Source organism: Chaetodon trifascialis, chromosome 17 (assembly GCF_039877785.1).
Source record: "Chaetodon trifascialis isolate fChaTrf1 chromosome 17, fChaTrf1.hap1, whole genome shotgun sequence".
In the NCBI taxonomy this organism is placed as follows: Eukaryota; Metazoa; Chordata; class Actinopteri; order Chaetodontiformes; family Chaetodontidae; genus Chaetodon; species Chaetodon trifascialis.
Genome location: NC_092072.1, coordinates 19,871,557 through 19,942,397, shown reverse-complemented (window position 1 = coordinate 19,942,397; position 70,841 = coordinate 19,871,557). Strand labels below are relative to the sequence as shown.

Here is a 70,841-nt window from a genome sequence, read left to right as displayed (position 1 = left end):
TTCATCATTAATTTTACACTCAGTAAAGGTTTTATCACATATTTTTTTGCTTGGGAAGGGTATATTCGAACCATTCACTCTCTTTTCCTCAGTAATAGGTTTGAAGAAACTCAATATAGAATACTTCATTGACAGCACAGGACGCCTTCCATTATGAACAAAATTGACTCTAGTAGATCACCGTTGTGCCCTAAATGTAAACTTACAAGTGGAACATATATACACTGCTTTTGGAGCTGTCCAAGAATATCAAATTTCTGGTCTTGTGTATCTAAGGAGATGAGCGCAATATTTAAACACAGGATATGTACATGTACATGCATAGTATTAATTATTGCATTTGTCTATTTCAAAGATGTCAGAGAAGAGGCAAATGAGCATTCCTTCATGCTTTGCTCTGAAGACTCAGCTGCCTAAAAAGGTGGCCAGGTCAGAGGAGGAGACTGTGTAGAAGGCAGTGGAGGACACTGTGGAGGAGACAGTGGAGGAGACAGCTTGGGTGTCAGTAGAGGATGAGTTAGTGGAGGAGACTGTGGAGGACACCATAGAGGAGAGAGTGGAGAAGCCACTGAAAGCAGTGAAAAAGAGAGGAGCAAGTGGAGCAGCCACCTATAGGTGTTCCTTTAAGAAAGAATAGTCAACCTGATGGCCATTCATCACAACTGGAACCACCAGCTGCTTCTACTGGTGCTCAGTCTGCAGACAAGAGAACTCCTGTGCCCATCAAGGCGTGAGGGACATAAGCAGGCATGTGGAAGGCAAGGGACATCAAGCCAAAGAAGAGGCTCTAAACTCAGCCAGTAGTGTTGCAATGTTCTACACACCAGCAACTTCTTTTGGAGGCATGAGTGTATAAGAGGGCAAGGTACATAGCACAGGAAAACCAAAAGGCTGGTGGCATTGTTTGATGGATTGCATTTTCCTTCAAATTGTTGGTTATATTACCATGAAAACTTCTCTAATGTTTATGAGTTATTTAATCAATTGTTTCTGTTGCAGGTCAGGAGGGCTGAGGTGAAGGTTGCTGTTGCAATGGTGCAGCACAATGTTCCATTTGCCGTTGCTGACAATTTCTGCCCCTGGTACAAAGAATGCTTTAGAAACTCCCCCACGGCTCAGAGCTTTAAGAGCGCAAGCACCAAAACAACGTGCATCATAAATAAAGCAGTGGCACCTCACTTCAAGAAGGAACTGGTGATGAAGATGAGAGAGAATCCCGTCACACTTGTCACAGATGGCTCAAATGATACTGGTACGAGTTTAACAACTACCAGTAATTTGTATGTTTCTATCAATTTCTACATGCACATTCATACAATTTTTAAACAACATGTAGGTTTAGTTATGCGCCTTATGGTTACAGGTCTAGAGAAGATGAATCCCCTCACAGTAAGAATATTTGACAGCAGCAAAGTTGTGCACAGATTCTTTGATATGTGCAGCACCAGTGGGCAGAGCTGTGGCACTGCTGAACTGATATAAAAATATATAAAAAATATATATATATATAAAAAAAAATCAATGACACCTTGCAGGAAAGTAACATCCCTTGGAGAAATTGTGTAGGTCTCTCTATTGACAATGCTCCTGTCAATACATTTGCCAAAAATTCAATTGCAGCCAGAATGCTGAGGGAAAATGGCAGCATTTACATACATGGATGCCCCTGTCATATTATCCACAACACTGCCAAACATGCAGGGCAGAAGTTTTTGGAAGTAGTAGTTCAAATATGTACACTTTAGATTACCAATCTGTTAAACCCAATGCCAAGTAAAACAGTTTGCTGTATAGTGTTGTAATAAATCTTTGAATTCATGTATTGCACATATCCGGATTTGATCAAGAGGATCTAACTGTGGATGCTGAAGCACAAACCATAAAGGTTAGCTGGCAGGTTTGTGATTCAACCAGCTCTACTGTTATACCACAAAATGCAGACATTATTAATTTGTTTGCTATTGACGTTTTATATGTGTGTGTGTGTGTGTGTGTGTGTGTGTGTGTGTGTGTGTGTGTGTGTGTGTGTGTGTGTGTGTGTGTGTGTATTTTCCAGAATTTTGTGACTTCCATGGGGGCGTGTACATGGAAACGCTGTTGCACATTTCAGTGTGATGGTTAAGCTTGGAGAAGTGTAAGTGCAGTATGGGCCACTTAAAAGCTATTTTAAGTCTTTAAGTATGTTCCTTATTTCACTGATAGTAGTACAGATGCATTATACCCAACTACTGTAAATATGTACTTTTAAGCACAATCTGTTTTTATTTACAGATGACAAACAACCAAGGTTTAGAAGGCTGGTAGATGCATTTTCCAACCCCCTGACTGAAATATACCTTCTCTTCTTTCAAGCAACGTGCCAATGTTCTCCACACTGAATCTCCTCCTCCAGAGAGAAAGGTCTTCCATCTTCCTGCTCCATGGAGAGGTAAAATGCAAGGGTTGGGATATCCTGCTGCCAAGTATGTCTGCTTATTTTTCATTGGCTGATATGTCCTTTTTCAAGTAATACATTGAAATCTTTTATGAACTACAAATTTGCAGATGACGAAGTTCATCATGAAACTGTGTGCGAGGTTCATGAAGCCGTGAGCACTACAGGGCCGACAAGTCCATGACATCCTCTACAAGGACCCACTAAACCAACTGCCAGGTAAAACTTTCAAGTCTCACATAAGGAGATAAGCCTGTATGCTTACTGACCTCAGATATACTTTTTGGGAAGATTGTTGTTGGGCGATATATCTGATGTGATGGAAAAGGCATAAAATGTGTATAGGCATACAATGTATATGTAGTCTATGGGTAAAATAGCATGCTTTTTTGCTTTATCTCTTTCTGTTCTCTGTCTGGTAGGAGAAAAACTAAATGTTGGCTTCGCCACCAGAGCTACCCTCAACAGGCTCCTTGAGGCTAGAGACATCACACCTCAAGAGGTGCAGCTATCCCAGCAGGCAGCATTGGCATTTCTGGTCAGGGCTGTGGAGAACGGAATCAACCAACTCCCCCTGAAGGAGGCCCTCCTGAAGCATGCTAAATTTGTTGACGTGTAGCAGAGGGCTAAGTGTGGGGTGGAAGATGCCCTATACTTCGTGCACAGGTAAGGGCTTCCGCATTTTCCAGGATTTCACCATACTGACTACTTTGTTGAGTTTTTGATCATGGTCACAAAACAAATCCTTAATCAGTTCTTTACACATGATGCCCTTTTAGATTTCAGGAACTACTTCCTTTCCATGGGCCACAGGAACAGGACAAGGTGAGTGAGGAGTTCCTGGAGTATCAGCTCATGGATATCCATATCCATGTCCCAAGATCCCACCACCTTTAATGCTGAGGAGTTTGGGGGGAGTATGTCCTCAATCAAGAGCAAGGTAAGAGATATTTGGCAGAAAAACTTCCCCCAACACCCAACAGCGTTATATCTCTCTCACACACACACACTCATACACATACACACCTGCTTAAGAAATGGTGATTAAATAAATATTTTTATTTGTACGAATTTATGTGTCATTTATCAGATCAGCCCCCCCACTGCCATCGCCGTGGCCAAAATCTCACTCTCAATTTGACAGCCCTGCTATACAGCCTGCGAGCAATTCAGCTAATGCTAGTTAGCCAGCTGTCTGCTCATCTAATGTCAGGAAACACAAACAGCAAGAGTGCTCTGTGCTAAAACTGAATGTCAACTAGATTATAGTAATCTCATTAGTTGAAGCATCTCATATTTACAGCTCATAGCTGAATGGTAAACTGTTTTTTTCTATGCATCACAAGTGCAGAAACATTACAGAAGAAACAGCTGGAGCTGGCTTCTCCACTCTCTCCTTCTGAGTATTACAAATGCTCCAACATGACTCTGATTATCACAATTTGGCCCAGTCCTTTGCAAGGGTAAGTCTCTGATGCACATGATCTCTGGCCACAGAAAGTCTCCAGTTGCCTGAAGACACTCTCACCACATGAATGACGCACCATCTTGAAACACCATCTATGCAGTTCCCTCCATGTTTGACTCAGGACGGTGCAGACTGGGAGGTGCAGGTGTAGAGTCTGTGATTGTAGTGGACCAGAAGGCAGTGGGACGTATAGATGATCAAAAAAAATATAAATATTGCTAAAATGGGTACATTTTTTGTTGCAGTACCTGCCCCATGGAAAAAATAGCTACCTACTAGAAATGTTAGGCCATATGATTTCCACAATAGCTCTATCAAATCAAAGCGGGAAATCTAGGTTTACTCATAACACTAAAATTGACATTTTCAGGTTAGAACTTTGTGCATTTGCCACCTCAGCTCAAGAGCACTTAGCACAAATGTCCCCCTATGACATCCGCTTGGCTGATAGCTCCCTTCAGTCTTATCACACATGCATGCTAATTTTGTGACTCATGGAATGAGGCGCAAGACCATGTCATGTGCACATAGTGCGGAGGGTGTGGTGCCAAGCTTTTGGTATTTCATGTCAAGAAGTGTACACAGGATGTGCATGTGAACAGGACAAATCTATTTGCATGCATTATCAGTGGGTGTGTTAGTGGCTTTTGCAATAACAATAGAGGCCACAGAAAGGTGTGATTATTTAGCTGGTTATGCAAGATGTAATCAGAGTAATCAGTTGATCTGGTGTCCATAATCATGCTTTAACAATGCACGCTGCTCCAATTAGACTGCACACATGCTGCACTGTAACTGCCTCCTGCTTTTCACATTGTGTTTGATGCTCATTAATAAACCAAGCCCATAACTAGCTAGTTAGTCAACTCTTGGGAGGCCCAAGTAAAATACTGTGTTTTGGGTTTTTTTTACATACAAATCCAAAGTTCAGTCAAGTAAAATAAGTCTTGCTCAGGTTCAGGTTAAGGTTGGGCAACTAAAACAACTATATTTATGGCTGGGGCGAGGCTATGGTTATGCTTAGGCAACTAAAACAATTTTGGCTAAGGTTAAGGAGAGGCTTTGGTTATGGTGAAATGGCAAAACCTTCAGCTCGAAATGAAAACTTGACTCACAGTGTGTTCTCTGTAAAAGTTGTCAATTAAAGGCCAATGTTTCTGTCCATCCACCACCTCGACCACAGCACCCATACTGTACTTTCTGTCTTGCTATTTCAATGTCGGACTGCTTCCTGTGTTTGGACTTGTACACCCTCTAGGTAATGCATTTGCATTTTTAGGCAGTTAAAAACTTTAACAGATATTTTTGGAAGCTTTGGTTTGCATAATTAAATTCATTAGGGTTAAATAGCAGAATTTGAGAGGTTTAATTTGTTTCCCATTCACATTCCCCCTTTTTTTTTTTCAACTCTTACCTTGGCTTGAAACACCTCCTCCTTTTCCAGCAGTATATATGCCACTCTGTCCTAATAGTAATATGAATGCTGTGGGGAAATCCAACACTTTCCTCTCGCTGTTGTTTTATTTTGACCTGAATATAGTCAAACACGGATAAGGGATGGAGAGCCCTTTGATTATATTTTCCCACTGGATTATTTTTACTCGCACAACACGGCTCATTGACAGAATTGCAGTCCTTTGCTCTATTTTAGGCCTCTTATTTTCTGGTTCTTGCTCGGGCTTGCACGGCAGGCCCAACCAAAGCTCAGGTCCATTTGTAGCCTTCATGGCCAGCAACTTTCCCAACAACTTCCCAAGGTCAAAAACAAGCTCAGTATTATGTTCTCTTTCTTCATAACACATTCAAAAGCATCTGTTTTATTTGCCAGCAGTTGGCATTACATTTTTAAATTACCCTATGTACTCAAAGGTTGTGATGACTTGGATACTCTTCGGTGATTATTCATCAGTACCGAATTTGCAAGTACAACAATGAAGACAATCTATAAAAGTCATAGCCTACGCCAACTACCTATCCTCCGTGGATAAAATACTCCTCCCTGCCTATTCACACAAGCTTAGAGCTCCACTTCGAGCAAGATGAGACAGTAGAGCATGTCCAAAACTCACTAAAAATCCTGGAACTTCCTATCCTCTAACTTCTGTCACCATTGACATCACTATTGCAGGATGGTTGCATCTGAACATTATTTGAAGAAGACATTGGTGAAATGATTCAGGTGATGGCCCAGGATGGCCAGCTGCCTTTTCTCCCCATAGACCAGCAGTTAAAGCAGCAGCATTGCTATCAAATCAGTACCAGAGATTATATGAAGGCCTGCAAATGAAGATTGCGTCACCTCTATAAATATAAATAATAGTAGTAATATAAGCAGTAGTAATATTTTAGCTAATCTTGTCATTGTCTAAAATGTATTTCCAGAGTCAAATATAGAACTGCTGACAACAAAAGTCACTCACACCACACCTGGAAAGCAAAATCAATGAATCTGCTGCACAAGTCATGTGGCTGCATGTGATATCTTACTGCAGGAAAGAAAGTACCTTTTCACCTGCACATTCAACCCCCCATTCATTCTGCTGGGTTTCACACTGGCGGACCCCACACAGCGTTAGAAGCTGAACAGTTGGTGGTGAGGAGGCGGAGGCAAAGCCAGCCCACGCAGTAAAACTGCCCACAGTTTATACTAATTGTACCATGAAAATCCTGACACAGTGGTTCTGTGACTCCACAGGAGGAGGCAGTGATCTGAAAGCAGGAGGAAAAGGAAAGAAAAGTTATCCAAGAGCACCTGGACGTGAATTCCTAATTGAGAAATAAAGCACTTTTTTCTCAAATCTTTTCCTCTGCAGTCCCACAAATTCTTTAGAAAACACACTTTCTAGCTCGTATCCAGTCAACACGTGGCCTCCAGGTGCTCCATCACAATTTCCATCTTCCAGCTGTCAGACAGCCTGCCTGTGAATACCAAGCAATGCAGAAAAAATCACAAAGGCCATTATCTGTTTTGGGAGTCACAGATGGAAGAGACAAAGGTCTGTCTGTAATGGAATGAAGTCAGCAGTGGATTTGTGAACTGAAGCTATAGAGATGCATGAATCTTCTCAAAGCATTCAAAGCGCTCCAGTGTCTGCGCTGATGCTTTGGACATGTGACAAGTCAAATTTCCTTCTGCAGAAGACAGCACTGGCTGGAGGAATTTCGGACTGAATCAGTCTGAATCACAGACTCTAGTAAATAAATACAGTGAAGTATAAAAAACAGAACTTGCTGAAACTGTTGCCAGAGGTGTTGACAAAAAGACAGACTAATCAGTGCGCTGAATGAAACACACATGATTATAGTTTAAAGACCTGACCAAGCAACAGACAGCTGGCTCTGCTCGGGTTTAGTGAGAAACATGAAGATACCAAACAACTGAATGCATCACACAGAGCGAACATGATTAAGAACAGGCTAACACAGACGGCAAGAGTCCTGCTAACACCAGCTACCTCCAAGCCATTTCTCAACAAATTTACACATATAATAGACTTGGCTGAGCTATTTTCACAATTATGGTCATTGAAATTTTGTGCTTGTGTCACCATGTTGACATAATAAAGACTACAGGCCCACTCAAATGGGATTAACATTAGAAGTGGAGGTGGGGAATGAAATATTTACCGTAGTCCCCTGCAATTTCAGTCATTGTTCCGGCTGCATTTTTACCACTGGGATACAACAAGATATGGTCTGTAATAGACATAGACATTCCACAGGGCAAAGCCAAAAGAGAGAGCCAAAAACCTCCCCAGGGGAGCAAGGGAGGATTGAAGGGGAGGTAAGAAGGGAGAGGCGTTAGGCAAAGATACTGTGTGAGGTCAATTTGAGGCAAAAGTTTGACTCTTTTCAGAGCGATAACTCAAATGTTAACACACAGACATGATATCCTGCAGTGTGACTCACTTCCCCTGGATATCATTATCTCTGATGATTATCATGAAACATCCATAAATCTGCTGAGAAATCACAGAAAAGACATTTGAGAACTTGCCTGAAAATCATCACATTCATCCAGTAATCCAGTCAGAGTTCTGTGTGTGTGTCCATGAGAACACTGCAAACAGGAAATACTCTTATCTAATAATCATCCTACTGCTGTTAGAGTTTAAAACTGCTCTCTGAGCTGCTGTCAACTGTCATTTCAGTGTCCAGCTGAAACAACCCACCTTCACCCTTCAACCTCCAGTATTCATCACAGTCAGCTGCAGTGTGTCCAGATCTTATGAGGACTCCCCCATACATAACGCTACCACCATCGCGTCCAATCTATTTATCTTTTTCCATATTGTGCACCCTATATTAAAGACATCCATATCACTATGACCCTCTAAGCTCCTATTTCAATTACTGTACTCTGATTGAAATGGAAGATATGATAGAAAGAAATCTGGGAGGAGTTTTTTCCTTTCCCATGTGCTGTATAGCTTTTATAAAATCCAAATTACTTTTCTGCTGAAAGTAACCATTTTTGTTCTATTTAGCCAAATCAAAGCACACAGTTAAGGTGGGGAGATCTTGGTGCTACATAAGGGCAAGATAATGTAACTTAAACACTGGATATGATTAGAGACAGACTGTGGTATGTCTAACATATTGAAAAAGTCAGCAGTGGCCTGAAGTGTGAGAGAGGAATGAGAGGCCCTGGAGTCAATCTAGCGATTTGTACGCCCAAGAATTCACCCCGACCTCTAAGATCTTTCACTGCAGTGGAAGAACGTCACACTAAATGTGAAAGTAATTCAGGCACCGTTGCAAAAGAGAGTGTCCCCCAGAAGACAAAGCAAATTAGCAGCATATGAATCTAATTTTCTATGAGATAATATTGGGCTTCTACACAGAAATATGTCGAGTCTGTTCCCATTTCACTGTGGGCGGCAGCACAGCGGGAGAACAGCAGCAACTTGGGCAATGAAGACACCATAGAAGAAGGTTCTGAATTCTCACACAGAGAGTTCCTACACATGAGGAGGAACCCTGAAATCACTGTTTCATATGTGCATATTAACAGACATTTCTGTAAATGTTCCAGTTAAGCCATCCAGCTTAATTCCAACCTTCTTTTCTTTGTTTGGTCATAAGCGTAGCTACTTGGAGAATATGTGATATAGTAATAACTCTATCGTAACCATCTAGTACTCTCATAGTTAGTGTAGAAATGCATGTTGACAATAACCTCAACCTGCATCATTAGGAAGGTCAGACCAGGCAGGTTGACTTATTCCAATCAGCAGCAAACATAGCTTCATCAGACATCAGTGTCAGTCTGACATGCTACCTCCCTGAAATATTCCACGGCCTAGATATCTGCTCTCTCACCTGAGCCAAAAAGGTTTAAGAGAAACTTTGTATTAGACTGGTATGCAGTGTTTCGCTGATCACAGCCAGCACCACTGACTGATGTGGGAAGCTCTGCTGCATCTGTAACCGCACCTTACAGTGATGTCACAGCATTCTGGCCACACCCTGGATACACTTCTATCTCACTGCAGCAAGGTGAGAAGTTAAAGCACTGCAGTAAAATCTGATTTTTAGATGGTGTAAATGGTCACTGAAGAAATGGTCTGAAAGAATCTAATCTGGTGGAATCTTTCAATGCACAAATGAAGGCTTTGAACAGTCAGCCTTTAAAACCCATGTCAGTTGAACGTTGGCTGAAGCCAGTAATGATGACATGATCAAGCTCTGGAAATGTTCCCTGTCTTTCCTGTGATCTTGACTTTGACTGTTGCAGAGAGCCTACACTAAATGAGAGTTGGTCACGGTATCTGATGAGATGTTATCAGAGCCAAGAAGCGAATGCACAGTGAAGAGTGATGAAAAGTTTTAACCTGAAGGCTAACACACAGACAAAAACCCCGCTCATTAAGCGGAGGGGGGGAGGGGTCTCCTTGGCAACAGCACTGTGTTTTCATGACACAGCCATACACAGCAGACAAGGAAGGGGAGATCAGCGATGTTAAGCGGCTGTTCTCCATAAACATTTATTTGTTCTTCCAAGGATCTAATTAAACATTTTCTTGGCCTGGAGCGACCTAATTTGTCTTGACATTCCTAAGACCGTATGGGGAGAGGGGAAGCCCCACTTCCCCTGTAAGCTGCACACAAGGCAGACAGGTAAACTACCAGTTAGACAACTGCAAAAAAAAAAAAAAAACACCTGTACAGATAGTATGCTGCTGATTTGCAGTGTTTCATATGGTTGGTGGAAGAACATCTGGACTCTTGACTTCTTCAGTGTATGATAAACTCATATGTTTTAGTCTGCTCAGACAAACAAAAGTGGTGATACATGACATCATATGAGGTCAGTGTTTTAAGATGTAAACACAGGGATACATTGTGTAATCCTACATTGTATGTTTGTTTTAATAATGAGGGATTGCAAGCAATTGACCAGTATGAAGATGATTTCGCTTCATTTGACGTTAATGACTAAATCATTTCAAATCTTGCTCCTGACACAGACATTATCAGAGTTCATTCTATGTATTTTCAGACATCATCACTGCATGTATTCCAGTGATAGCCCAATGGCTAATTTCCACTGCTATCCCTTCGTCATATGTTAAATTAGCCATTAGAAAATATACAGTGAGCCTGTCATTAACACATTAATGGATTTTTGGGCCATTGGGGGGCAGCTGAACAAGCTTTAAAAACAACATCTGACATACCTTACAGAGTTGTTACTGTTGAACAGTCGCTTTTGTGAATATCTGGCAAGCAAGCGGCAACGTTAGGAAGGTAAGTCCAATATTCACTCTCCTTTTAACTCTGTTTTTGTCTCCACCATCTTAAGAAGCTAAATGTTCGAGGCTGCTTTCGTCACAAGCACGTGGCTTACCGTGTCATGATGATAGTGGCAAGAGTGAACCAAGAGTTAAGTTGCTGTCCAGCAAACCAAATCAATGAGCTAAAAGTCGTTAAAAAGCTGCATAGAGCTCAGGGGAACTGCAGAGTGTTAATTATCTGTAGGTTTGTCACTACAAGTGACAGCTTTCAGCTCTAACGCTGTGCCCGAAAATATCCTTTCCCAATATCACTCCAGATCACTGAGCACCTGCAGCGAGACGTAAACTGTTCCACCAACAAACAGCTTGATTTCATTCTAAACAACCTGCTGCTAACGAAAGTAGAGTTACTTAAGGTCATAATGCCGATAATGGCACTACCTTTGGTGATGATAATGATGGGAACGGTGTGTGTTCACCACTGACAATGAAACATTTCTTCTCACGTCGTGAATTGTGGACACAGCCAGTGTTGCCTGACAGGCAACCTGAAGAATAAAAGGGTAATGACATCTTGCCAGTCTTCATTCTTACTATAGAGATCAAACGCATGTCAGGGAGAGATAGAATGCAATGACGTGCATGAGTGTGACACGCTCTTTAAAGCCATTCCAGCAACATACAGTGAGTGACATAAACCATATACAACATACCCTGATTGTGCTCTCAGCACATTTCATAATCTGATGGTGAGGTCTAGTTTACCTTGACATTTATGTTTAAATAAGACACCACATTGGCAATATTGAAATGTAAACAGGACATGGAACATTAGCTGCTTTCATCCATTTAAATCTGGGAGGTATTTTTACCGCTGGCAGGCTACACGTGCATTCCTGAACTTTCTATGCAGCAGCGTATGCTGCCACACTTTCAAAAAAATCAGCTTTAAGTGAATTCAAACTAACATGATCTTTGTTTGAATTTGGTTTCTGCACTTGGCGAGCAATTTTCCATTAAAATGACTGGGCGCCACTTTGGAATCCAATATCCAATTTGTATAACACATACATGAGGGCTGCAGGACATTGAAGGGGTCAGGAAGACAGTGCGTTTTAAAAATGAACCACACTGTACAAGACACAGGCTCCAGCCTTCCCTCAACCCCGCAGAGGATAAGCTGATGTTAAAAACTGGCAGATGAATGGATGTTTGTGATTTGTACCAAGATAACAAGCATCTCTATATTGCAGATCCAAAAAGTGGAATCGAATTTCAGCTCAAACGATGTCACCAAACAGCTAGTGTTTCAAGAATTGGAATTTGGTAGTTGATTTTAGTGGGAATGCTTGCTTTTTCACTTTTTCAGCAGTCTGAACACATCAAAGCCACTGACAACCTTTCTTTCTCAATTAAAAGCTTTTTTCCACAGCTGGTTTGAGGTGGGCAGGACCCTTTTGGACAAAGAAGATGTCATGAATTTCAATGGAATAATCAGGATTTAGTAACATCAGAGTTGGAATCACAATCTCTCATTTTATCATCATCTTTAATTCATGTGTTTACTTCACTGATGATTATTATTATCTTATGTATTGCTTTTACACTTTATCGTTTATTGTTTGTCATTGTGTTAAATTATGTGTTAATTAAGTTGCCAGGGAGAGGCCATAATCAATTAAATGTAATCAAACCACACCCATGCAGTTTGGATGAAGATTATTTGGGTGTTTAAGAGTTAGCTCTTTTTAAATAACCTGTAAATTGTACCAGGAAGTTAATGTTCTAGAAAAATAGCTAAGATTTCAAACAGATCTATCAGGCGCTTTAACAACAGAAACCACTTACGGCGGTGATGCTGATCAATGAAAGCTGCTGAAAAAGGTGAGAAAGCAAGCCTTCACTTCCTCCATCTATGGTTTCACAGACAGCTGTGGAATTCAGATCAGAAACCAAATGGTCACGTGTCCACGTGTCTAGCCCCAAACAACTGCTGCACTCCATTTTAAAACACCTGTCTGCTCTCAGAGAACGGTTCTGCTTCCAGACATCAGGTTTCACCAGGTTTCGGTGTATGGCTCACTGAATAAACCCAGAGAGACTTCACAATAAAGACACAAAACGTTCAAAGCACTCAGTGTTTTCATTTCACTTTCAGTTACCAGCAATTACAAAGGAGGAGAGGAAGACAAAGAGAAACAAAGTCAGCAGAGAAGAAGCCTGAGGTGGAGCGCGAAGAGGAAAGTGCTAGAAAGTGCCTGAAACCATGTGTAGAGGTACCGTGGCTGAGCGTGAATGATTACCTGCTCCGTGTTCATGGGTCATCACTGTCATCTAGTGGTCAACTGCAGCACTTCAGTGGCATAAAAACAAACTGAGCCTCTTCAATTCACTGAACTTTATTTTCCTTTCTCTTGAATTTGACAATGTTGGCTTCAGTAACTGTACAGTTTGTACAAATACAGTATAATATTTTTTCTGCTCAGAAATGCACTGCTTCATTCACTCTCAGCAACATCTACAAAGTGTTGGGATGACCTCTGACACAAAGTGATGCTGCTCTACTAAGGTGAACTACAAACAGTGCCAGTGTGTGTGTGTGTGTGTGTGTGTGTGTGTGTGTGTGTGTGTGTGTGTGTGTGTGTGTGTGTGTGTGTGTGTGTGTGTGTGTGTGTGTGTGTGTGTGTGCGCGCGTGCCTACGTTTTAGTGCATGGAGACACATCACATCATTGCATTTTTGTGCAGCTATTGCCATCAGGTTACAATGTGGATAAACATGATTCATGACACAGAGAACTTGCATATTGTATTTCTAACCCCTACAGCTTTCCACCTGAGAACAAACCGACGCACCCACCGTTCACACACATCTTAGATTTGTCTAAGCGCACAAAGTAAAACAGTTTTAAGTAGGAGAGAGCAGGTATTGCTGATACAGAAAGTGCAGTAAGTGGACATTTGAAAGGGAGCCTTAAATCATTGTGTGATGTTGATGATAAGACGAGCAGGCGGTGGTGCAGCACAGGCAACAAACAACACTGCTTCAGCTCAGGGACACAGCTATGTTCACAGCTTCTCACAAAAGTGGTACAGGAACTCTCAGGTGTACAATCTGATGTTTGAGTGGATATTAATAAACAAAAAGACCATAAAATACACCTTTAGTCATTGTCATGCATTGCATTCGCTGCCATTTATACAGCACAGACATCTGAACAACACACACTGATCCAACTGATACGCACTTGACTCACTGTGCTGTTTGAGCAAAGATAAAAGGAATATCCACACAAAAACAGAATTCACATGTGCAGTTTCAAACTTCTGGATAGTACAGTCAGCACCTTAAAACCAAGAAAGCCGTGATGATGACGTCACGTGATTTTGGGATGGTCCATTGACATTAAATAACTTACTGGACTCAATGGGCTCATATAGCTTTGTCTGAGAGATTACAGGTGTGTGACAAAGAAAAATTTAAAAAAAAAAATGTTTGTAGGCTTTAAAATGATGCAAGTCTTATGCTATGGCCTTCACGGTCACTATATCCCAACCCAACTGAACACTGACTGGAGATTTTGGAGCAGTGCGTTAGACAGTGCTCTCCATCCAGGGCCAGAATTAACCTGCTGAAGGGCCCGGGGCAAGAGTGACCCCCATGACTTGGTCCATTATTCAGTGCCTATATGCCTCAACTAGACGTCATCAGTGCAAACTGCCTCTTTGTTGTTCAGCATCACGAGAAACTGACTCATGACATATACTGAGCTGCACTGCTATAGAAATGACATGTGAATTCTAGATTTGGGATGGACTTTAACTGTAACTTTAAGAGCAAACTGTCCTCCTTCTGACCTTTAGCTCTCAAAGCTAACATCAAAGCTTCTATTTCACAATATTTGATGGATGTGACATGCTGGTAATATTCATGTTTAACATGAAAATCATCAGAAAGACATTTGGCTCAATCAGAACACCAGCTTTCAAATTCCATTATATCATGTGCTTTTCATTGTACACCAAAGGCTTTTCATCCTTTACAGCCAAAATAATCTTCACCCAGTCTGCTTTAGTGTTCCTATTTCAACTGAAAACTCATCACACAATTACGTATCTCTGTGATTGTCATCCTCAGACACAATGACTCGACCTCAGCGTTCAGAGAGCCAACAAACAAGAAAGAAAAGTTTGAATTCATACCACTTGTATCTGACTGTGTTACAGCATGCAAGCTTGAAACAATGTGTGTTTTCACTTGAAAAAGCTGTCATTCCAGTCAGTCAGTGCAAAGGGGAGAAGCTGGCACCTTTGTGGCCCCTTGCTTTGGAGCTGGGGCCAGCGTCTGGAGAGGTAGGGGACACAGGGACATCGAAGGCAGGGTTGGGAATATGCAAAGCCGCTCGTTTACTTTTCTTTGACCGACTCTTGGTGTGACGTGGTGGAGAGGAATCCCCTTGAGAGCTAGCAGTATGACGGGCCCCGCAGCCCATGGAGAGCTCTGGTGAGGGGTCAAAGTTCATGGCGGGGCTGTTCTCTGGGCAGGTATGAGCTGTTTGAGGTTTCCCCTGAGGACATGAGGTGGACAGGAGCGGGGAGCGAGTGGCCGACTCCAGCAGACCTTTAGTTCCCTGTGTGCACTGGGGAGGCACAAGAAAGAGGAGGGGGGGGGGGAGAGAACACCTAATGAGGCAAACCAGAGAAGTGAACGGGTCAAACAGCAGCATGCTAAATCACGGCAGTGAATCCAGCAACAGCTGTGCAAGATGAATCAAAGACAAGCTGGGAGTGCAAGCAGGTCACACAAGTGGTCCCAAGCAGGAGATCACAAATGTTTCATGCCATAGACGAGCACGGAGGTGCACATTAGACCTACAGAAGCATGTCTGACAGATGTTTAGCTCACATCTGAGAGCCATTTGGAGTTGTGCTTCAATAAATTTTGGATTCTTGGAAGAGACGGATTTGAAAAATGATCCAATTTGAAGCAGCGGATGCCGAGACATCCTGACTGTTTCTCCCAAGTTTACGTCAAAATCTAAAAAAGGAAGAAAAAAAAACTGGAGCTTGCATGTCATATGGTGCAACTCAACTGTGTCTGTTGAAGATCACAGCTTACGAGCTGTTTACAAGCTGCAAACATATATTATCACCAAAACCAAACTTGACATAGTGGACATGTTGCCTATTTACACATCTAGAAGATTTGTTCTGTAATTTGTAAGGCAAGGGAAGGAAGATGTATTTGTATAGCATCTGTCAGTAAGAGGGCAATTCAGTGTGTTACATAAGACAAAAAGACATTAAGACAAGATATTATAGAAAACTGGCAATATAAAAAGACAACAGACACATTTTAAATGATTAAAACAAAGTAAAATGGAAGATTTTAATCTTCAAAAGTCGAATAGAAATGACTGTGCCACTACAGCGCAGAGCCATTGTTCACATAAAAACACTGATTAATGCAGCTTTAAATGCTGCTTTTAACCTAAATTAAGTTTAAAATGTCCTCGACCTTGAAGCTATAACACACTCAGAGTGTGAATAATGGATGAACCTCAAGTGCATAAAGCCTTGGGACACATTTTTTTATTCAAATTTAAAAATTAACTACTGAAGGCTGAAAAACTGACAGTCCACTGTGTAAAAAGCTCTATAATTTTTTTTAAACAGCAAGAAGTTCAGACTGCAGCCATGCTTTAATTCCAGTTCAGTGCAATCTGGCTGTCACCAAGTCCACACAACACTTCCTAATTTGTGCTTCCCTGTATAGAGCTGCTCCATAGAAAAAAACAACTTATTGGAGTAACACCGAATTTGGGGCAAATCTGTGGCATGGCAAACATGAAATTTAAAGATATACTGACACAGTATAGTGGAACTGAGCAACAACTACACACTGTGCATTGTGAATTAATTTTACATCCAGTACACCCTGTACTGTGTTAAATTATGTACTGTGCTGTCTTCAACATGGCAGCATATGAGTAAAGCCATGCAGCACTGCAGCAGCAAGCCAGGAGGACATGCAGACACAGCGGTGGGCGCAGAGACTGCACTCGTCTTCCCCTTCTCTAAACAGTCTTACCAAGCTCAAGCATCGCTTTTCCTGCACTGACAGTGACTACTCAGCCAGTGCAGGACACAGCAAAGTCTAGACATTTCTCCTCCTAGTGTTGGTGGCAGGACAGAGGCACAGAGACAAACCACATACAGAACAGCAAGTTAGGACTGGGTGAAGAGACACAAGGAGAGTCTACCGACGCCTATGAACAGCTATTATACTCTAATATGCAAATTGGAAGGGTGGACAAACAAAACAGCTAGGACACACAGGTGATGAATTGTACAGACAAAAATGAATGCTTTATTCCATTTTTAGATTTTCAGATACTGACAAAATAGAAATATGTGTAAAAACAGAGCAGCAAAATCAAACAAACAAACAAAAAAATGGAATGATGGCATGAAGGGAAACAAGTGGGAAACGCTTGGCTCCATGCATCATCAACAATTTGGCACTTTGACCTTTTATATGCAGACAAACACGACCGTTAACGTGAAACACAGGAAACAAACATGGACGTGTTTTGGCGCAGAGAAAGCTCTCCTCACAGCTTGACCAGTGCATCAACTCAATTACACACTTCAGTTTACACACACAAAACAGATTTCAGACTGGAAACACTACAGCTTCAACCGGCTCTCGCTTTATTCCGCACACACAAATAGAACAGGGTTATGGCTGTCTTGTGATTTTGGCGTAAATGAAAAAAAAGAGCTGTTTGTCAAACAGCAGCTGCTCTACTACTGTGGCTCAGGCTGCAACTCTATCTGAACTGCAGTAACGCCTTGTAAACAAAGTTGCTGTACAACTCTCCAGGCATCCTTTTATATCCCTGGCTGTCAGAGAGAACAAGAGAGGAGCTCTGTGAGGAGGCCGACGAGCTGGAAACAGCATCGCAGTCTTCACGTCTTACGACTCCTGCTCTCCTCCTACCTCGTGAAAGACCCTGAGTCAACATACTGCACATGAGCAAAACACTGAGGCGTAGATTGTGGTAAAAAACACAAGAAAATAGCTAATATTAAATATATATAGTGCATAGTGTCTCAAAAGAAAAATGATTTGTTCATTTCCATGAGGTAAAAATGACAAAGTTGCACAGAGCTGGTGTCTCACTAACTCATGAGATGAACAAAACCAACCACATGTTACTAAGCCATAACTTAAAAGAACACTTTTAACTTTTTGTAAAATAGGCTTCTCTAATTTTTCCCCCTCAGAGAGAGATGAAAGCATTGATCCCACTCTCATGTCTGCACGCTGACTGTGAAGCTAGCAGGCAGTTAGCTTAGCACAAAGACTGGAAACAGCAGGAACAGCTTGTCAGGTTTGGCCCAAAATGAAAATACACCCACCAACACTTGCAAATTTCTCTGATTTACATCATGCGTCTGCGTTGTTTACCCAAACACAAACAAAAAGTTTAGTTCCAGCACAGTAGCTCCACATAATACACGGAGAACGTGTGGGCTTCAGAGGTGTTGGGACTGTGGGTGGGTTTTTACACTTAGCGAGGCTAAACCCGTCCAGACTCTCTCTCTCATACAGAACAAGATGAAATCAGAGGCGATAAAACCCACCAGTGCTCAGGTCAGCACACTCAGGGGTTTGCTGCGACAGCATTACCCGGTCTGCTATGACCAGTAGCTTGTTTTGGCTAATATTAGCAAACCTAAATGGATATTGCTTCAATACTGACATAACTGAGTCAGTCTGCAGACTTTTTGACTTGTCTCTACCGATGCTACTGTTACACTATGTTTTAGCATGTACATCCTGGCAACATTCAAGGCTAACACACAGACATGAGACTGACATTGAGCTCCATCTCATTCTCTGTCATTCCCCAAAAAGTTTCAATTATTCTTTAACTTGCTTTTCAATTTGATTAAAACTAATCCAGATAACGCCAGTGCATACTAAGTCGAACTATCTGAATGATATGTGAACCTCTGACTGCGGTGTAAATTCAGTAAAAGTAGGGATTAACCCATACACAACAGTCAGTAACAGGCAGCAGACAGATGCAGGCAACAAGGCTTCTGTCAGGCAGAGGAAGAGTTTTGATGGGAGTTGGGGGGTGCAGGCACAGGAGAAGGGGGTTCCTGCAAGCCAAAAGCCAGCTGGGAAGATCCTCCTACCACGTTTATCTCGCTTTTAGTGGCCAGAGTGGGCAGCTCGATGTCCGTGCCGGCTGTCTGGACAGATTCATCCGCCGGCAAGAAACCTCGTCTGTCGATCAGGCTGAATAAGACAGAACAAGAAAGATCTAAGTCATTAGCCGTTTGTGTTCCTGAGTCTCCATTTTGCAGAAAGAAACTCGAAAGGCAAGCACAGGCAATTCAACTACAGGTCTTTTTCAAAATAACACTGCATACTTTAGTTGAAGAACAAGTTCAGCTGAGTGTTTATTGTTAATTTTGCAGAGTTTAAATCAATAAGGAAACAGTTAGAGCGACAACAATGTTAATAATGGATTCATTCTTAAACATGCCAAATGCTAAACACCAGCTGATTAATCAAATGTGTTCCTGACTGACAGCCTGGCTTGGGGTTACACTGTGACAGTGCCAACAGAATTTAGAACTATTGTGGTTACTAGAGCTGCACGGTATTGGAAAATAAAAAACTGTTCAGTTTCAACGAATGCATTAAATCAAACAAGCAAAGGTGTGTGTGTGTGTGTGTGTGTGTGTGTGTGTGTGTGTGTGTGTGTGTGTGTGTGTGTGTGTGTGTGTGTGTGTGTGTGAGTGTGTGATGGTTGAAGACTCGTCCCACAGTCCCCACAACCCCAAACAGTTCAGGTCCAACATAGCTCACAACCACAGAAAGACTCAAAAGTCTTCAAATACACACTTCCACCTGATTACTCCTCCTTGTCACACAGAGACCAGGCTTGTGTTTTAACACAAGCTGGCTAAAGTGACATGGACTTTATAATGTGATCTGGTGCACAGGATAAAGCTGGCCAAGAAACACTGGCGGCTCCGAGGCGTACTAATAGCTTGCTGTGCATGCAGAGCCTGCATGTCACTCACTGGCAACAAGCTCCATGTATCCAGGAACCCTGGCATCAGAGCAACTGGTCTCATATTAGACAGACTTCCCTTGTAGATTAGTCATGGAAAGGGGGAGCCCAGAAGGTTTTCCTTTTGTACCAAAAAGCTGGAGCATGATGTGTTTCGCTTTACTTGACATTGCGCGTCATGCGATGTGTGTATTGCACATTATCACGCAGCCCTAATGGTTACACCTTCACTTAAGTGTGCACTGCAGCCAGTTATGAATGTTCTATTTAGAGTCAGAGGATGTCAAGACATGGAGTCTGTGGTTGCATCACAGCAGCAACAGCTCGCGACTGAATGTGTCAGTTTGTATTACAGCTTTCTACTCGCTGCATCAGTCTGATAAAAGCAGTCAGTGCATTTTTAATCTCTATCAGAAGCAGGCTGGGGCTTAATGAGTGTTCATAAGTTTAAAAAAAAAGAAAAGATTTGGATATTTGATAGAATTTTCTATTATTATAATAATCTATTAGTCCTAAAAATAGTTGACAGCCTGCAAACATAAATATTATGACGGTGCAACATGCATGAGGCATGCTAATGTATGTGATGTTTAACACTCACCTGGGTGGCATGGGTCCACAGAGCATAGTACAACAGTTGACAAAGATGTTTTTATGACTGTATGGGTTGGTGACATTTTCTCCACTCTTGCCTGACCAGGAGCCTTTAATCTGGAACACACAAGATATATTAAAATACTTAATGTGCAACAGTTAATTTCTGAGAACATCTGCATGGTGGTCCTTGACCTTATTTGGAAATATTCATTAACTTGCCAAGAAATGCTTTTCTCTACTATTATTCATTATTATTATTTGACATATTTTTCTTGTGCATTTCTTGACATTCGATTCAAATGTCATTGTAGCGTCATAATAATGTAATAATATATAATCTAATCGATGTAATGCTTTTATCTTATATGTATCCCAAATACTTAGAAGGTTTCTTTATTGTGTATTGTATTCTTTATTGTTGCAGTAGCAATTAAACATACAGCAAACACAGGATGTAAACACAATTATTTAGAAAAAGTAACAAAAAATATAAACTGGAATAAAAATAAAAATATAACTTAGTAAAACTAAATATAGTTCTATAATATGTATTAAAATCTAGAATACATATTATATAATATCATATAATAAAAATACAATATAACTGAGTATATAAACAGTATTTATAGCAAAAAACAGCAATAAATTTAATAGAGCGAATGTGCAATATTGCAGTAGTGCAGATATATATGTAAAAGTATTATGTAAAAGACACCAAACAACTATAATTATAATATTATAAATGTAAGTCTGGACTCACGTCTTCATTCGTGGTCAAGTTGGAAGCAACCAGGTATGTATGGAAGCCTGAGAGGCCCAAGATGGACCAGACTGAGAAGAAACATATCACCAGCTCCACTGCGGTGAAAGGTTGAGTCAAGGAGAACATCAGGAATGGGTTGCACCAGCCGGTCTTTGCTCAGCCTGGTCTTAACTGTGAAGCCGGTCTGCTCTTTGTTAAGACAAGTCTTTAGAATGGACTTTACGCTGGTTGCACCAACTAAATTTAAGCCTGGTCTTAAGAGATACGCGTCCACGTGAATGCCCACACAACTTTGGCTATTGCCTGGCAGCGTGTGCTGCTACAGTAGGATACATTGTTAACAATTTCCAATGTGTTGCTAATTTGTAGTTAATCATTTCTAATTTGCAGCAATGCTATGGAGGATCGAAGAGAAAGACAATATCACACACACTGACATATGAAAATGAAGAGCTTTTTACAGCCAGCACAAAAAACACAGCAGTCCAACGATAAAGAAGAAGAAGAAGCAGGCGACTTGTAGACTGTTGACATAAAATAGATGACAGCACACAGTCTGTTTCAACTACTTTCACCATTGAATTACTAACTGCAAGACTCCCTTAAAAAAACATGCAATTTTGAGAACCTTGACAGAAGAGAAACTTATCAAGCTTTGCAAAACAGCTACAGCAAATTCTTAATCATTGGTGGTTTCTTGTAAATTCAGCATTAAATGCAAAACATCAGGTTGTTTCTTTCAGGTGTTCACAGCATCGCTGGAACAGCCTTTCAGCTGTTCCATGTGTCTTACCTGCCAACATTTAGCAGCTGTTTGAACACATGCTTTCATCTGATTTCGCAATTTACACTAAATTTATGAACACTGCATTTTATTGACAGCAAACATGTCAAATTTTACAGCTACACCAAACAGTACACCAAAATACTGTACTTCTTTATCACCAATGGAGAAAGTCCCCAGACTCCCTTAAAAAAACTGGCAACTTTAGTGTTGAGCCAGGATAAGCCTAAGATGCTTTAAGAAACATTGTTTAGGACACATTCTTAATTATTTGGGCTTTCTTGTAAATTCAGCAAATGTTATATGTTCGTAGGTTATTTCTTTTTGTAAACAACACTGTGTCCATTTGTCCCAGCATGTCGGCTACTCTATGTCTCAATAAATAATATGCCTCGTTAATGGCACGTAAAAGTCAGCTGGATAGATCAGTGCAGCGCACACCGTTGTACACACTTAATCCTTAATGAATATCATTCATTGGCCAGCTTTATTGCTTTCACTTCCCTCACAGCTCTGCTGGATAACATCTCTTTGAGTGTACATGCCACGTAACAGAAGGTATCCAGAGAGGCGTCTTGTTGTTTGCTCAATCTCTAATTTATATCCAAAATGGAACAATGACAGAGATAAAGCATTAACAAAAACAATGTGTGTTATGTAGCCAATGCCGGCTACATATCTGTGTTAATCAGCCTAGATTTTGACTTCAGGCCTGCTCCTGACGTGGTACGAGATTCACAACTGGTCTTTGCAAGAGGAAGGCTTAAACTTAGATGGTGCAAGTGGCGGAACTATTAGCTCTTTCTTAAGACCAGGCGTAAGCCCTGTTGGTGCAACTGGCCACAGTATATTAGAGGGGGAGAAATAAATAAATCATACTCACTGACAGTGTTCTCTTGCTCAAGAAATCTAAAGCATTTGTGATTAAAGGATATCTGCCTGGACTCTCCTGCAAAGCAAACACCAGGCCTTTTCCACCCTGAGCCCCTGGAAGAGAGGACAAAACACACAAGACACATAACACACTCACTGAAAAACAAAACAAAAAAACATTCAGTGTGTTTTTCTTATCAGACACCAAAACTGCTCTGACGTGGTAAACCTCGCCCATCTGGCCATCCAGGCCAGCCAAAACAAACACTAACACTTACTGGCAGGCGCTGTCAGCAGTTACTATCAGTATGATCCGGGCTGCATTTCAGCACCTGTGAAACAGCAAAAAACACGTACTCAGCGCTAGATGTGTGGTCACACAGCCGAAGATGAACGCCGTCAGGAAGGAGAGCGACACGATGAAGGTGTAGAAGAAGCGGTAGTTGCGTTTTCCCACACAGTTCCCCACCCACGGACAGTGATGGTCGAACCGTTCTGAAAGAGAAACGCACCAAAAGGAGAATCGACAATGAGCGGAACTGCTGACATTTTCATTTCAATCTAAATGTAAGAATACCTCAGCGGTTTGAGAACTACGCCGATGACATTAACGTCAGCCCGGCCTGAACTAGAGTCATGCAACAATGTGCACTGTCGCCCTGTGAAGCCTCCATTCATTATTTATCGCTGGTAAATGTCAGAGTGTCGCCGTGTGGCCCCGGCTCACCCACACAGTTGTCACACAGGCTGCAGTGGGAGGTGCGCGGAGGCCGGAACATCTTGCAGGTGAAGCAGTATTTGAGCTTCACCACCTGCTGGTTGATGAGGACTTCCTTGGTGCGCGGTGGAGGCCGATAGCTGGTGTTTCCAGTGTTGTCTACAGAGGAGAGGCCAAGAAAGAGACACGAAATTCACTGATCAACCGATCTGAAGTGAGTGTGTCCTTGTGCTATCAGCACCTAAACACGAACCACGTAACATATACTATAAACTACTACACCAGCTTTTTTCCCCATACAGAAATCATCTATTTTTTAACTGATTTGACTATAAAGGGAGCCGCTGCACAGCCATGGTCCAGGGTGAGACACATTCACTCTACCTGTGCACTGAGTCACTCTAATTAGCTCTGCACAGAGTTCAATCTGACTTAATCTGACGAACTCTTAAATGGGATCACTCATTAAATTCAGTCTGAGGCACCTGTCCAGAGCATCCTGAGTCAAACTGCATGTGGAAAGCATTTCCTTATCGATGGAGCAGTAGGTAAATATGCAATACTTATGTCAGAGTCACTTTCAAAAATAGCTGGACCAACAGCAGCACAGTTGGGTAATATCAGCATCTTACATCACCGCTGCCTAAACTTTGGCCATGAGTAGGAGTTAACAAGGTGCACATGAAGCCAGCTTTAGACACTAAAGGGCCTCATGTTTAAAAAATGTCCTCCAGAATGAGTAAGAGACACAAATGGATGGAGTGCCACAATGGCAGTCAATGCCGCCAGGGTGGGGGGACACAGCATCTATAAATTGGAAATGACGCTGCCAGCTGATAGTAAACATAATCCACATAAAAGATGAAACTATTATGGTGTATCAGTGGTTTTTCTTCGACTGCATCACACACACGGTGCAGCGACTGGAGTGGAAACTTCCATTTGAACGTTTGCTGAGTTTCAGTAATTTATAGTTTGCCACCACCAACTGACAGCCAGAGAAGAGTTTGCAGGACGGGCTGCACGTTCTCATGTCATGTTCATTTCTATACACCCCCTGTGTACATGAAAACCAGCACACACAACCTTTTAGTACAATATGTGCACACAGTTTACACTGTACATGAGCCTGAGGTCATTACATAGAAGCATGCCACATGAAAAGCAAAGACACTGCTGGCAAGACTTAAACCTGACAGTGAACCTAACTGATGGGCCGCTGCGAACAGGACGGTGGAGGAAAAAGGACAGATTGGGGTAGAGGACCGACTGTAGAGAGATAAACCTTCCAGTCCAAACTTCAGAAGTCAGCAGGACACATTTCGTCCTAATGGCTGCCAACTGACATTCATTCCACATATGGCAAAAGAATCATTAAAAAAAAAAAAATCTACTCAGGACTTTTAATGTGTCAAAGGTTTCATCATCATTAAAATGAACTGGCAGCAGAATGAGTGGTGGTTGTTCCATTGGAGCTTGCTTTATGTTTCAGTTTCAGAGGAAAAAAGCTGACGTTAGCAGAACAATGCCTTCAGTCTCAACCGTGAACTGGGCTCTGAAGCAAAACATACAGTGTGAAAGCTCTTATGACAGAGCCCCAAATAGTACGTCCTTGAAGTCCAACATGACTGAGCAGAGGGGAACTTAGAAAGAAATGAGCTGAGCTTAGGCAGTGTTGGGTCGCATTGAGCTTTCTAGTGGCAACAGTGGTCAAAATTCAGTGCCATAAACTGGCAGAATGCCACTCTGGGGGAAAAACAGGGTAATCAGTTCATTGCAATCTGCAACCTCACTGCTAGATACTACTAAATCCTACACACTGGCCGTTGAAAGCTAAGATTTTATGATACTGGATATCAAAGTTAAAAGCACTTGAGACATCCATGTAGTTGTGACTCCACTTACAACCGAGTTGGCCCTTACCAATCTGTTTTTCAATGTCGGCAGCCTCATCTGGAGTTGCTCTGGGCAGGATGCCGGGGTCAGTGAAGCTGGTCTGGAGCAGGGTGATGACCACAAAGACAAAGAGGCCTCCTCCAATGACAGGTATGCAGCTGGTCAGGTGTTTGACCAAGAAGGGACAGCTGTGACAAGTCACACGCAGAGAGAGGATGATTACCACGACACGCTGAGATATCAAAGGCTGGGAAGGATCGGAAAAAATAAATAAATAAAAAAGCCCTGTCTCCTACAACTGAGCCTACTTTTTTCACCCACCAGGGGATCTATTCTAATTAACATCCAGTGCCTTTAATCACTGTCAGTATCTCTGGAGACAGAATACACTTTTCAGTATTCACTGAGAGAAAGAGAGCCACTGTCATATTCAAGCACTATAATACAGAAACTGTCACATTAACAGCTGCAAGAATAAGTTACATTTTGAACAACCAAACAGATATCAACACACTGTAAGGACAAATGATGCGACAAATAGAGTTTGATATGCTAATTTTTGTAAAACCTTACCAGACTACATTATGAAATCTGACCTTTTTTAGTTGAGCTGTGTATTAGAGAGTAAAGTGCTCTTGATAAACAAGAACAAGGACGATTTATTGATCATTACGACCAGTTTTACAGGTCGGCTTAGATCTGATACACCAGACGGAAGTCAGTTTAATAAAATGTCAATTTACAGAGCTGGTTTGCCTCATTGTTGTGGAAAATGAGAAATTTCGTCCAGTATATTAATATATTTATGCCTTTGTCGCCAGAGCGACTGAACACGCACGCGATGTGACACCACCATAGAGCCAATATGAAACATGAACTCACTCAAATATAAAGAATAATCCACTTGTGACTAGAATGAGGCCCAGAGTGAGGGGCAAGACCCCACTCTGTCGCGCCACGATGATCCGTCCATCGCAGTAAAAGCGATTCTTTCCGGGAAAAACTTCCCACTTCCTCCTCGGTCTTTTCGGCTCCTCTTTCTTGTCACTGCCGTTTCCATGGTGAGGTGGAGGGGTCGGTGTTGGAGTCGGAAGTGCCTGCGGGTCGATTTGCTGATACTCGCAGTTTTTCATGATTTATTATATAGTTTGGCTGCTCTGTCCCAATTCGGACAACCAGTGCATTTGTCCAGCGATCAGCAGCATCACCGACGCTCGTGTCTGAGGCAGCTGAACGGAGCAAATGTCGTCATTCCACGTAGAAAACAAGCTAACCCTATACTATGTGTATCCAGTTGTAAATAACCCGAAGACCCCGAGCTACAAATGACATCCTTGCTACTTTCCATGCCTCTTCATGCATCACTCTTGAAGCACGTTTCCAGAAAGACTTGACACAAATTCAGACGATGAACCACTGGTCATCGTTAGCTTGTTAGCGGTGCCATTCAGACGAGCCAATTCAGCCAGCTACGGAATATTTCACATCAGTAAAGCCAAAGTACCGCTACCTCAACCCCTGCTAGCTTGTTAGCCTGCTCGTCATCCTGCTCGTCTTGCACAGATCAGCTAACCTTTTAGCTAGTCTCCTGAGGTCTAAAAAAACATACGTGAAAAGGGGCATTAAAACGTCATAATTACTGATGCATACCGCGCTCCTACCAAAAGACCTGACACATTCGTGACTAGTATTAGGGCGCTATGTTGCCTTGAGACGAAGCGTCCGGCTAACTTGTCCGATGTCAAACTAAGCACAGATAAACATGTATTTCCGGTTAATTTTATTTCGAAATAATATATCCTATTGAAATTTTACATATGATGATAAAAACTAAATTGTCACATATTGTATTGGTATTGGGACACTTTTTTTTGCAATGAATGTCAAATCTTTACAATTTGTCAAATGTCTACTGTCCGGTTTATCGAGCAGAACATTTGCAGGTTATCAACAACAGGACTCGGAATAACGCCAGAAACCATATCAAAATAAAAGTGCACAAATGTTCCCCTGCGCGCGCGCGCGCGCGTGTGTGTGTGTGTGTGTGTGTGTGTGTGTGTGTGTGTGTGTGTGTGTGTGTGTGTGAGGAGGATGTCCACGCAAAGTCACGTTTGTTCATCGAGTCATAGCGAACAAACGTTCTTGACCTCCAACAGTTCGGATTAGGTAGGGGGTTGGCGATTGTGCTACGTGAATTAAATACATCTATGGTGTTTACGACTGTTAATATCCTATGAAAAATAATTATGAGATAAATGGCAGTTGCAATTGAACTTGCGTTTTATTTTAGATGTCATAACCGGAAGTCCAGCCTCTTGCTGTAGCCACCTGGTGCGTTTACTCCACCTTGACGCTCAGGTATACGAGTTGGTCGAAGTCTTTCCTGAAACTGACATTTTCTAGCGGAGCTGATATAGGGGACTTTCAAAATGGATTGAAAACAGACATGTTTAATGTAAGGTGGAAAGGACAACATTAATTTGGGAGTCTTTTGGTGGACGCACCGTATACACTGTGAGTAATGTTAAGTGAGAAGTTCCCGAGTCCTCTAATGGAGGAAAAAGCCGCGATGACAAGTCGCCATGAAAGTGAAAATCATTTTTATACACAGAAGGAGTCGTGACTTCATGTTTTTCAAACAATAACGTGTAATTAATCGTAGTGGTTAAGTGTGGGAAAAAAAACAGGAAAATAATGCTTCCATTTCACTTGTGTTTTGATTAGCTAAGTATATGGTATGACTACTGTAAACATTAGTTCCAGCACTTGCCGTCACTGAACGGCAGATAGTATCAGAGAATCTGGCAATTTAAACGTTTTTATGTTTTCAATGTATAGGTATACAGAGTAAAACATAAACAAAGTCAATTTCAGATTCAGTAAGATCTGTTCTTCAATTCGGCTTTCATGTAACCCATGAGAGTCCTCGCCTTTTCTAATAAAAAGATGTGTTTTTGTAAAGCTTTGCTTATATAGTGTCATAATAGCTGTCATCAGAATAGGCAAAACGGTTCTAGCTAACAGCTCAGGAGGTGGTTCAGTTCGAAGATTTCTAAAAGGGGTTTGGTTTGCCTTCATTCAGCCTCACCGTGTAAACACAACAGATATGTCTACATGCTGCAGTTGTCATTGTGGATGAAAAGAAACATTTACACCCAAGCATATAATGTGGTTTTTGTTTTGTTTTGTTTTTTTCTAACAGTTAAACGTTTAGTTTCATTTTAAAAATGACATGAATTTGATGTGTGAATATTGTCTTTGAATGTGTTCTTACGCAGTCTTTAGAGAACCAGTTGGGTTGGTTTACCTGCCACCTGGGGATAGTAGTTTCACATTTGTCTTGAAGAGAGATGCCCTCAGGTGGCTACAAGTGATTTTAGGTTTTGCCTTGCAGATTGGACAGATAGCAAGCATGATGTTTAGTCATGCCATTTCAACTCCCTTTTACCATTTGGTTACGCCTCCGTTGACCTAATTTTCTCTTATACTTGTCCAGACCTTGCAGCCAGTACGTCATGTCTGTCGGCAGCACTGGCAGTCTGAGACACAGCTCAGGACCTGGCGGCTACAGGCATGGACCCAGCAGGAGCAGTAGCCAGAGGTCGTCCTATGAGGAGCGCTGTGTTGACCCAGTAGAAGACCGGCTCCCAACCCCAGAGCCAAAGACAGTCCACAAAGCCCACCTCAAAGATGCCAATGGAAAGGAGTCTGAGACCGTTGGCTTCATCCCAGGCGTAGCTGCCTCTCCCCCTGCAGCACAAACCTGCAATCCCTGCGCTTCTCCAAGGAGCTGCAGGACCTGTATGTGCAGCGTGCTCACCTGCGGCCTGTACAGGTTCTGCCAGCGTTCCATCCTCGCTCCATGCCTGGCGCCAAACGAGAGCTCCCTGGACGAACCAGAGAAGGTGAGCCTGCGAGCTGTGAACCCAGGAGATGACAAAGATGACGATGCCACAGACTGGTTTGGGGACGTCCGCATCGCTGGAGTCAAAGTTGACAGTCCAAGAGAGTATTTAGATGTTGAAACCAAATCTCCGTATGTGCCTCCGCCAGGTGGTCCAACACAGCCCAGCCATCTGTCCCTGCATGAGTCCATGAGGTTTGATGACTGGGAAGATGGCGAGGAAAACGTGGACTCTCTGATTACAAAGAAGCTGCTGGAGCTCTACTCTGAATATCAGATTGAGGAGTTGGTCAGGTGCACCTCAGACTCCGTGTTTCTGAAGAAGAGCAAGGCCATCAACCAGCTCATCAACTCGCTGGCAGAGGAGCACAAAATGGACGAGCAGGAGGCCGAGTGTCGGCTGGTGCGTGGCATCATCCGCATCAGCACCCGGAAGAGCACGAAGAAAAGGCCGCCCATCTCCAGGAGGGAGAGGACGCTGTCGGACAGCGGGAACGAGACGATGAGGGAGAGCGATTCCTTTTCATTCAGCAACAACAGTAAGTTGTAGTTTTTCACCTCTTAGCCCTGTATCGCCTCTGAAAGCACCACAGCTGCTTTCCTGCCATCAGCCATCACTCTCATTTTCTCTGTTTCCTCAAGATGACTACAAGTCCAATCCAAACATCCAAATATCTGAGCTGACCTCTTCTGACAAGTGTGCCAGAGAGATGTGGAGGAACAATGGAGGTAAGAAACCTGCCTGTGTTATGTTATTCCACACACAGTAGACTGTGACATATACTCCTCAGTGAATTACATGCCTGTTTTGTTTTCCATAACTTGGCTGTGATAACAGGGGAAATCCATCATGCATGCATGTGCCAATGGTGGCTGGGATTGTTTCATCACCTGTAGCCTGGAAACACTGGTTTAACTTCCTGATTGATTCTGTTACATCCACTTTTACCTCAGACTAGACAGAGAGTCAGAATATTAAGGATATTAATATCATATTTCACTGCTGTAAAATCAATCAAATCTTTAATTAAAGAACTTTAATTAAATAACAGATAACATGTGCAGGTACAGGGCTGTAGCCTAGGTTTTTTTAATAATGAGGTAATGAGTCCCCCAAATGTACCCTGACCTTGATATTTTGGAAGGAAAACCTAGATTAGGATTTTTCATATTTAATGTATTATTTTCAGTGTAAATTTCTGTAAACTCTGTGACCCAAACTGAAGGTCTAACTCAGTGGTTCTCAAACTTTTCTTCCTTCCGTCCTTCTTCCTTCCTTCCCTACACAGAAATCAAATGAAACTGTCCAAAGCTGTCAGATCTCGTCAACACAAAAGACACGTCTCTCTGTACTGATGGGGAACTAGAGAGCACATGACCCTGTCATATTTGACTGGTGTGTTTGGGCACCACCCGTTTTTCTTCCCTATTAAGTGTGTCGTTCAAAAATGCACACTTGAATTCTGACTGCCTGTCAAGCATCAGAACACAACATGTTTTCCTCATTTTCCCGCCCTGGTCATGCATGAACCCCCCAGTTTGAGAACCACTGGTCTAAAGGCGATTTCAAAGTCTTCTGTGCATTCCAGGAATAACATTTAGGTGGAGAAACACAGAATCTGTCACACATTTATTGGGTTGGCCTCAAAGTAGTTAAATTTAAATCTAGAAATAATGGACTCAGTCTATAATGTATTCTTAATGTACACATTTTTAAATGTAGGATTAGTGGTGTGTCGTGTTATTCACAATAACACCAGTGTAATTTGCATTATGCTTAAAAAAATAATAAGTTGTTTCATGATACTCCACCTTGTTGATGTAATGACATCATACTGTTATGCAGAGCAACAGCAATCATGGCTGAAAGTGAAAGTAACATTGCTGCCTGCTCCACGGTGGAGAAGTCCCCTCCAAGAAGGGAGGGAGTTCAGTCGTGTGGGAGTGGTTTGGTTATAAAGATCAGATGTACAACAAACCACAGTAATATAGAAGAAGAGTAAGAAGACAAAAGAAGCAATACAACAAACTTATTTCACCACCTCAAGCAGAAGTGCTCGGTTGAGTATGAGAAGTGTGAGGGGAGCTCACAGCAGTATTTCAGGGCCATATCATCCACCCCTACGTAGAATGTAATCTCCCACCAGGCTTCAAACACACACTTATTCCACAGAATAAATACAGAGGCCATGGCCTCTTTGTCCTTTATGGCAGCAGCAGTCCTGTGAAGGTGTTTGACTGCTGGTGTTCTTACATAGTTTGCCTTTGTGTGATTAAAACTAGCCATTCAAAAAGATTCAAAGCAATACAACACATCTTAATGTGTCTTTCAAGGATGCACAAAATAGCAGAAAAGAGAAATAAATGTCAAAGTGACTTTTAATTTGAAGAATTTACACTGCAATAATGACTTATACAAAGATTCCTGAAAGAAATATTTGAAGTCTTGATTTTCTTCCACGGTAACTGTTTGACTGATTTGTTAACGTTTAGTCGGTCAGCCATACAGGAAATAACCCAAACAACAGAATGCTTTTTGGGTCAGGTGTCAAATATTCATAAGTGGACTAACTTCCTAGCAAATGAACATGGCGGTAAAGTTAAAGTACACCCTGAGTCTATTCATAGGGCTGCACCAATGACGGACCCAAATGTAAATTCTTTTTATGAGTGCAGTGAGCCAAAGCTAAGAGGAGCAGGGTGTGCACGCTCCTCTATAGACTGGACACTATAGTGCATCTCTCCATTGTAATAAAATAACACATCTGTGTGCAAGATTGTAAACTAGGAATGTAGATACAAAGATAAGAATCCACAAAAACAGTAATGGCCTTCATGCAAGAGCATTTCTGTCTGACATTTTTCTGAGCCTTGCTGGCACAAATATACAAAATTGGGTTCATCAAACTCTCTCAACCGAACACAAATGGCTTGCTTCAACTTGATTAATGCAACCTGTTCACCTGCTACTGCGGTGTGTCATCAGAGCTGTGCTGTGAACATGAAGTTAGATGCTAAAACAAAGTGCTCTTTGATGGGAGGCGGGAAATCAAAGGAAGATGTTCACCTGAACAGTAACCGGCATAATCGTTGTCAGTGAGCTAAAGTCGCCTCACTAAAATAACATATGCCAACAGGCCCAATACAAAAATAAATTGTTGAAGAGCTCTGTAATCCCTGCACTAAGTTTATTTTAGTTGATTTCAGTATCATATTTAAATGCCCCAATGTGTTTGGAGTGGCCTTCGACAGGTGGTGACACACCTGTAAACACTCAGCATCCTCACATTCCAGATGGATGAAAACCAGCCTTTCACTGATTTGCAGACGACAACAAATAAATGGAGATTATTCAGCCTATAAACATTTCAAGTCTGAAAGATAAACTCTCCTATTTTGATATTTTTTATCTTTGAAATGTCTGTGTGTGTTTCTACTTGCAGTACACTGTGAAAAGAAATGAAAGCGATCAGAATGGCCTACCTAAGGAAACTACTATGTTTTTTCTCTCTTTTTGTTTCTTTTTTTGTTCTTTTAGGTCACACTTCTAGTTCTCCAACAGCCTACTCGCCCTCTCACACAGAAGCTAATTCTTCAGGTGTCCCACTAATTCGCACCTCTGTGAGAACATGATTCCTGCTCCACACTGGCCATCTATGCTTGAATTACTGATCGTGCTGTCTCCACAAGGTCACATACGGGACGTTGAAAGGCGACTGGACTTGCACAGGAGTCTCTGGCTGAGCCGAGCTCTTTGTAGAGAGAAAATGTGAATATTCACATTGTCTGAAGGACTTCAGTGAACTCAGGGCTCTGTGTGTAGATATTTATGTCTGATAAATATTATGTGTATATTTGAAGGATTGCTTTATTGAGCGCTTGCCCTGCAGGCAGACACCAGTGGTAGCTCTTGGTGGCTCGTAGAAATTGTATCATGATTAACCGTCCCCTCGTCCTTGAAGGAGAACTGAGTCATGTTCGTGAAACCTGACCTGGTAAGATATTCTGCTGTTTTGCAAAGGACATTTTTGGATGTAGTTGTGGATAAACAAAATCTCGAGTTGTCTTTTTTGGACACATTTCATCATCATAGATTTGATTTTAAGCAAATTTGTGTGATTTTAAAGTATATTCAGTGCCATAAATGCTTTGGTTATGTATTGCACATGTACATGAGTGATGAATCAGAAATGATGATCTGATAGTTTTCATAATTTGACATAAGAGTAATTGGCAGGAAGAAAAAGGCAGTTTTATATCATGGTTCAAAATCCTGTTGTTTTAACATTGGATAGAGACTTAAATGTGCTCATGGTGATTTGGGGAATTATGCTTATTTGCCTTCTTATAGAGAGTTGCATGATGTAGCCACTTAGCCTAGCTTAGCATATAGACTGGAAACAGCCAACCTGGTCACAAAATCCACCAAGGAACTCCTCTAAAGGCCGTTGATTAACAGGTTGTTTATTTGTTTATTCTGTACAACAACCAGTGTACAAAAGACAAGTCAGTGAGCTTTTTAAGGTGCTGGTAGACATATTTTGTCACATTTGGGCAGAACCAGGCCAGTTGCTCTATGCTAAGCTGAGATAACAGGCTGCAAGCGGTTGCCTCATGTTTGCCATACAGATATTCGAATAATTTTAGTAAGTCAATAATGTGTTATTTTTAGTAAGTAAAACAAGTTGAAAACTGCAGAAAAAGGTAATAAGTGAACCGTGAGTTTCTTTTTTTCCTCTGTCAAAATTCAGGGTTTTTTCTATTGTGACTTTTATGGTGTTTATACGATGCTTTTTGATGATTTTATTTTCCCACAACAAATTATTCCTCATGTTATAACATGAAGCTCATATGAAGCACAAAGCTCTTAAGTTTTAAGTTAACCAGGTGTTTTAGGCATTCTGGGTACTGTTTGCGGCCGTCCTCTCTTTAATCCAAGTCTCAAATTGAAAGCTGGTGTGAACTGCAGACTTACGATTTAAGGTTCCATTGTGTACTATAACTGTAATTTATTAGTGACATTAAGATGACTCATGAAGTGAATATTTTCTTACCGCATGTGCTTGCTGTGTTTGTTTGAGTGCTGATGGGAATTTGGCCTGCTGACTCAGTGGAGTGTCCTTATCAGCATTAGATTATGGTTACTTTTGGTCATGGATCTATCCTCTTGTGCCTTATTTCAATTCTGTTATTATATAACTACTTGTATGACTTCAGGTGATATGGATATTTTAAAGAACTTAACGCCACAGTTTTTTTTTTTTTAATGTGTCAAGAATTTGGCTTCAAATGGTGGGAAACTAGTTGCCCTGGTTTCAAGCAAGAAGGAGAAAAAGCAACTTGACCATTTAAAAAGTGGTGAATGTGTCTGCGCTGTATAAATAACTGTATCCTAATATACTTAAACTGGTTGAATTCTCTGCAACAGGAAAGCATTTTCTTTTCATAATTTAAGTGTAATGCTTGGGCCTCTCACTGTGCTATGATACTTATATTTTCAGCAAAGTGTGTGTGTGTGTGTGTGTGTGTGTGTGTGTGTGTGTGTGTGTGTGTGTGTGTGTGTGTGTGTGTGTGTGTGTAGGCCATCTTTTAGCTGATGTCTCATCATAAAAAACAATAAAGTAAATGAAGTGAAATGAAACATTTGACGCATTTGCTTGTTTGCTTGCCACATAAGGCCACATGAGGGAGTTAAAGTATACTTTTTTCTTTTATGTTAGGCTGCTTTTAAATTCCTCCTTCATTAGGAAGCTTAATGTAATACGATCATTTCAGTGCTTTCACAGAAGTCGTGCAGATCTTGAAACCATAACTCCATCAGGCTGAAGAAGGTATTAAAAGATTTATTTCATGTGCCTTTCAAACTTGGTTTACTGTATAAAAATCCATTTTACAACACTCACATAATAAGGCTTTCTCACTCGGATCTTATTGCAAAAACAACATTTCTGTTAATAAATGGGACATATTTGTGTTGCCAATGACTGGCTTGAAGAAGAGCTCTGTGACGAGGCTGTGGCTGACAGTCTGAATGCTGGAAGCTGCTAGAAGGATGTGACTGAAGCGAACAGTGTCCTCGGGGTGCAGGAGGTGAATGACTTCTTGGAGAGCTCTGTGAGCTTCCTGTTGCAGCCCTTCAATGAACAGCGAGGCACTCAATCCTTGAACAGCTGTAATAGATAAAGAGAAGTTTAAGTTCATAATGCATATCAACAAACTAATTAGCTTGTTAACTGTTAAGGCACAGCTAATAAAAATGTCTTACCTGGGTTAAACAACAAAGCGCCCTTCAGGTAAGCATATTCCTTCGGACTGAGATTGAGATTCCACAGGTAATGCAAGCAAGTTCTCAATTTGTGGACTCCGGCAAGAGTTGGTCGGTGAGCCTCCCTTTCAGTGAGTCCTGGTCCGAGCAGAATCTGTCTAAGGATACTTGAATTTGGAACATCAGTCACTTCAAAGACTATCTTTTCTTGGGCAAGACCCAGAACAAATAAAGGAAGCCAGCAGTGTCTTAACAGCGATGACTGATCTCCTGAGGGAAGCTGACTGAAGGATGGTAAACTTTTCACAAAGCAGATGGTTTTGACCAGCACGCTGGAGGCAACTTGGCAGGTGGCCGTTGGGTCCTTCAGGCAAACAGTCCTCCTCTGCTCACAGTGGCAGTTGTGTGCTGTTACGTTCTGGTCCAGTTTGGTGTTGAGGTAGCCACTCTCCCTCCCACTCAAGATGTTGTAAAGAATAGCGTGAGGATGCTGATCCAGGTAATGAGAGCAGGTGCCGTGTGTTATCTCTTCCAGAGGAAACATCATGAAAGAAGAAGTATCCCCAGAGTGCTCTCAGAAGGAAAGAAAGCAGGCTGGTAAGCTGCAGAAAGCATGAACGGTGTCATGCAGTGCCTACACATGACTCCAGAAATGCAGGGCCTATTTATCAGGATGTCACCTGCTAACGACAAGCCCAGCCTTGACCCTCCTTTTTTAAACCATTGCGTTTCAGGGAAAAAAAACTGACCGTATACTCACCATGCAGAGGGAGCTAGGTTCCCTCCACGTGGCGGCGATAAGGCTAGTTAAACTCAGCAGCTGCAGGGAAGTGGAATACAGAAGCTGGTGGGGTCAATGGCATTTATCATGTTTACCTCAGTCATAACTCAACCTGTACCAGTCTATCAAGGACTGCCGGGGTCAACGCACAAGCTGCCACCTGACCTGTGCCCCAGTTACTCCTTGGAACAGCATGAAAGGGCATAATTACTTAATTACTCTTTTTTTATATGGGTTTTGAGGATTACAACTGTGCTGCTGGTTTCAGAAAACTCTTACATTTCTAAATCATTTAGTTTCCTGGTACAAATTCTGCCTTCATTGGGTTTACTTGACTGTAATAATGAAAGATATTGCGTAATAAGCATCTTGTATATATCAACATACAGGCCTCAAACTGTTTTGGAAATCTAAAAAAAAAAAAAAAAAAAAAAAAAAAAAGCAAGCTGAGTCAGTTTGATCCCATATGAGTTCACAGATATATAATCTGAGCCACAGACAGAGTTGTGAACTCTGCTCCTTATCACTTTCTGATAGTATATGTGGTGATTTAATCATCAGTGAAAATGCTTTTTATGATGTATAACATGTAGTATAATGTTAGTAAGAATTTTACATCTAACATCTTAAATGTATTGGCAGCTGGCTTATTCTTTGAGACAACCATTAAACTTGTATAAACCATCCAGCTGCAACCATAATTGTAATTTAGGCTACAATTTTTGGGGGGGATTTTTTTTTTTTGCCATTTTTCCCAGAAATGGCAAATATTTGAGAAATTAATATTAACACTTAAGTTGAAGTCAATCAATACCTTTAATGTGAAATTGCATAAATAAATTATTAAAATTCACCTGATACAAGTTTAATGATTTCCCAGTTCAATGGGAAATCATCCATCCATCCATCCATTTTCTATGCCACTTATCCCTTTCAGGGTCGTGGTGGGGCCAGAGCCTATCTGGGCTGTCAGCGGGTGAGAGGCGGGGTACACCCTGGACCGGTCACCAGCCGATCCCGGGGCACATACACACAACCAGTCACACTCACACTCACACCTAGGGGCAATTTAGAGTCACCAATCAACCTAATGAGCGTGTTTTTGGTCTGTGGGAGGAAGCCGGAGTACCCGGAGAGAACCCACGCATGCACGGGAAGAACATGCTAACTTCACACAGAATATAACCCGGGAATCGAACCTGCGACCTTCTTGCTGTGAGGCACGCGCACTACCTGCTGCGCCACCGTGCAGCCCAATGGGAAATCAATAAATATGAAATAGGCATATATATGAATTACATGAAATACATCTATTAAAAAACAAATGTAATATATTGCCTAATATAAACAAATGAAAAGTATTTTCATTCCATCGTAATTAATCTTGACACAGAAGCCAACATCCTTTATTTATTCAGTTGAACGAGGCTGAGCATGCTGCTAACCTAGCGGGCTAACTAAGTAAGCTGGTTTGTGACTTTAGTTTATTGCTTTGCATCAACCACCTCAAAATTATATCACTTTCTTTGGCACCACCTCAGTCTGAAATGCCAAAACCTAAACGTGTTGGATGCTCAATCTTTCTTAAATAGCTTAAAGTATAAATTAACACATGGCAGACCATTTCTGTGGCTTTTCCTCAGTGACTTTAAAATGTCTTGCAGGTACAGCAGTGATCAGCGCTGCAGGTGCTGCATGGAACAGATGGAACACCTGCTGTGAAATCACTGACTGGTGTAACAGTTCGCAAATGAGAGTTCCATCCATCCATTGTCTATACCCGACTATCCATTTCGGGGTTCCTCTCCAGAAAATTCTCGCTCTTCCTGGTCGCCTCAGATGATCCCCAAAACAATTCTCTCACTTTATTGGATATTTCGGCTGTCATTTAAAATTTAGTCTTCCAATTGGCCAAAGCAAGCGTAGGCGGGGTTTGTTGCCAGGAAATGAGTAGCGTGACTCTGCGGGCCTCATACTGTTGCTAACCCACTTTTCTGCTTGTCATCTCGCAGATAGCATTTTATTCAGATTTTTTGTAATAAACCAAAATGGGTGAAGATGAAGAAAAGTATGACGGCATGTTGCTTGTTATGGCGCAACAACACGAAGGAGGGGTACAAGAGGTAAGTCAGTGAGTTGCTGACATGCTAAAGCTACCGTGCTAATGCTGTAGGTAATGTGGTTAGCCTGTAAGCTAATAGGCGCACCACGCCTGTAACGTTTAGCATTCACGTATAGAAAGAGGAAACAACTATTTTACAGGTTTTGGTTAATGTTGTATCATTATTAATAGGCATTCTTGTTGGACAGACAACATCCTTACGTTGTTAACATGTGGGGTGTTGTTTAATTCGGCAAACGTGACTAACACAGCAGCAAGAAATTTCAAGATCTCATTTTAGCTCTTAAACTCAATTTCATGAGGGTCTGTTTTCTGAAATAAGATGTCTTGAGTATTCGTTATACAAGTAAACCTTCAATGTAGCGGTGAGCTGCTGGGTCTTGGCTGGATTGTGTCAAATGGCTGAAATTTCTAGAACAATCTTAATTTTCCTTCCGCGCATTAAGAAAGGAACATTTGAGTCAGTGAAAGGATGAAAATGATCTTGTTCAGTAGTTTGCCTGACCATATTCAATGCAAAGATTTGCAGATAGATGAAAAAAGAAATGGTTAAAGGTTGTGGAGGATTGGAAGAAGAATTGTGATGTACATGTGGATAATATGCAAATGAAGCATGAAGCTGCAGCTAAAGGTGCAGTTACACTGATGCCACTAAGAAGTGCAAGCATGAAGCATATTTATAGACATCAAGTCATGTCAACAATTCTCTTTTATAAATTAAAGTCAATCTATGGGATGGGAAAGAATGATTGCCTATTTTTCTCTCTACAGTTGGTAAACACATTTTTCAGTTTCCTGCGCCGCAAAACTGATTTCTTCACTGGTGGTGATTCAGGGGCTCCAGAGAAGGTGAGCACTGCTAGTGTATCTGACATTTAAGACTACATACTGTCCTGTGCAGGTACAGAGGAACACGTCCACTTATCTCAAATTTCTCGCCATCTCTGTCTTTCAGCTTGTCAAAGATGCTTTTGCCCACCACAGTAAGCTTGCGCTGAAGGCCCACAAAGACAAGCTGATGAAGCAGGAGAAGGAAAAGAAAGAGAAAGCTGAAAGAGCAGCCAAGCTAGCAGAGGATGAGAGGAAAAAGAAAAATGAAGATGGTCCCAGAATCCAGGAACTGACAGATGAAGAAGCAGAGAAACTTCAGTCTGAACTTGACAAGGTGAAATCTGTGCCAAATGAGAACCACTGCCTTTGTTTTGTTGAGAATATTACTATATTTATTTTTTGGATTATGTGTATTTTAGAAGAAGAACGAAGAGGAGAAGAAGGTGAACGCAACAACAAATGCAGAACAGTCATCTGACAAAGCAGAAAAGGAGAAGGGGGTGAGTGAACAGTTGGAGAGTGAAACGTCAGTCAAAGAGTTTGGTGTTGAGCATCAGAATCTGGCTCTGCAGATGTACTCATCTTAACTTCCATTTCCCCAGTCTGACTCAGAAGGAGAGGAGGATGAGAAGGACAAGGATAAGCTGAAGCCTAATGCAGGAAACGGAGCTGACCTGCCAAACTACAAGTGGACGCAGAGCCTGTCTGAAATTGATGTGAGTGCCTTTTGACTTCAGGGTTATGCTTTTACTAACACTTCTGCATCACCAACTTCTTGCTGCTTAGACAGCCAGATTTTTGCCAAAAGCTGTTGGCAGTGACCTCACAAGACAGATCCTCACCTCTTTTCCAAACTGTTCTGAAATAACAGGCACAGTTGTACTCGCCTGTGCATTGTACTAACCTGGACCTTTGTTCTAATGAGCATGTGCTTGTCCTATGTCACTTGTCTGCCCAGTAATGTTTATTTTTAACACTGATTTCATATTTATGTTCAGGCTAGTGCCTGAATTTATCAAAAATCAGTGTTCACTTGAATGTTGTTAATATTGTATGCTCACACCATTTACTAGGTAGGAAATTTTTCATTTGTTATACCAAATGAATTGCACCACTATATATGTGGAATTCAAAGGTTGGAGCACATGCATGCTGTGCACGGCGGAAATGTGTCCAAAGGGATTTGAATTTTATACCGAGATGGAACAAAGGGATGAAAAACAAAGATTGTGGCAGGTGACAGTGTTCATGTTGGCACAGGAATTACCTTAAAAAGAAACACAGTTGCAGACTGTGCTGTCTTTCTGTGCACGTTTCACACTCCTGGCTCTATTTTTTGACAAAACAAGAGGACACAGAGCCTGATGGAAAAGGTGAAGACTAGAAGAAGGAAAAGAGCTTTCCAATGTGACTAGTGAACTAACACCGACAGGTGGCTGACATGACAGGAGCTGCTGAAAACAATGAGTACTAAAACCCAATTATAAAATGTGTCATATTTGTCCAGTGTAGTAATACAGATTGGTACTGATTTGGCATCACTGGGTCACATGACATGGAAAAAAAATGGCCTTTGCATTTTTTTGTCAGAGTTTTCAGCAAACGTGGCAGCCAATAATACAAAGGTTAAATAGGCAGGCAAAACCCTGGTATTTATGCCACAGCAGCTGTTGAGTTACAGGACCGTAACCAGCACCCCGCAAATGTTGCCCAGTGTGTTGATCTTTGGAGGGAGGAGGTTCCATGGAGAGTTTGTAAAAGCGCCTCACCCTTAAATTTACATTAACTGATTATTTTTTGCACTAGCAGAAACAAGTTGTGAACACAACATTGACATATTATAACCTTTTAAGTTTAATTAATTAGCAAACAGTTGCTTGTTTGCACGTCCAGCATTTACAGAGCAACATGATCCTTCATATGGAGTCATGTTTGTGGCCACCTGGCAAATAGAAGGCAAATATTCACTCTGTTTTAGCTCTGTTTTTGCTCTCCATCAACTCCATAGAAAAATATCTGGCTCTTAAGCTGCTAAGTGTTCCATTATGCTCACTAGCTAGATGATAACTGTGTCTGTCTGCTGTTTGGTGCTGAGCAGGTGGTGTAAAGAGGGTTTTTGGAGCTTTTTCTCTGAAGCTGCCCGGTTCAGTGTAAATGACATAATGACAGCAGTGAGAGTGAACCCAATCAGTAAAACTGAAGTCAGACAGTTAAACTGTTAAGCTGTTAAGTGATGCACTGTTATTGTAAAAATATTGATTCTAGCCACGTTTAAGGGCAGTACACACCAGCAGTGTATGAGGTGTCAGCCCACCATTTCCCATTGTTTTCTATGTAAGACCATACTCTGGTGGTGTCTTGACACACACCATTGCTGGTTGACACACCTCACCTCATGGGGATAGTGTTGACATGCATCTTCCCTGGAGGGAAGCAGCTCCTTTGTCGTGTCAAACAACATTTTATGTCATTTATTACCACAACCATTGCAGTCCACAGTATATACTACACATGGTTTTACAGGGACACACTGCTTTGCCATTACTTAATGACACATAATTCTATTTTATGAATCATTAATTTATCTAATCTTCATTTAGTAAGTGTAGCTGTCACATTCCAGCAAATGTGCATCTTGCCACTGAGCATCCATCCATCCATCCATCCATCCATCCATCCATCCATCCATCCATCCATCCATCCATCCATCCACCCATCCACCCATCCATCTTCTCCCGGTTCATCCGGGGCCGGGTCGCGGGGGCAGCAGTCTGAGCAGGGACACCCAAACTTCCCTCTCCCCGGACACTTCCTCTAGCTCTTCCGGGGGGATCCCGAGGCGTTCCCAGGCCAGCCGAGCAACATAATCACTCCAGTCACTCCAGTGTGTCCTGGGTCTTCCTCTGGGCCTCCTCCCGGTGGGGCATGCCTGGAACACCTCCCTAGGGTGGTCTTCCAGGCAGCTGACTCAGCTGACTCCTCTCGATGTGGAGGAGCAGCGACTCTACTCTGAGCTCCTCCCGGGTGACAGAGCTCCTCACCCTATCTCTAAGGGAGCGCCCCGCCACCCTGCGGAGGAAACTCATTTCAGCCGCTTGTATCTGGGACCTCGTTCTTTCGGTCATGACCCAAAGTTCATGAGCATAGGTGAGGGTAGGAACGTAGATTGACCGGTAAATCGAGAGCTTCGCCTTTTGGCTCAGCTCCTTCTTCACCACAACAGACCGATACAGCGACCGCATTACTGTTGCCGCTGCACCGATCCGCCTGTCAATCTCTTGCTCCATCTTCCCTCACTTGTGAACAAGATCCCAAGATACTTAAACTTCTCCACTTGAGGCAGAAACTCTCCCCCAACCTGTTCGTACATAAATGATCTAAATCATTCATCTTTAAGCTTTACGTGGTTCAGACCCAGAAGAATTGTAAGTAGCAGCTTAGACCCAGTGTGCCAGTCTTAACAGTTACCAGTCACCAGCACCAGGTGTTTCCACCCTCACTGTCCTCTGCTGCTTGACATTGTAATCTTCATAGCCATCAATAAAGCAGAATCTAATTCACAGTTTCAATTTTAACATCCTCCTGCAGCTGGTTGTGCCTTTTGATGTCAAGTTCCGCATTAAGGGCAGAGATGTAGTGGTGGACATCCAGCGACGCTCCATCAAGGTCGGCCTGAAGGGACAGCCCCCTGTTATAGAAGGGCAGCTTTACAACGAGGTGAAGGTAGAGGAAAGCTCCTGGCTCCTCGACGATGGCAAGGTGGTTACAGTCCACTTGGAAAAGGTGAGAACAGAGAAGTGTGTGTGTACCACTACAGACAGACTATGACCATTGGTTTGTGAACTGCTGAGTTGTTGTGCCTCATCATTCTTTCATTTCAGATTAATAAAATGGAGTGGTGGAGCAAGATTGTTACCACAGATCCAGAAATTAACACCAAGAAAGTCTGTCCAGAGAACTCAAAGGTAAAAGATGTTCGGTTAAGCCTTGAGGTGTATTCTGCCCCCCGATGCGTCTGGCCTGTCCTCACTATATGCTTTTCCCGCTGAGCAGCTGTCAGACCTGGACGGAGAGACGCGTGGGATGGTGGAGAAGATGATGTATGACCAAAGGCAGAAATCAATGGGCCTGCCTACATCTGAAGAGCAGAAAAAACAAGAAATTCTTAAAAAGTAAGTTTCACATGACTGCAGAATAATGCACCTGCTCATTTGCTTTAAAGATCTTTCATTTTCCGTCAGCCGGCATCTGTGCTGCTTTATTGGTGAAGTCTCCAAAGCAGACTCTGTATCCATAGTCAGTTTAATAGAATCTTTATGGTGTATAAAGATTTTATTGGAAAGGTGAATTTGAGAGCCTGTCTACTTTTGCCTTCAGTGTTACATATTTGTGCTCAAGGCCAGGCTCGCCTGCTGTAAGTGCAGGCAATAAAAGATAACATCGGGCTTGTACCAGCTTCTGCCACGCACAGACGTGACCTGGTTCACGGAGACACATCTGACCTGAAACCAGTGGGATTCTTTCACTCTATGTTTAAACTGCCATGTTATCTTGGTGAAAGTTTATTTTAATTTCCCTTTGTGATGGTGGCACATGATAACTCATGGTAACCTCACGTAGACCACAGGTGGTCCCAGATGGTCGATTTGGGTTTTGGTGTGCTAACATTCCTGTGGTTTTGCATATGTAGCCCATTAGCTACATATTGCGCCATTGTTTTCAGCTGGTGTCTGTGTCTACAAGGTGATTCTCACAGTTTTACGCTGAGATGTGTAATCCATCACGACGAGGTGCGTGAATCTTTTGTCAGTGTTTTGTCAAACGGTTGCAGCCACAGACCCTTTTTGAAGCATCTGTGGAAAAAGTTGTTCAAAGCCTGCTGTGTCTCCAGAGGAGCTGTGTGGAGTCAATGTTCGTCATGTGATGTCACCTCGTCAGCATCAGTCGGGTCTGAAGAGAACATGTCTGAAACTGGAAACAGTCTGTGGGTGTGGAGTTAGAAAGAAGATGCTGCTCGTCTCCGCTGCAGGCTATATTAGCCACTGCTAGCATAACACATCCAACTCTGACTGAGCTGTCGGTGGTCCAGTAGCATTGTGGGTAATGTAGGCATTCTTGACAATGACAAGGTGACTCTGAAAGTTCAAACTTCAGAATGTCTTTTAACACACTGACTGGACGAGTGTCAGAATAATTGTTGCTCGGAGCAACTCAAATATAAAGGCAGCGTGTTCCCTGTGATGGATTACTGTGGTCAAACAAGTTTCAGGTCTCTGCAGCTTGTTTCTGATTTGATTGCCTCTGATTTTGCAGTCAATTTAACTGAAACCAAAGTCATCTCATGAGTAAAAAGTCTGCTTAAAGAGAATGGTCAGCCATAAAGTGAAGTATGTCCCACTCATGGCAAATGAGCTGAAACATAAAACCACCTGTGTGCTGTTTTAATTTGCATATTAAAGAACTGCTGCAGCTCCTTGATGCTGAAAAATGCAGAGTGACCTCTGATGATTGTTCAGGACATGGCACTCATGATGTTAGTGGGTCATTTTAGGAACAGTAGCCTGAGTTGTGGTCCAGCCATGAGGAGTCATGTTAAATATTAAACAGAGCAGGAGGTAACTGAGATAAGACTTGGATGTGACCGAGCATCAGAGCTTTCAGGCGGATGTGGATTCTCTCTTATCACAGTTGGTCATAAATGACTCCTCTACGTCCTCTGCTGCTCTCAGTTTAGACCAGAGGAGACATGTCTGCTGTTCTGTTGACCTCCACTTCCTCTTTAAACTTGTTAAAGCTGCCTCTCAGGGTCTTGTATAGTTTTATAGAAGTTAAACAATACTACTGTGGTGACTGTAGTCAAGATAGCTGCTCTGAGATGTTTTATTGACACAAAGGTCAAATGTTGTCCGTCCAATCAAATGTGAGGGGTGATGCATCTTTTTCCAGTTTTAAGCCCGGTCGTCAGAAGGAGCTGCTTTAGCTGAAGTTGAAAAATGTCCTGTCTGTGCACAGCAGGGGAATGACAGCAAGCCATCCACACACCAGCAAGAGAAAAGTTTTGGCTGCGCTATTATGTAGAAAGTGAATAAACAAATAAAAACGTGGAGAAATAAATGCACCAGAACCAATCTGTCATTTAGAAAATGGTTTTCTAAATTTAATGCGATGCGTATTCCCTTAACAGAGTCACATTTTCTTTACTAAGGAAATCATTCTGTATTAAAAAAACAGCCTGACTTCGTCTTCCTTTTGTGGACAGCGTCTCATCTCCTCTGTGACTCTGACATCTTGTGTATCTCTGCAGGTTCATGGCTCAGCACCCAGAGATGGATTTCTCTAAAGCCAAATTCAGCTGAGACTGGTTGCTGTCAGCTTCACCTGTCCAATCCACCTTACGGTTCATGTCCATCATATCGGAGCCAGCATCAAACCCCCCGCCCGCCGCTTCTTCTGGTGTCTCCACACTGGACATGGTTTTTGTTGACTAACATGTCTTGAGTACATGAGTTCATGCTTTGCTTTTTTTTGTCATGATAACAAGCTTGATGACTGTAAAGCTCACATTGTCCCATTGCAAGCCATCTCAATATTTAAAGATGTGTCTGGATTTTTTAATAAATGAATTTAAAATCAAAGCGATGTCATGTTTCACTGCGCTGTCAGGACAGCCCGGTAGGTGAGTGTCTGTGCCCCAGTATAGCAGAATGAAATGGAAAATGATTGCAAGCAGTCAAGTTCAAACTCTTATATACACACTCTTATACACAACTTTATATTTCTGTGTAATCACATGACTACAGTCCCTTACTTTCACTGAGTGAGTGTATTCATCAAATCAATGAGTGGATGTGCCAGAATTTCCTTCAGCTTAATGCAGATAAAACAGAAGTGATTGTATTTGGCCCAAAAAATGAAAGGTCAAAGATCAGTGCTCAACTTAACTCCATGTCACTGACAACAACAGATAAAGCCAGAAATCTTGGTGTAATTATTGATTCTGACCTGAATTTTAACAACCATTTAAAGCTCATTACCAAATCAGCCTAGTACCACCTGAAAAATATAACCAGAATCAAGGGATATCTGTCCAAAGAAGACATGGAAAAACTGGTTCATGCATTCATTTTCAGTAGGTTGGACTATTGCAATGGAGTCTTTACTGGCCTAAACAAAAAATCAATTAAGCAACTACAGCTGATCCAAAATGCTGCTGCACGAGTCCTTACAAACACCAGAAAAATGGACCATATCACACCAGTCCTCAGATCACTACATTGGCTTCCTGTGAGTCAAAGAATAGACTTTAAAATCTTACTGTTGGTCTACAAAGCATTAAATGGTCTAGGACCAAAATATATTCTAGATTTATTAACTCCATATGAAGCATCCAGACCCCTCAGGTGATCAGGGACAGGTCTATTGTGTGTTCCCAGAATGAGAACCAAACAAAGTGAAGCAGCTTTCAGTTATTATGCTCCTCACCTGTGGAACATTCTCCCTGCACACCTGAGGTCTGCACCAACTGTCAGCTCATTTAAATCAGGGTTGAAAACATTATTATTTGCTAAAGCTTTTACTTAAAGTGAATATATCTGCTCAATGATTTTAATCATTCTAAATGCTGAATTATTGTCTTTTACTGGCTTCTGTTTTTAATTTTCCTTTAAATGTATTTTATTTTTGTTTTTCTATTCTCTTCTAATTTCTCTCTCTCTTCTCTTTCTTTTTCTATGTATGATTTTAATGTATTTTTATGCTTCTGTAAAGCACTTTGAATTGCCTGGTGTATGAATTGTGCTATACAAATGAATTTGCCTTGCCTTGCCTTAAACTTTTGCCTGCTCATCTTGGTATTTTTACTGCTGTTTGATTGAGAAGTTCATAACCTTGAAGAGTTCAAGGCCAAGAGTGATGATTTTAACAGTCATCAGAGTCACTGAACTCAGCCATATATTCTGTTTGGATCACATCCAAAGGCGACTGGAGGACACAGAGCCAGGTTTCATGAAGTTGTCCCCATGCAGGATAATTACACTGCTCAGAAAAAAATTTAGGGAATACTTAATGATCACAGTATAACACCAAGTCAGCACAGTCTCAAGAGCATGAGCATACCAGGAGACCGGTCGTTGCACAAGGAGTGCTGGCCAGGGCCGTAGAAGATCACCCTGCTGCAGGTATCCGGTATCTGCTCCTTTGTCTGAGGAGGAACAGGAGGAGCACTGCCGGAGCCCTACGAAATGACCTCCAGCAGGCTACTGGTGCGCATGTTTCTGACCAAACTGTCAGACACAGACTCCATGAGGGTGGCATGAGGGCCCAACAGGCATCAAAGAGTCTGGAGACTCTGTGGTGAACGTTATGCTGCCTGTAACATCATCCAACATGACCGCTTTGGCAGTCATAGCCGATGGTCCCCTGACGGCTGTGACGTACAGGGATGAAATCGATTGTCAGACCTCACGCTGGTGCAGTGAGCCCTGGGTTCATGGGTTTGAATCCTGCCCTCAGTGGATTGATGATTTTGGTTTCCATTGACTGTTGTTACATAATTTGGTTCTCAACAAATTATGCAATGATCAGTTAAGATTTTCAACTTGAATAATTTGTTCATCATGATCCGATGTGTGATTTAAGTGTTGCCTTCATTTTTTTTGAGCAGTGCACATATAGTGAATGTCCTGATGTGCTGCTGTGGATGGCATGGGGTTATTTTTTGGTTAAGTTTATATTTAAAAGGTGACTTTTGAAATGGTCATATTTTTCACTTCATTACTTGTGTACCATTGAAATGCTTAGCCACTGTGCAGAGGTAGCAAAGATTTTTTGCTTTGGGCCACAAGGGAGCAGTGTTCTCCTTTTAGTGTAAAGAGTGCTTTTGGAAGGTTGAGCGTTCATCTGGATACTTTTACCACAATGATTGCAAACATGAATCCTATAAATGTGGAGGATGACCATTAGGAAACTGATTAAATGAGTATATTAGCTGTAAGTGAGGTTCGGCTTATATTTAACCAATTTCTAAAATTTCACTTGAAAGTGAAACAAAGCTTCTCACCAAAATGGAGTCTAACACACATTTATCAAATGACTTCTACTTTGACTAGACCAGTGTTTCTCAAGTCCTCAGGCTCCACTGCCCTGCATGTTTTAGATGTTTCTGTCCTCCAACACACCTGATTCAAATGATCGGCTCGTCATCAAGCTCTGCAGTGGTCTGATAACGAGCCTCTCATTTGAATCAGGTGTGTTGGAGCAGGAAACATTTAAAACATGCAGGGGAGGGGGGCCCGAGGACCGCAATTGAGAAACACTGGATTAGACCACAGTATAGGCATCACCTGTGAGAGTGATCACATGAGGAATCATGTACAGGGCAGGTATGACCAATCAGACAGCAGGATTTGTCTGCCTCACAGTCCACTCTTTAAAAAATGACTTGCGCATTTTCTCAGTGATCTGTTATTCTGCAGAAACAGATGCATGATTTTCTTTTTTCAAAGGATCACTTTATCTGTGTGAAATCATTATTATCCAGTAGTCATTAGCAGGTTCAAATAACAGTTATTTAATGTACTGCATACATCAAATAACAGTTATTTAATGTACTGCATACATCAAATAACAGTTATTTAATGTACTGCATACACTGACGAAAGGACAGACATTTGGCTGCAATGGGCAAAAAACTAGTACAAGCAGGAAAGTCTGACATGACTGTCAGCAATGTCAGTGCTACAGTAGCTTTATTCATATTTGTCCCCATTGCTAATCCAATGTGTAATTCAATAATGTAACATCCTATCAAATGTGTGTCTGAGCTAACAAAGCTGAAGAAAGCCGCATCTAAAATTTGTGAGTCAAACCCCTAATATGAGTTCTACATAAGGCTTCACTTTATGACCAATAATTTGTTGTAACGTCACTCCATAACATGAAGCAGCAGGCTGATTTCTGTGAGATAGAAAGTAAAACAGTAACACTGGGTTAACATGCATGCACCCTTCCTTGTGTGAAGTCAAGCAGTTTGACTGCTGGACTCTGCCACAATCAATGAAAACTACTACACAGAGAGAATTACTAAATGTAAATACATTAGATGGTTATTGCTGAACAAATGCTGACTATGAATAATATCATAACCAGTTTCATGAACAATTTAAGGATTATAACTTTGTATTACAAACATTTTAAGTCAAAATAAATGTAATATTATCACACCTCATGCAGCTCCCTCTGGAGATGCAAAAGATTTTACACTACTTTCTTTTGACATACTATCTGCAGTAGTTTCTTTTAGTAGATTCTCACTATTAACTTTCTTTTAAATCACCATTCAGACATATTTATATACAATACTTCACTCTTTGCGGACGGTACTCTTATGGTACTGACTTGTGTGAATGCAGTGATCGGCAGCTCATCTGAACCCTGAGGACAATCAGCATGCTGCTACCAATGAGCGAAAGACACGCTTTCTCACTCAGACCACACTGGATATCATGCGCCTCTGCTAAATGCTACTTCACTGAAGGCCAGTTTGCTTACAAGTCTTTTCTGCCTGTGTGACCGTCCACAGCTAACTGGACTGGCCTGTCGGGATGGTGAGAGGCTGTCACCATCGCTGTGGCGACCACTGGAAACATACATTAGCTTATGCTGCCTAGCAAGTCCTCCTTATGTGTGAAATTGCTCATGTAGTTCAAAAACGCTCCTCGGACATCTGTTTCATCAGGACAGCAGCGTTTTTACAAAGACTGACTTGCTGATTACAGAGTGCAGGTCACCATGTTTGAATTGTGGGCTGTGAGGTATATTATCACATCACAGGCCGTTCATGTGGAGAATTTACTCTACATGAGTGGATGGACACCGGTGGAGGCTTGGATTTTTACCTGCAAGAGTTCTGACATCCTACGATTCAAACCTCTTCTAAAGAAACAGTTTCTGGGTCAGTTTTCAGTCATTTTCTTGTGTAAAGTTTCTTCTGTAAATGACTCCCTTCCTCTTTCTGACTATGTCCATTGTTTGTGTCCGGCTGTGTTCAAGGAGATTCACAAAGCCCGGCGGGAAGAGGAGAAGAGACAGTGTTGCATTAGCCTGCCAAGCTAACAGTCAGTAACAGATGAAGTAAAGAAAATGAATAGATTTGAGTCAGTTTGGGGTCTTAAATTTGGTAGCACCAGTCATATCTAGTCAGGCTTGGACAGGCTTTGACCATTGCAGAACTCTACTATGTGCTGGGTTGGATTTTGTCTTGAAATTTGATCCTGACGCATTCATCATAACATTGGAGTTCCTTGAAATTTGCCAGAAATGTGTCTGAAAGGAAGAAACATGGGAAACATGCAATATCAGAGTTGCCTCTACGCTTGACAGCAATCTACAGTTAATAATCACACTGAAAAATGAAGACATGCTGTCAGCCATCAGCTGTTATGATGTATCAGGAATTTGATCAGTGTGCTGAAATTTCGCTGGCAGACGGTATGAAATGCGAGGATTCTGCCACAGATTGGGAGCCATTGCAGTAGACCGACTTCCAGTAGTTCCATTAACTGCGAGGGAGGTGAAGCCAGAGGTCTGATGGGATTGCGGATGGGTGGGGCGGCTGTATGACTGTGCAGGGGTTGAGGGCACGGAGGCGGCAGAGTCTGCTCAGCTGAGAGCAATGTCTCACCAAGGTACCAGAATTTCTTCATTAACGAAGACACACAGACATCAGAGGGACGGGGTTGGGGTTTTTGGGTGGACGAGGGGGCGGTCTGCAAACACACCTCCCCGCCGCTGCGCTGACTCGCTGTTCCAGACTTGACAACTTGTTTTTTGGCAGCGGCCCCCTCGTAAATCACCCACAAGGCCTAGCACAATGTGACTCACCATCATAATCGTAGCGTTTGTGGAGGCCGCTTCGCCCTTCTGCCTTCTTCCATGAGGCTGCTCGGTGGCTTATTCCTGGAAGTGGAGGAGGGATACGTGAGGGGATACCAGGACAAAGATGGGACAAGGGGTTGCACCTTCTTCATCAGCCAGATTTAGATTTTCACTGTGCCCCAGTGGATGAAAACACAGCTTCAGTCCCTGTTTGTATCTCCGTTCTGTCTTTCAGCCATTGGTATTCTTTTAAGTAATTAATTAACTTCATTTTTCACAAAAACAGATGGAAAATTGTTTTACGGTTACAATAAAAGCAACAGTGACCCAACCCAACATCTGCGTGTGTTCTTTAGAGTCCTCGTCCTCCACACCTGGGTGCTGAGCACACTCTGTAAAGCGTATTTGGAACACACACTTCCAGGGGTGGAGAGGAGGCCAGTGTGCAAAGTCAAACTCCAATTGTCAATTAGTGAAGGCCAACACAGGCTGCAGGCTGGGGTGTGCAGAGCAGATCAGCCATCTTGGAGGACAAAGGCTTCAGTCAGCTCAGGGTCCTCAAATCAACACACATACACACACACACATGCAACCACAAGGGAGGGCAGAGATGGCTCTGGGCCCAGCAGGACCTGTTTATCACTCCAGACTGAGCAAAGACCATCAGCAAACATCCTCACCACCAAGTCTGGACAACTGCTCATAAACAGGCACTTACACACACATGCACACACACCCGCACACACACGAAGATGAAACACAAGGGCTCAGTGACTCTCTTATTTTTGACTTTTGTTGTTTACTGAACACAGCGAAGTCATTCAACTTCAAACTCCAATTCAGTGGCTATAATGAAAAGTACTTCAGAGCAACTCACCTTATGACATAGACACACCAGAGCTACGAAGAAGTGATGAGCCAAAATGACTGACAAATACTGGTGACTACATACACACAGTATGTACAGTACTGTGTGTGTACATTCATATATGTAAATGGTAAAAATGAATAACTCATGCATTGCTCTTCTAAATACAATGATATCCTGAGAGAAATCCTTTCTTCTCCCTCCTCAGCATTCATGTTTTCTTCACACCATTTTTTTAAATCCTTATAGGATTATGGATTTACATCTACTGCGGAGGTCATACGACTCTTTTTACCTCCCTGCAACTGGATGTTGATGACCTCAAAAGATGAAACCCAGATTAAAAGCATCATCAGGTGCAAAAAAAATGCCAAAACAGCTAGACTACTTTAAAACAGCTTAAACTATAGGATCAAAGATATCACCTCCCTTATTGCAGCCAGTTCAGTCAGATATTCAGATGTGTTATGCTAGATGGGGTGCAATGAAATTTGGTACAGACGTTTATGTTCCCCTCAGGATGAACTGTAATAAAATTGCTCATACCTTAACTTTTAATGTCACACCATAATCAGGTCAAAAGCTTCTATTTTATGCCCATCAGCCTCAGCTGTACTTAGTGTTTAGTAAAATGTGCTAACACGCATGCTAACCCGCTGCTATAAGATGGTGAACATGGTGGACATTATACCTGCTGGACATCATCATGTTAGCATTGTCACTTGTGCATGTTAGCATGCTAATGATAGCATTTAGCTCGGAGCACCACTGTGTCTAAGTAATCCACAGCTTCATAACAATAACAAGGGATCAACTGACTGTTGAATGAATATTATCGCCTGACTCTGCAGTTCTAGAAGACATTTTAGCTTCTTTTAGCGCATTGTTTTGGGTTTCTGACCCTCTGCTCCAGTCCCATCAGCACAACAGTTGTTGCCTAAAAGGAGAGTGACAATTTACATTCATCAGGTGATCAGAGACACAACTCCAAATAATGCTAATGTTGCTTTGTGTCAGCTGGATGTGTTGTTTGTCACCACAACATGCAGTGATAGTTTGTCTGAACTTTTGTTTTCAGCTATTTTCACCCTTTTTTTTTCTCGCTTCCCTCAAGTGCTAAAAAATGAATAATGCTGCATTAACGATCATAATTCACTGCTTATCAGTAACAGAAAAACAGCAGTAGAAAAGTACATTTATTGAAGCACTGTTCCAAATTACAGTTTGTCTTGTACTTTGCTGTATTCCATTTTCATGCTACTGTTGTACTGTATGTTACTTTGTACTGCTGAGTCACTATTGTTCAGAGGGAAAGTTAATTTGCTAATTAAGATTGTACACACAAAACATATGATTGGTATTTAAAATATTCTGCAAGTTCATATATTAAACCTGTCAATGGCCAGCTCAACCAACTACGACACTAAAATGCAGCTTAAACATCAATCTACCTGTAAAAATGATAGAAATGTATGTTAATAATATAACACATTGCTCTGGGAGTGCTTATATGTTTGAAACTTTTACATATTATGTACTTTACTTCAGTATAACTCTGAATACAAATAATTGCAATGTGAGTAAGAGTTCTGCATTCCACTGCTACAAAGCATTTGTATAGTGTATCCTATTGGCCCAACATATCTCATTAATGCTGTGGCAACACTTCTATATTCTTCTATGATGACAAAGTAACGCCCTTCTCGCCTGAATGAATATTCATAATCTGAAGTGAAGGTGGTGTTCCACAGAAATCCACATCTCAACTTGACAGTTTAACCAAAGACAGCTCCTGTATTTTGTTCAAGCTAACGGAGATAAATTCCTCCGTTTAGAAAGGCAGTAAAGTGGAGTTTTTCAGAGATGTCAGCGTTTCATGAGGGGACCTTTGCTCCGCTGCGATCGGCCCCGCCAGCTGCAGGTCACATTGCTGCTTCATTACTGTTTGCCTGTGGCCCTGTGACCCTCCGGCCTTCATTTGCACCTCCATGAGGACCACTCCATCACCGTTCAGGGGCCGAGCCTCTGTGGGCCTGACACACACATCACATCACTGACATCATGTGTGCACGGCCAAGCCACTGGCCTCCAGTATGAGCTGGAGCTGAATCTACCATAAAGTACTTTAACTGTATATGTGAACTTTTTTTCAAATACATTTAAGGGTCAGTTACTTCTTATGAAGAATTTTAAAATCTTATATGAATTTTTCCTTGAAATATCCTTTCTTCATCTCACTTATGCGCATTTGTTCTCTATTCATAAGAGGACATAGAATGAATTTGTGCCACAATCATTGTTGTCATGATAAGAAGGTGGTTAAAGTTATGTTGTGCAAATAAAAGGTGGACAAACTGATGTTGATTTGTTTGGTTTCCTTCTACTAATTCAAAGCTGTGTTAGCATTTTGGGTCCGTATTCAGTACCTTTGACTTTCCTCACATGCAGATCTGAATGTGTTCGCTGTATGTCGCACCACAACGCAGATTGTAACAAAAGGGTGCCAGTGATGGAAAAGTACCCTGATAGATTTCGTAAACTGGACACTTCTCCATCACCTCCTCATTTCAATTACATGTCAGAGAAGCCACATTCACTTAGCGTAGCTGTGCAGACACTGTTATTTAAAGAAAGCTCATATCGCGGGGCTTAAAGTCTGGTGGCTGAGGTTTGATGCTGCACGGCAGTCACTTACACCTCACGATTAAACCCACGGGTTCAAAATGAGAAATGTTATTTTAAGTTGCCTGCTGTATGACCCTTGATGTTTTTCTTATCAATTAAACCACAGTGGCCCTTGTTTGCCCTTTGACCTTACAGATAATAGGGCTTTACTGTTGATGCGCATGGTGTTTTGTTCTTCCTCTTTTCGTCCTGTGTATTAAAACTTATGTTTTGAAAGACACACACACTTATTGTAGTGCTCAAAGCTGAGAAACAAGTACTAGGTGTGCACCAAAAGAGGCAAAATGAAACCCATGTTTGAGAAAACAAACACTTTTAATTTATTATTAAATGACATAAATAAAACAATGAGTTCAAATACAAATACATATTTATATACAGGTGTTTGAGCAGGGGGGTCTTTATACCTGACAAAACCCTGCGAGGATGCAGAAGGCACTTGTGACTCTCAGACTGATCTTGGAACATTCATTGCAACCAGAAAAGGCACATTTATATGGAAAACACTGGACATTAATTTATTCTATTTACACACATATACACATTTATGTTAGCAGAACCATTTCTTTCATCTCATATATTCAATAAAAACAAAAATATCAAGGATTGTTCAGATGAGTTCGGTTGTGTAGAGCTTTTAAAAAAGGTGTGATAAAAATGTTATAAATGTGTATCAAGCATGTTGGGAATTACTAAGAGCAAAGAAGGAGTTCCGACCATGCAGCTTTTCTGAGGCTTAAAATTCTACTGTAATATTGTCCAACATGGAAGGAGATGATTGTCTTTGAAGTTGTGTCTTTGCACGTCAGCTTTGTTCAGCATGACTCTAACTAACTTTACACCTCTTTAAAATTAGACAATCTGGAATGAATACTCTAAGCTTTTTTCACAAATAGGAGCCAATGGGGATCCTTGCAGGTCTTGTGACGTTGCCACATCTCCTCCAGGATCTTTTATTTATGGGTTAAGTCCTGCTCCTATAGCCTCCGGCCTTCAGAGATGTTGAAATCTTTAGCTGATGCTCAGTAGCTCTGAGCCACAGGCGCCCAGGATGCGGTCAGCCTGGCGATGGAGCTCTCGAACTGGGCCTCCCCAACGCTGACCTCGCTCAGGCTGGGGTCGTACATGGAGGAGGGCGAGGAGACGGGCAGCGAGGAGGTCAGGCCCGTGTAGGAGGAGCCCCTCAGGAACTGGGAGGTCAAACCTCCAGGTATGGAGCCTGAGGCCGAGCCTGAAGGGGTGAGGGTGGTGCCAGCTACGGACCATAGGCTGGGGTATTGACTGTGGATGAGAGGGGCAAAAGTTATGATTATGGTGAAGCTTCCAGTATGGCCGCATCATGGATCATTGGGTCATACCAGACCATGGAGTGTGCCCAGTAATGTTTCCACAAACTGCCCCTTACACACAGATAACCACAAAAATCAAGGGGTTTACCTGGAATTAGATGTGGAGTTGGTGGTGTGGGACAGAGTCCCCATGCCTGTGGAATTGGGGATCTGAAGAGCAGACCAGCTGTCATGAGTGGGCAGAGTCCCTGAAGTGTTGTCCATGTAGTTATCTGAAAATGAGGTACAGACTACAATTTAATTCCAATTCTCCCATTTATTGTGATTCCTGAGATATACACAGACACATATAGAGGATGTGATGGGGTCTTACTTGTGCTAGAGGTGCGGTGTGGGTAGTGGCTGGGATATGGGGCCGCTCTGTGGCTCCGCAGGCTGGAGTAGCGCTCGCAGTAGGAGCCGGAGGAGTGGCCCGCTGTGCCACTGAACTGAGGAGGGCTGCTGCTGGGGCAGATAGGACTCTGGCCCGGGAGGAACCAACCTCCAACTGTGGAATTACAAACAAATTAAGTTATAGAGCATACCACAGGTGTCTGCGTGAGAATACAGAAAGCAGTAACCACAATCCTAACCCTTCCTCTTATGAAGCAACAGAGAACTTTTTCTGATTGTTCAGAAATGTAGCAGTAAATGAAACTCACGCTGAGAGTAGCCAGACTGTTGGCTGTCTGCACTGTGATCGGGGACTTCTTTATGGTCACTCCTGCAATCAAAACCAATATTAGATGCTATACAACAAGAAACCCAACTTGATCATTTGAGGAAACGTCAGGTTTGAGCCTTTACCTTTCTTTGGCATCCAGGAAGGCTTTAGCAAAGGGGTTGTGCTTTATCTTCAGAGCAGTAATCTGTGAAGACATGGCAACTGTGAGCATTTCTATCCACATTCAAGACAATTTAATAGAGTTTCATAAAGGACATATGATCCAAGCACAGCTGACCTCTTCATTCTGGTAAGCAGTGACAGCGATGAACTGTGTTTCGGGGAAAGACTGGCTGCTGATCATCTTCTGGATACCGCCAACCTTCACGATGTGTATCCTCGGCTCGTATTTGTGCAGAGAGTTCAGCATGATCTGTGGGGAAATTCCAGTTCATATTACTCTTGATTATTATAACGAACCACAGGACTACTATTTCACCCAGTCAGTTCACTACTGCCCCCAGATCAAGTGACAGTAAAGTGACTTAAAATCAGTGATATCATGAGGAAATCACAACAGTTAATTCAATTAAGTGTCTTTCTCTTGATACTAATGATCCACACCAGATTTTTAAATCTGACAATCCTGAATCTGATTATCTAAATATGGAGATATCTTCCAGTTTGTTTTTGATCCTGTAGACTAAATGTGGCACAGCTGAAACAATGCAGACATTAATAAATGATATTCTTCGCATCAGTCCTCCTCACCTGTCCGCCCCCGTTCAGTTTGTTGGAGAGTTTCACTTTGCTGAAGGAGACGGGCGCTTTCATCCAGTGCGCTCCGAAGTTGGGGGAGTCTGGGTGGATGTAGACGCAGCTGGGGCTCTGAGGCTCCGGTTTGCCACCGGGGACCCACTCCCCATTCACGTACTTCCACCGGTTGTTGTCCGCGGCCACGAAATCCAGCAGCACCGAGTACATGGCGTTGGGGTCCAGGCCGCTGACGCTGGCCCTCAACACTGGAAACATCCTCCTGGAAAACAAGGATGGAGTTGGTAAGAATTTGTTTAGATTGCGAGTGCATTTTGAGAAAGCTGATACAAAACAAATATATTTTAACGTTGATTGTAGCTTGAGTTTCATTCGTTTCTAAAAATAAAAAATAAAAATAAAAATAATTCCCATGGCCTCTTAGACTTGAAGAGCAGCACTTTTGACAGTGTGAGCCCGCTGGATATCAAATTAAGCCCTGCTTTGCACCTTAACCAAAATTAGAGCATTTTAATGAACTAACTTACTCTCCTCACACTGAAAACCCCCGTGCGTAAAAACGCTCACATCAGCGCGGCCTGTGCGCAGACAGCGCCGCGGCCTCCCAACGGACCTACCTTCCAGTTTTGGTGACAATCATTTCGTTGGTTAACTCTTTGAACTTGATCCATAAGTCTGCATCATCCAGCGTCAGTTTAATATCCCTCTCGGACGCGTCTCCCTTCTCGCTGCCCTTCTGGAACTCGCTCTCCACGGCGCTGAGCAGATGCTCCAGGCGCTGGTCAGGGTTGGAGGAAGTCATATTTCCCGGCAGTGGAGACAGACCTAAATCCAAGACGTCTGAGTGGAAGGGTCAGTGGCTCTGAGACGGGGACAGAAGGCCCAAGTGATACTGGCCTCTGTGGCTGAAGGCCTCATCATTTAAGGGCTCCCAGAGACCTCATGGGGTCGCGGGGCGTGGTTTGTGCGCTTACATCTCGCCTCTCTGACCGGGTTCAACGTCTCCAAACGCCGCCCCCACGTCAGAGTGAACCTCTCCCTGCAATATAACAAATTTTTACAAATTATTAAATCGACTTCTACCTTTTAAGATGTATTGTGTTTCCCTCAACCAAACTCAATTAAAAAAAAACTTATATTTTTACAGCTTTTACAAACGTTAAAAGAACAGGTTTGCTGCTGAAAATGTTCTTTAAAGGAGGTTTGGGATTTGCAGTTTGATACCTAAAAATCTGTTAAATCTATTGCAGTTGATGTCCTACATATTCAAAGCTGTGCCTTCAAACAAAAGAAGGGAAGCGAGGGAAGAGCTGTGCCTTTGAACTCAGTTGTATATTTGCAAATAGTGCTAATCTTTTGTTGTCTCAAATCCACATGGGAGAGAGCTTGTGTTTACTGAGTATGGGCCATTAGGGCAGACTCTGTGTTCCTGTTGTGCCAAAGTGTGGACGGCCCACAAGTGATGCCTGGATTTGCATAATGGGCCTGCAGGACTCCCTCTGAGGCTGTGATATTAAATATTTCAGCCAGTTGGAGGCTGGGAGCTCGGCAGAGGCTGTTTCTTCTCATTTGAATAAAAATGTGAATTTACTAGACCAGAAGTTGAGGAAATATCTCACTGTCTTCTGTCGTTTACCCCCCCCCCCCCCCCCCCCCCCCCATCAGAGAGCTGGTAAATCTAAAGTATGATATACACAGCTATAAAGCACTAAATGGGGGCATTTGATGAGTATTTTTTTTTCATTTTGATACATTTGGTACATTTTGTTACTCATTTTAGCATTTTCACATCGTGATGCTGCCACTTTTTGAAGGTCTGAACTCTTCTTCCACCACTGCTGACCTCCCCTTGCTTCTGCTCTCCAGTCAAGTAAAGTGACAAACTAAGTCTAATCAAGTGATGAAGGTCAATCCAAGTCTGGGTCACTTCACTTCAGTGTTTCCATTCTTCTGCTGTCACATCCACTACGTACTATTATTTGTTATTATAATAGTATTACTCTCATGATATCTATTATAATAGATACATATTATATATTATATCTATTACTTTCATTGATAGCTCCACCTCCATCTGCTTTAACATTAAAGTGCATCTTACATATTAATGCATTTATCACACCAATCCAATAAAATATGTATATAGTAATATAATTTAATATAGCTCTAACATGTGTTGCTTATACTTGAGCTGTTCAGCTTTGTTACAGTGCATCTCTCAGATAATCCAGTGGCTTCTTTATTGGTTTAGTTTCAGAAGTTGCATCATTTTCTCAACCCGGATTGAAACACCTAATTCTCCATTGATCTGACACACTCAAACTTGGAAATACACGGTGTTCACTGGACAGGACAGCATGTGAATACGTCCTCCTCCGCTGTGTATTAATACTGAGCTCCCAGCACTCCTCATTACAATGCTAACATTGTCCCCTCTGATCCTGAGAAAGGTTTCAGTGTTTCACATCCGAGCCTCCTTGTTTTTTTCCCGTCGCCTCTGATTCCACTGTCTGTGATGTACTTGGAATTGAGTGAGGGCTGTGGAGCGTGACTCCGCTTTACTACACCACTTCCTCCAGTTCTACAGAGGCCATAAATGTAAAGGGGTTCTCTCACACCTTTCCATCCCATATCATTCAGCAGCCTCTTCCTTTTCCCCCGTGTGTGTGTGTGTGTGTGTGTGTGTGTGTGTGTGTGTGTGTGTGTGTGTGTGTGTGTGTGTGTGTTTTAATTTTGGAGGCTGAGAGAAAGACACAGGGAGTGTTAAAAAGCGGCTGCATACAGGACCTAACCCCCACATACCAGGCCTGTAGGCTTTGCTAACCCCGACACTCAGGAAGCTGCCTCATAACTCCAAACTCAGGTTTAATTCAGCAGTCATGCCTCTCAGTCAGTCAGCAATGAGTCGTTTGTAGCTGCAGCAACAAAACAATTGTCAGAATTATTAAAGCACAAAACATCCTCGCAGTTTGACTGACAGGTCGAGTCCGAACTGAGGCAAAGGAGGAGCATGTCAAGCCCACGCGGTGAGCGAATGTCTGCTCTGAAATATGAAGTTTACTTGAAAAGCCACCGATGGTTTCCCACAGCCTTTCTCCTCAAACACACACTGCTGCTGCCCAGCGAGCCGAGGGTTAACCGACGCAGGCCCTGCTCTGGCATCGGCACACACTCACCTAGGTGAGAAATATTGCAGAGGTCTGGTGCTTCACAAAGGGACAGTTATAACGATGCATATTTTCCAGAGGACTTCGCTGGCCTAAATAAGTAAACACAAGGAAGGTGGATGAGTCAGTCCTGGGAAGAAAACACACACACACACACACACACACACACACACACACACACACACACACAGTCTTTTTTTTATGATTATGACATAAGTTGGTTACTGTGCAAAACAACACAGTAACACGAGCTCCAACGTTACTGATAAGCAGCAAAAATAAGTCTAAAGTGGATTTAATACTTGTAACTGATCTTAAAGATCATGCAGCTCTGTGATGCATCAGATATACAAAATGTCATATATGTGAAATGTGTTATCTGTTTGTTATTAGTGTGTAACTCACTGTTGCTGCTGTCAGAATCACCATTTACACCCCTCAGAAATATAGGACCAGACAGCAAAAAGGACTGTCTTTATGTTTTTATACTCAATTATGGATATATTCTGTAATTCTTTTCATTGAAATTCTTGTAGAAAAACACTATTTTTTTAATTTGTTTTGGTCAGAACAGTCTTGAAAAAGAGATTTTTTTTTATTTTGCAGAGGCTTTCCTGCTCAAATGAACAATGAATAAATGATCATATTGAAAAAAGATTATGTGCATCTATAAAAAAAATCTTCCCTAACACTATTCCTGTTCAGCTTTTTTCGATGAAATAAATCTTTTTCTGTCTCCTCAGGTTTTATTTACTCAGTTTCAAGCCATATGTGATCATTATTCCATCACAGAGAGGTATGGAAGAAGTACTCAGATTCTTGAGTACATAACTTTTTCTAACCAGAGGCAATTAGAGAATAACAGCACCGTCTACAGTATCTCTCATCTCCCGACAGCTTAGATTCAGCTGCTTTAAAGATGCCATAGACGACCAGACTGAGCTGAAATGTTGTGTAACAGTAGCACAAATACAGATGAGCCGTGAAGTCCAAACCAATCCAGAAATACAATATCTGTTATATCTTAAGATAGTTAATATTAGCCACAATAAGCTACTGGTTGCTCCAGCCCAAGCAGCAAAGCTCCTCAGTGAATTTAATGGAGTGTGGGTCCGTTTTACATTGTAAGAAGAGCAATGTGTTATTTTTTTCTTTCAAAAGTTAGTGTTGCTGTAACTAAAAGTAAGTACATAAGTATTAAAAATAAAAGTAAGATATAATGCTATTCAATATACTATCATACTACTGGATTGTTGTTGCTGATGCATTAAGGTGGAAGAAGCATTTCTATAAAGTACTGTGGCACTCAGATAAATTCAGTGCAGTTAATTTTTGTACCTTTAATGTATAAAGTAGAATAAACTGGAAATATTCAAGTAAAGTACAAGTGCATTACATTGGTACTTAGGTGTACTACTTGCTAAATGTAGAGTTGATCACTGAGGGTGTTTGTTATGTCTCTGAGCTTTCTCTCAGAGACACTCTGTGTTGTGTTTCATTGTCGCTCTGTTGTTCTAACTGCAGCATTGTGTGCATGTAGAAGAAGTCCCCAACACACACACACACACACACACACACACACACACACACACACACACACACACACACACACAGCCCCAGCCCTCTCTGATGTGGATTGAGACCTGAGCTTCGTCTGACACTTTTGCGTTTCCACTTCAAGTTCAGGAAATCTAAACTTTCCTCTTCTAATCACCCGTCCCTTTGAAAGGGATAAAAAGAATTAGTGGGGACAGTAATTGCCCCCCCTCAACCCCCACCGGCCCTCATCTAGGTGCCCCACAGTGGACCTTGGGACCTTTGGCATGCTAATGATAGGAGACTCAGCTTTGACACTAGCGGGACTGACGCAGCCACTTGTGGAGAAGGAGAGCTGCTGAGGAGACCCCAGGGAGGTCCGTCTGCCAGGCCGCCATCAAGATGTGTCAGTTCATAAAACTAACTATAAAAGCACAACTTCTGCATGTTTCATTATAAATCTGAAGCAGGGCATTGCTGATAGGAATGAATAAATGTTGAAGGACTGTAGAACTTTAAAACATTCAGGAAATAATGATAAATGAGAGAACTTTGAAAACTCTGTCTATTGGCTGTATAATATTATAGAGACACAGAATAATAATAATAATATATAGACACAGAGTTAAATCTAAACCTCTGTCCTCAGGTGAGACATTTCATTTTGTTTAGTACAACCACAGTGTGAGTCTAAAGCTTCTTTAGACTTCAGACTGTTTCTTTATTGATCCCAATTTGGGAAATGATTTTGTTGCAGCAGCATACATACAGACAAACACAGAATGAATACAACAATTGTTTAAAAAGTAACAAAAAAGTAACACAAAATATAAACAAGAACTAAGTATAACTAAATATATAGTTATATGTATTATAATATATAATACATTTTACATAATATTATAATAATATAATAAAACAGTACAGTATAACTAAGTATATAAACAAGTATTTACAGCAAAAAAAAAAATGCAGTTTCAGATGATAAATAAATGTAAACAGTAGACCGTATGTGCAATACTGCAGTAGTGCAGATAATATGTAAAGTATTGGGGTTTGTAAGGTTGGTGGATTAACTGTTTAAGTTGCTATTGTACAGTGTGATGGCTCGTGGCAGGAATGATTTCCTGATGCGGTCCTTGTGACTTAATTCCTTCTTCATGTGAAGAAAACACTGGCTTGATTTATCTTGGATGAAATTAAATTTGCTCACATTAGAACAGATTCGATCAAAGTTCACTGCTTCTCTGTGAGGGAAAACACTGTATTCACTGTTGATCTTAGAAAAAAAATTCACTTTCAAAAAATAAGGGATTGGAATGTAATTATATACTAAAACAATGCACTCAGAGGGACATTTTTGCTTAATTAGTAAAGTAACTAACCATTAAGTAAAGCTGTCAGATACATGCAGTGCTGTAGAAAGAACAGTTTCCTCTGACATGTCCTGGAGTCGAAACAGGAGGCAGCATCAAATGAAAATAGAAAGTAAATTACAAGTACCTTAAAACTGTACTTGAGTGGGACATGAGTTAATATACTTAATTACTTTCCACCACCGAGGAGCCAGGTGGAGTTTACTGAAGCAGCTAAAAACGGACGTGTAGTTAAAAAGAGAGCAAGAGCTGGACAACAAACTATGTACGTACAGGTGAGATCTTTACAATGTACTGCACAGGCTCAGAGTACACACAGTGCAAAGAATGCCTGAGTAAATACTACATGGATAATGAGTCACTCTGTGTACAGAGGACGGTCAGTGTGTCTCTTCCAGGTACATGTACAGTATATGTCCCTCCTTCATGCTGTATTAAATCTCTGCTTGTTGTTTTACTAATCTGGGCTGTTGGTTTTGTGTATTGACTGTATTGAGTGTGTAATGTGCATATTAAGAAAAAAAATAAACCAAAATAAAGAAAACGTTGAAGAAATCAATATACTAAGACACAAGTGTAAACTCTTGATTTTTTTTCTTTAATGATTTGATGAAGAAAACTCCCTCAATTATACAGCCACAGCTTGACAGACAGTGCCAGTGATATATTTGATTCACATACATAATCATCCATACAGCACTAGACGCAGACATAGAGCTGTGGGAAGCCTTCTCATTCATTGGACGGTGAAGGTGTACTTCACGCACATTTCCTTCCTTGCAGGTCTGTTTTTGCCTGTTTCTGTGTTTTTTCCACTGTGATCGGCATTGCCTGATGTAAATATGAGCAGCTGAGGTCAGTAGACACCAGTGTGTGAGAAAACACAGTTAAATCTCCCTGCAGCAGCCCTCAGCTGTGTGCACATGCACCCACTCACACACATATTAACAGTCAACCCTGCGGAGTGAGATCACACTTCAGCCCATCTCCATCTGACGTGAAGAGGGATCGACTTGGGCTGTGCTGAGAAGCTGTGAAAGACATTAGCAAATATTAGCAGATATTCATCATGACTTCGGGGTGGATCATCATAACCGGGCCCCGCTGTCTGCTCGGGAAGACTTTTTATAACCGGGACGCTCTCTCTCCGCTCTGACCTGGGTGGCTGAGTTTTTTAGTGGGAGGCTTGAATGGGCAGGGGGGAGATCAAAAGGAGCGAGGCCAGTTTCCACTGACAAACAGTAAGTGTTAAAGCCTGAGGATCAATGATAGGTGCAGCCAGGAACATTATTTACCCAGAGTCAGAGGACGTGTGACTTCAGAGCTCATCACCCTCTTCCTCCGACGGCACTTCCTCTCTCTATAAATGCACAATTAAAATGAGATGTTCACACAACAGGCCGTCACCTTCTGATGCATGACCAATGAGCTATCAGCACCTTACTTGCTTCTCACATAATAAATTAATAATGACACAATTATATGGAAGGCTAATAATAGCATCTTATATGCAGGGTATGGGCAAACCTGGAAATGTCAGTGAGAAAGAAATAAAGTGCTAAAAAGCTGAAGGTTATGAACAAAAAGTACGTTATTTTCTACAGGTGTCATTGTTAGATGTTGTCATTGCAGCCATAATCCACAAAGTTTGTCGCTGCCTGTGGTTTCCAAGAGTCACAAAATAAATCTGCAGAGTCACCAGAGGATTAACAGGGTTGGAAAAGAGGCTTTGCCAAAATTGAGGGTTTTGTCCTCTAATCGTTCTCTTTTATCCTTTAATTTCGCTTTTTCTTCAGAATTACTGCCTGAAAAATCAAAGAAAACAAAGAAAAGACACTTTTCTGTGCTTCATGCTCATACTGAGCTTGAAAAATCTGTCCTCGAGTACTACGCCACATAGAAACTCTCTAAATATCTTTCTGAATAACGTCAAATAAAATTTGTTGAAGATGTGAAAAACATCATACTCAAGTGTTTTCATGCCTCCTTCGATAATCTATCATGCATTGATGGAACCTTCAACTTTTAGCCTTATGGTCATAAATAAGTGAATAAAATAAATAAACAAAGTTGGAGCAACCAAAAATAATCAGAATACAAGAGATAGTTATTGAGTTTGTAGTTGCCACAGAGCAAAAATGAAACAAAGACAGAAACATAAGATTAAGTAGCAGCAAAGACAGAAAAACAAGAACTCTGACGTCAGTGGGATCCAACAGGCTGGTTATTCCATGGACCCTCCGGTCCTTCAGTCCTGTGGTACCACGGCTGCTGTCTGTTGATGCTAAATATAAAAAGTCTTGAAACCATTGTTCTTAACAAGTTAAAGTTCTAGATTTGATATTTTCAGTCCTTTCACTAACATACACACTGTTGGGTGGTTTGGTATATATGAGTTGAATTTAGTCCATTCTCAGTGAATGTGCACTGAAGCTTTCAGGTTTCCACTCAAGTTGCATTTTGGACCATGACTGGGGACCAAACTAATTGTGGTGTCAATCCTGCTGGTACACCCACCTGTTAAACTGAGATTTAAGCTGAGCGCAGAGAAGTGTTAGCCCTTCACCAGCTGAATGTCGAACCAAACTCAATACAGACGTCGTTCTGCACAGTGAAGATCAACCATCCAAGTGAGGTATCAATAAGCAGAGTGGACGGGGGCAGTGTGTGTTTGTTCTTCTGCACAAGCCCCTCTTAAACAGGAGGTGAGTGAGATTATAAATGAATTAAATTGATTGAAATATGGAAATACATACGTATGTATATATTTAGCATTGAAAGCCTTAAAGGGCCAGTTCACCCAAACTCAACTTCCCACTTCAAATGTCACTTTTGCACTTCTCTCAGCAGCAAAAATGAAATTCCATTCAACCCCAGTGTATTTGTTGTTGTGGCCATAACTCCCAGGATGCTGCTGCAAACTACAGCACTCCTTTACCCACGAAGCTCTGCTTTCCTTCTGTATCTGCATCTGTACTGATTCCTTGCTGCTCCTTTTCAAACATGTCAGCCCCTTTCGGCATCACTTGTAAGGCTACACTCATTTCCTGCTTCTACTGTGAGGAAGAAACGCTGCCAGTGAGCCCTGGCAGGCAGCTATGCCTCTCCGGGTGTCCAGGGGCCCCAGAGAGGCAGCCAGCGTCTGCCTGCAGAGTCTGGAGGCCAGGCAGGACTATAGGAAAGGGGGGGGCTCTGCACCATAAACTGGAGGGGGGTAAACAAAGGGGCCGGGCTGCTTTTACTGCCTTCCCACGCCAGGCAGCAGCAGCAGCTGACTGGAAAGTGTTACCTGGAATATGCCGAGTCGCCCCCTCCACCAGCAGACAGCCAATCTGAATGCAGGCGCAGTGGCCCAGGTGTACAAACAGCAAACAGTGGGGCCACATCAAAGGGTCTCATTAAAAGACAATAGATGCAGCCCTCCTCCTCATCTCCCCTGCCTCCCCCCCAAGTCCTGCCAGAGCTTTTAACACAGCACGCACCGCATCCCTCTGAGGCCAGCACACTGCCCCCTTCTGTCCAGTGCGATGGTGAGAGGGAGCCGCTGCAGCTCTATCCAGGATCCAGTCAGAGTATGGCAAAAACAGGCAGGAGGAGGGAAACACTGTGTCTGGAACATCAGTGTGTGAAATAAATGTCACTGCAAACGTAAAGGTAGCGACACTCTTTATTAATGTGTGTGGTGAATTATTACTAAAGCCCTGGTTCTGTTTAAAGTGTGTCATCTGACATTTTTTTAAGTTCATCTCATCAACATTTATTTAACATCTCAATGCAGTTATAATGAGACCAGGCATAACACTGGTTTCTACTACCATGGACTTTATAAATCTGGTTGTATTGTATAATTTTCTATTTGTTAACAGATCTCATGAAAGGAACAAGCCTGGTGTTATTCCTATTCATTTAGTACAAATCACCTATACTTTAAATAAAGCTTACTGCACCATTTTCCAACTCACACTGCAATACTGTACTAATTTGTACTTCTTCATCATTCACTGTATCCATCGCTTCCTAGTCATTTTCATACAATATGAACATCAGTTAGCAGACTCGTGACACTGGCATGTAATCAATCACAGATTGATATAACAAGTCTGCATTAGTCTCTGTGTTACAGTACTGCAGTGAGGGAGTGCAGGCTCTTCATTTCATCAGTCATCTCCGTGATTTACAATGCATGAAAGTCAATGGCTGCTTGGAACAGTGGAAGAAATGTGTCCAGGAATCGTAAATGGTCATAAAAAAAGGTCAAATATCGCACTGATATGGTCCTTCAGACATGGAGCGTGGATGGTGTGTGTTATGTTCATTTTCATTCAGCTTTTATCAACTATCAGTTATCACCATGTCATTACTGATGCCAGATTTCAACATGGTTTTGTTTGTTTTGGGGGAAAGTGGGGGATAGAATGTAGAATTTCCTCTCCCTAATTTAAAGGTATATTTTTCAAACTTTTTGTCATTGATCTTCATCTGTTTGTTTCTCACATTTGAAAGCCAGCTGTAGTTTGCTTAAGGGCATTCTGGAAAAATAAATCTTCCTCACAGTGAAACTACCAGCTTCGATATGGAATAAACACTAATAAAGCAATGAAGCTCAAGCTCAGTCCTTTCATTTTGTTCCTTATTATGACCTATGAGCATCACTCCCAGCTGTCAGTGCAGAGACGTGACAGATGTGCAGTTGATGGTAATGATACAGGAAGTTAACACCTTTGAAATAAAGTTACTGTTATTATTAGAATTTCTCTCAGAGCAGTCAGTGATCATTACAGGAAAATTACTTCAAGGTTGAAAAAAATCGATTACAGCACTATATCTGCCTCGCACTTCCTCATCCTCATATCAACATCGCTGAGAGGCCATCTCTGGCGTCTACTCTGAATTTGAAATTGGGTCGCTTAAGTCACCGGGGAAGCTCTCGGGATTACTTGCACAAGCGTTTCTGCATCAGTCAGGAGATGTGAAATGCAGGCAGATGCCATCGCTCATCCCTGGAAAAAGATAAAAACACGCACACACACATTCTGAAGCAGCACCCTACAGGCCTGCGCTGCACCGTCAGATGTGAGCTGTCCTGGGAAAAGCCTATCTGGACTCCACAGACAGCAGCAGCCTCCAGCTTTGATGGGGAAGCCTCTTTGTAGTTGGCCTGGAGATGGCTTGTTAGTCAGTAAAAGTGAGGGCTAAATGGCTCCCTAACAGGAAGCAGTTTACACGGTGACGCTCAACCTGCCTGTGGCCCTCTATTGTCCCGAGCCCCATGTCCCACTTCATTACCATTTCCATAAGAAAGGAACAGTAATTGCCCCTTTTCTTCTGCTGCCCCTTCATCTTGGAGTGTCTCCTCTTTTTTTCTTACCCCCCTTCCTTCTTCTCCTCTTCAGTCCCTCTCTATCTATCTGTCCTCTGAGAAGTCCATGCAAACTGGAAAATACTTCATTTGATACATTCTAGAAGCTGCAAGTAAGAATTGTGCATAGATTAACTTAGGATGTAGAAACCAAACTTCTTTTTTTAAACACTGTTTCTCCACTTTTTAAAGTACATGTTGACTTTCTTAGAAGCAGAGGGAGGGACTGAAGCATGCCTACACACAAGAACATTTTCAGTGTCCCACTACCCACCAAAAGGCCCTAAACAGTCCAAAGCATCAGAGCAGTATTTGCACTGGAGAGAGCCTGAGACTGCCCTGACCTTTGACCTGACCTTAGATGGAGGACGTGTCTGCTTGGGCAACTGACCTGGCAGTACAGATAATCTCTGTCTCTCTTAGTTATTTGTTTCTTTACATATCTTATTTCATTATTTGTTTTTCTATTCCATGTCTATGTCTTTCATAGTGTTTTTATATTTTACACATTCTGCATTCGTTGTGTTCTTTGTATGATTTCTAGCTGTGATTTTAGCACTGCTGAAACACACACGATTGCTCATTTATTTCTCCTTAAATTTATACTTATTTCTACTCTGTAACTGCCATTTATGCATTTATGAATTTTTACATGTATTCTATAGTGCTACTGAATTCTTTCGAACCATTATACAGGCAGATGGAAATAACCCTGTTTGCTATAGTATTTCCAAAACATGAGCTTTTCATTAGCTGGGAATAAAAGCCTTGCTTTCAGCTTTGCATATGGATGTAATGTATGTTTCAGCTAATCCAGCTGGTTTTAAAATGCTTTATTTCACTTAATAAATCAGAGAATTTTAAGGAAAACTTAATCCTTTAATTTATCAGAAATAAGTCGCCAAATTTGGAGATGCATGATTTTCTTTGCACTGTGATGAATAAAAAGCATATTTTTCTCTGTGTGGTTTTGTCTGTAAAGTAAATGCATGCATAAGTCATTTTATGGGAGTGCTTTCCTGCTAATGATTTTTGATTCTGAGAATTAAGCACCTACTGCAGTGTACAGAACACATTATACATTTGTCTGAATTATTATTATCTGTCTCCAATAAAATATGAGGAAACATTAATGGTTCCTGTGGGGAGCCGGATCACTGCTGCAAATAGTTCAATCAAGAAAAATAGACCATGAATAAGAATAAAACAAATTGCAGCTTTCAGCAAACACACTCAACAGACATCTTAAACAGCTGTATATGTTAAGTACCAGTAATGGATGAAATATGTAAGAATATTTATCATTCTAAAAAGGAGCAGACACAAGACCTTCATGTGGATTTTGAGATAAATACACACACCTAGCAAAACAGAGCCACGTCAGAAAGGTGTCTGGAATCAACAGTTGACAAGAAGGGCCAGAGAGGATACACACTCTCTCACACTTTCACACTGTGCCCCATCACAGGCCTCCTTCGCCTCACTTTGAACTTCCAAGGTGACAAGAGGTGCATGCAGCGACAACAGAAGAAATCTATGCGGAGAGAACGATCAGCAGCCTCGGTGTGTCAGTAATCCTATCAGCAGCAGCGTGAGTACATGCAAACAACTAAAGTCAAACATGTTCCTTCACACACACGCTTGGCGGGATACCTGGATCCCACTGATCCCTCCACAGCAGAGGCCGCTCCATCATTTCAAAGGTTACAGTCGCATATGCAGGTTATACATGGATTTATATATCATTTATGTGGCTGTCAGTGGCTTGAGGTGTTCTTCCACCCAGATAAGGACAAATGTCAGGCACAAACACTCCTGTCTCCTCAGTTTCCTGAGGCCCTCCATGGGAAGGCTGCAGGTAGAGCTGCTGTCAAGGGAAGGGGAGGGCCACAGGACCCCCTTGGTGAGCTGAGCTGTTTTAATCATGGCCCCATGTGGACC

General features: G+C 41.9%; 5 protein-coding genes across 6 annotated transcripts; 2 read left to right on the top strand and 3 right to left on the bottom strand.

Moving 5' to 3' along the window:
* Positions 1-13,022: 13,022 nt before the first annotated feature.
* zdhhc18b (zinc finger DHHC-type palmitoyltransferase 18b) lies at positions 13,023-27,124 on the bottom strand. 2 transcript variants are annotated; one of them, XM_070984804.1, is made up of 10 exons: positions 26,249-27,124; positions 25,394-25,554; positions 23,480-23,629; positions 23,110-23,247; positions 22,815-22,866; positions 21,093-21,195; positions 20,337-20,446; positions 18,849-18,951; positions 16,729-16,810; positions 13,023-15,277 (listed from the first exon to the last, which is right to left on the bottom strand). In XM_070984804.1, the coding sequence occupies exons 1-9, from the start codon at positions 26,497-26,499 to the stop codon at positions 16,769-16,771; spliced, it is 1,110 nt and encodes a 369-aa protein (XP_070840905.1). In that variant the 5' UTR covers positions 26,500-27,124; the 3' UTR covers positions 13,023-15,277; positions 16,729-16,768. The 2 variants fall into 2 exon arrangements, with proteins under 2 accessions (XP_070840905.1, XP_070840904.1); XM_070984803.1 differs by lacking the exon at positions 16,729-16,810.
* A 688-nt stretch (positions 27,125-27,812) lies between these two features.
* Positions 27,813-32,981, top strand: kdf1b (keratinocyte differentiation factor 1b). The gene is made up of 4 exons (XM_070984806.1): positions 27,813-27,880; positions 28,863-29,809; positions 29,913-29,999; positions 32,809-32,981. Exons 2-4 carry the CDS (start codon positions 28,882-28,884, stop codon positions 32,901-32,903), a joined length of 1,110 nt encoding a protein of 369 aa, XP_070840907.1. The 5' UTR covers positions 27,813-27,880; positions 28,863-28,881; the 3' UTR covers positions 32,904-32,981.
* A 2,118-nt stretch (positions 32,982-35,099) lies between these two features.
* On the bottom strand, positions 35,100-36,082 carry LOC139346254 (nuclear receptor subfamily 0 group B member 2-like). Its single transcript, XM_070985245.1, has 2 exons — positions 35,536-36,082; positions 35,100-35,440 (listed from the first exon to the last, which is right to left on the bottom strand). The coding sequence occupies exons 1-2, from the start codon at positions 36,080-36,082 to the stop codon at positions 35,199-35,201; spliced, it is 789 nt and encodes a 262-aa protein (XP_070841346.1). The 3' UTR covers positions 35,100-35,198.
* A 2,164-nt stretch (positions 36,083-38,246) lies between these two features.
* Positions 38,247-47,113, top strand: nudc (nudC nuclear distribution protein). The gene is made up of 9 exons (XM_070985389.1): positions 38,247-38,439; positions 39,210-39,287; positions 39,394-39,603; positions 39,689-39,769; positions 39,872-39,985; positions 42,858-43,052; positions 43,151-43,234; positions 43,323-43,441; positions 45,574-47,113. The coding sequence occupies exons 1-9, from the start codon at positions 38,365-38,367 to the stop codon at positions 45,623-45,625; spliced, it is 1,008 nt and encodes a 335-aa protein (XP_070841490.1). The 5' UTR covers positions 38,247-38,364; the 3' UTR covers positions 45,626-47,113.
* Positions 47,114-55,718: 8,605 nt separating this feature from the next.
* On the bottom strand, positions 55,719-58,264 carry tbxta (T-box transcription factor Ta). The gene is made up of 8 exons (XM_070985125.1): positions 58,080-58,264; positions 57,460-57,724; positions 56,987-57,121; positions 56,832-56,893; positions 56,687-56,748; positions 56,359-56,532; positions 56,134-56,257; positions 55,719-55,977 (listed from the first exon to the last, which is right to left on the bottom strand). Exons 1-8 carry the CDS (start codon positions 58,262-58,264, stop codon positions 55,719-55,721), a joined length of 1,266 nt encoding a protein of 421 aa, XP_070841226.1.
* Positions 58,265-70,841: the final 12,577 nt, after the last annotated feature.

What these genes read in the sequence shown, in the direction of transcription:
- zdhhc18b (XM_070984803.1), bottom strand. Translation starts at nt 26,499, where the DNA reads ATGAAAAACTGCGAGTATCAGCAAATCGACCCGCAGGCACTTCCGACT. An exon ending in GGATTATTCTTTATATTTGA is followed by an intron (nt 25,555 to 26,248) that starts GTGAGTTCATGT and finishes GACTTGTCACAG; the next exon opens with CTGTCCCTTCTTGGTCAAAC. An exon ending in CGACATTGAAAAACAGATTG is followed by an intron (nt 23,630 to 25,393) that starts GTAAGGGCCAAC and finishes TCTCCTCTGTAG; the next exon opens with ACAACACTGGAAACACCAGC.
- kdf1b (XM_070984806.1), top strand. Translation starts at nt 28,882, where the DNA reads ATGTCTGTCGGCAGCACTGGCAGTCTGAGACACAGCTCAGGACCTGGC. An exon ending in CTTTTCATTCAGCAACAACA is followed by an intron (nt 29,810 to 29,912) that starts GTAAGTTGTAGT and finishes TGTTTCCTCAAG; the next exon opens with ATGACTACAAGTCCAATCCA. An exon ending in GATGTGGAGGAACAATGGAG is followed by an intron (nt 30,000 to 32,808) that starts GTAAGAAACCTG and finishes TTGTTCTTTTAG; the next exon opens with GTCACACTTCTAGTTCTCCA.
- LOC139346254 (XM_070985245.1), bottom strand. Translation starts at nt 36,082, where the DNA reads ATGATGTTTCCTCTGGAAGAGATAACACACGGCACCTGCTCTCATTAC. An exon ending in CGCTTTGTTGTTTAACCCAG is followed by an intron (nt 35,441 to 35,535) that starts GTAAGACATTTT and finishes TATCTATTACAG; the next exon opens with CTGTTCAAGGATTGAGTGCC.
- nudc (XM_070985389.1), top strand. Translation starts at nt 38,365, where the DNA reads ATGGGTGAAGATGAAGAAAAGTATGACGGCATGTTGCTTGTTATGGCG. An exon ending in TTCAGTCTGAACTTGACAAG is followed by an intron (nt 39,604 to 39,688) that starts GTGAAATCTGTG and finishes TGTGTATTTTAG; the next exon opens with AAGAAGAACGAAGAGGAGAA. An exon ending in AAGCAGAAAAGGAGAAGGGG is followed by an intron (nt 39,770 to 39,871) that starts GTGAGTGAACAG and finishes CCATTTCCCCAG; the next exon opens with TCTGACTCAGAAGGAGAGGA.
- tbxta (XM_070985125.1), bottom strand. Translation starts at nt 58,264, where the DNA reads ATGACTTCCTCCAACCCTGACCAGCGCCTGGAGCATCTGCTCAGCGCC. An exon ending in ACACCGCACCTCTAGCACAA is followed by an intron (nt 56,258 to 56,358) that starts GTAAGACCCCAT and finishes CCTCATTTTCAG; the next exon opens with ATAACTACATGGACAACACT. An exon ending in AACTCCACATCTAATTCCAG is followed by an intron (nt 55,978 to 56,133) that starts GTAAACCCCTTG and finishes TCTCATCCACAG; the next exon opens with TCAATACCCCAGCCTATGGT.